This window comes from Erpetoichthys calabaricus, chromosome 13 (genome assembly GCF_900747795.2).
Source record: "Erpetoichthys calabaricus chromosome 13, fErpCal1.3, whole genome shotgun sequence".
Classification (NCBI taxonomy): Eukaryota; Metazoa; Chordata; class Cladistia; order Polypteriformes; family Polypteridae; genus Erpetoichthys; species Erpetoichthys calabaricus.
In genome coordinates, this window is record NC_041406.2 from 101,861,894 (window position 1) to 101,933,982 (window position 72,089).

General features: G+C 39.5%; 5 protein-coding genes across 5 annotated transcripts; 2 read left to right on the forward strand and 3 right to left on the reverse strand.

The window, feature by feature from the left end:
- Positions 1-35,975: 35,975 nt before the first annotated feature.
- Positions 35,976-36,435, reverse strand: LOC114663552 (histone H2B 5-like). Its single transcript, XM_028817364.2, has one exon. It carries the CDS (start codon positions 36,396-36,398, stop codon positions 36,021-36,023), a length of 378 nt encoding a protein of 125 aa, XP_028673197.1. The 5' UTR covers positions 36,399-36,435; the 3' UTR covers positions 35,976-36,020.
- An 890-nt stretch (positions 36,436-37,325) lies between these two features.
- On the forward strand, positions 37,326-37,796 carry LOC114663548 (histone H2A-like). The gene has a single exon (XM_028817360.1). It carries the CDS (start codon positions 37,362-37,364, stop codon positions 37,746-37,748), a length of 387 nt encoding a protein of 128 aa, XP_028673193.1. The 5' UTR covers positions 37,326-37,361; the 3' UTR covers positions 37,749-37,796.
- Positions 37,797-43,723: 5,927 nt separating this feature from the next.
- On the reverse strand, positions 43,724-44,223 carry LOC114663547 (histone H3). The gene has a single exon (XM_028817358.2). It carries the CDS (start codon positions 44,170-44,172, stop codon positions 43,762-43,764), a length of 411 nt encoding a protein of 136 aa, XP_028673191.1. The 5' UTR covers positions 44,173-44,223; the 3' UTR covers positions 43,724-43,761.
- A 4,330-nt stretch (positions 44,224-48,553) lies between these two features.
- Positions 48,554-49,040, reverse strand: LOC114663554 (histone H2B 5-like). Its single transcript, XM_028817366.2, has one exon. The coding sequence runs from the start codon at positions 48,984-48,986 to the stop codon at positions 48,609-48,611; it is 378 nt and encodes a 125-aa protein (XP_028673199.2). The 5' UTR covers positions 48,987-49,040; the 3' UTR covers positions 48,554-48,608.
- A 901-nt stretch (positions 49,041-49,941) lies between these two features.
- Positions 49,942-50,575, forward strand: LOC114663549 (histone H2A-like). The gene has a single exon (XM_028817361.2). It carries the CDS (start codon positions 50,082-50,084, stop codon positions 50,466-50,468), a length of 387 nt encoding a protein of 128 aa, XP_028673194.1. The 5' UTR covers positions 49,942-50,081; the 3' UTR covers positions 50,469-50,575.
- Positions 50,576-72,089: the final 21,514 nt, after the last annotated feature.

Genomic DNA, 72,089 nt, shown 5'->3' on the forward strand with positions numbered 1-72,089 from the left:
TACTAAAGCGGTTTCGTTTTGGAGCTGTGACTCATCTGGTTCTGGTGTTTCAGAAGAGCGTTGTAGGCGCCTTCGTTTATTGTTTTTATCCATGCAGTCTTGTTTTTGTTTTCTATGGCTGTGTCGTTAACTAGAAGTCGTTTGCTGACGGTGGCGGATTCGCATGCTGAAGTGACAATGGCGGCGGACCCAGTCTTGGAGGGGCACATTACTAAACGAAGGTGGTATATGTGGTGATGTGGGCAGTCACATTCGGGCAGCAGTGGTAGTGTGTACGGCTTGCCTGTTGCCTCTGGCATCTGTGCATATATACTGTACAACCTGGCGTGCACGCTTTACCTCAGGTTTAGTTTACAGGTCGTATCCATACGGGCTTGTTTTTGTATTTCTAATTGTTGAGCTCCTTCTTTTTGGAGCCGTGACTCCTTTGCTTCTGCTGTTTCAGAAGCGCGTTGTGGGCGCCTTCGTTTATTGTTTTTATCCATATGGACTTGTTTTTGTATTTCCGTTAGTTGAGCTCTTTCTTTTTGGAGCTGTGACTTCTTTGCTTCTGGTGTTTCTGAAGCGCGTTGTAGGAGCCTTCGTTTATTGTTTTTATCCATGGGGTCTCGTTTTTGTTTTTCTGTGGCTGTGTCATTAGGTAGAAGTCGTTTACTGTTAGGAATCATAATTCAACTTACTTTTAATACTGAATTGCTGTTATGTGATTCAAATATGCCACACTGACTGCTGGCACAGTGGATTAGAGCAAGTTTAGTTTACAGGTTGTGTTGTTTGGGCGCCACCTATTGACTCTGGGAAGCCGCTGGGTTTGACTCTGGGGTGCTGAGGTGCAGTGTGCATGCGCTTCGGTGCATCCGGCGTCCGTGCATATATTATACAACTGTCGTTTAGTAATATAGATCCGTGAATGACTGAGGCTGCGAACTCTGAACCGCGACTTCGCGGGGGTGTACTGTACAGGATTTTACTAACAATACCAGGCACCTTGATCTCAGTGGAACAAATTTTTCTAAAATTAAATATTTCAAAAATATTTCCATACTTATATGACCCAAGAAAGACTATGGGATTTGAAAAAAAGAAGGGGGGTTGGAGGTGGGCAAACATACAATGCAATCCACTTCATAAATTTACTTTAAAATCCAACCACTTTTTGCCTACCCAGCATTGTTCTGAGTGTGGAGTACTATCACAAACACCTGAGTATTATGCTTTATTCACATCTAAACTTAAAAACCTTTAACCTTACCTAGATTTAAACAGAGTAATCATGATTGTTCTGGTAGACATGAAAACAAGCAAACACCCTTAGTAAATATTTGCTATTCTTCCTTAACCTAGGACTTTGCCAAATCTTAAAAGGTCTGACATTGTTTTGATTCTGTGATACACAGTAGAAAGAAAGAAAGAAAGAAAGAAAGAAAGAAAGAAAGAAAGAAAGAAAGAAAGAAAGAAAGAAAGAAAGAAAGAAAGAAAGAAAGAAAGAAAGAAAGAAAGAAAGAAAGAAAGAAAGAAAGAAAGAACACACACATACACACAAAAGGACAGACCTTACCACAAATTTGGTTTGGGCCTACTGAATAGGACTCATCCCCCGGCTGCCTAGTCCCAAATGAAAAAGGCAGACTGCACAGGCACAAGATGGGTCTAAGGCCTTAAAAAGTAAAATGATTTTAAAATGTTCACAAACATCAAGAGGACAGTTTGGAAATCCTAAAAACCTCCAGCCAAATGAAAACAAAGGTCCTTATATGTTGTTGCAGGCGGATGGGTCGCATGCCCGGCCGGGACGCCTCTTCTACACATGTTCCAGGGGAGCAACCATGGACTACTCAGTACCTCCCCTGGGACGCTTGGTGGCAGCCTCCCTGGCTGATGATGGTGCCTCAGTTTCCTGCAGGGCTCCATGGGAGATGGAGTTCTCCACAGCCCTGTTGGGATCTGGGATGGCCACCAGGGGGTGCTGCATGGGTACCGGAGACGGACTGCTGGACAAATCTTCAGCCCCACCCGGAAGTACAATTGGAACCAGGTGGTCAAGCACCTGGAACACTTCCAGGTGGGCTATAAAAGGGGCCAGCCACCACCACTCGAGCCAGAGTCGGGAGGTGAAAGAAGAAGCTAGACGGGAGGAGTGGTGGTGCCAGAAGAATGGTTATTTTGAGGTTAAGTGCTTTTAGGACTGTGTATTGCCTGTGGGGTTCACGGGGAGGACGTGCTCCACAGTTGAAAAAAAAAAAAAAGTCTTTGTGTTTCTACATGTGCCTCCGAGTGAGTCTGTGCCGGGCCGGGCAATATACAGTGTCCTATATTCACAATGTTTTAAATATTTATGGTAAAGAATTCAAAAAAGACCACAATAGACAATGTAGTAACAAAAGAACAAGAACAAATCCAACAATTAACAAACCTTATAATCATAGCAGGGATTAAAACCAAGATTTCCAAACAGGAATAAAAAAACCTGGAATCAAAACCAACAATGCAAAAGCTGTTTTGAGAGCAGTACCATCTCTCTTTATTCTCCTGGGGTAAGTGACATCACTGGCTTCCTGCTAGGCTGTGCTCCTCCACTCTGTGTAACCCCAAATCAGTCTCAGTAAAACAGTCTCCAGTCTCACATGCATGACAATATCTTTAATTACAAAACAGGTCCTGCATCTGTGAATGGTTCTTTTGAATACAAGGCTACACTGTGTGTCTTGAGTAGGGCAGCACATAGTAACTTGACCAATAATACTGATTAGTCTATGCACAGACGAATGTGATTTCCAGCTACAAGCTGACAAACTCTACAATGTAATATTTTTATTATTAGGTGCTATTGACTGAGCTAAGGGAAGACTTTCAATATCACTCTGTGCCTCACTACTGTCTATAACATTTGCAAGCTTACAGCATGAGAAAGTCTTCACTTTTTGCCATTATTGATGGGGGTGACAATGGGGAATTTCCATTTAAAATCTGGATGATTCATTTAGTGTTAACTCCCATTTTTTGGCCGTGCTAAGTATCTACTTAAATAAGTTATTAGACAAACCTCCCAGCAGACAATGCTAAAATATTTTTCATTTTGAATTTTGGATGTGTATATGGAGATGTGTGCCAAAAATGTGTCTAAAATATCTTGGAACCGCTTAAAGAACCTTATTATTTCCAGTATTATTTCATCTTATTAGATAGATAGATAGATAGATAGATAGATAGATAGATAGATAGATAGATAGATAGATAGATAGATAGATAGATAGATAGATAGATAGATAGATAGATAGATAGATAGATAGATAGAATTGTATTTTTATCAGTTCTTGAGACACAGTCTTCTGTAGGTAGCTCGGTGTTATAACACATACTGTATATCCTGATGTATGTATTTGCACTTTTTTATTAACGCTTCTGTAAATATGGAATTCCTCAAGCAAGGAGTGAACTTTTATAAGTCACAACATTCATTCTTCATCAGTCTCTGACAAACATGCTGTAACTCAGTTGGAAATGATACATGTGACACAGTTTTCCACCTACACACACAGCTTTGTCAGTTAAACAGTTTTTTGACCAAAAACAATGTGGTTTTAGCTTCGCACCTCCCAACATTCATCAGACCTCACTCCCTCCAACTTTTGTTTTCTTCCCAAAATTAACATTGAGCTGCTGCCTGTGAACCGAGAAGGGCACACGTCCGAGTACACTGCCTGTGATCCCAAGAGGGGACACGCCAGTAGAACGTGCCAATGAGCTGCAGTCAAAGACTTTTCAGAGACACAATAAGTGTGTATAAAAAATAAAAACTCACATCTTTGCTTATGTGTTTTTGCACATTAGTTCCTACTGGGAGATGCGCAACTGCCTGCTGCCTAGTCATCCCTGCCGAGAGGTGTTCAGATGCCTGTAGCCCAGTTGTCACTGCTGGAAGATGCCCTGCTAACTTCTTCCTAGTCGTCCCTGCTGGGAGGTGGTGTGATTTTCTCTTCAGCTTTGTGGAGACCACTGGGAGGTGGTCTGTCTTTCTCATTTGCTGTGCCAGGTTCAAGTCTTCTTGACTTGTCTGCCAGGCCTGGCTCAAGTCTCCTCCTCTTCTTTGTTTTCCCACAGGGAAAGTTTGTACCAGAAAGTTCCATTCTTTTTACTATACATTTGCAGAGTGGACAGCAAGGAGCCTAACAGCAGGCTAAGGAGGACAGCCTCACATCTTCAACAGGTACCATGGCTAGTATGTCTATAGTCCGGTGTTTATCAATAAATCATATTACAGTATTCTGTTTCTTTAAATGTGTGTGCTTCAGATAAGTCTAACAGTCAGAGACCCCTCATACAAAGAAATGTAATGAAAATAAAGTGGAAACCTTACCAAACTATTTAAATATTTACTACCATTACCAAAGGCAAAACTTATAACTAATTAACTGATTGACTGACATCATTCAGTCAATTCTTTTTCTCACATCCATACACAATTTCCTACATTTATTTGGTGTCCCTAGAAGGAGAAACAGAAATCCCACATTTTTCTACATTAATTTTGTGTCCCTGTGTGGGAATCTTATATTTTATTTCTTTAATTAATTACTGGCATTGTCAAAGGCAACACTGATAATTAATTAACTGATTGAGTAATATCAGTCAATTAATTCTTCTCACACCATACAGCATTGTTCTACATGTGCTACATTGGTGGCACTAACTCCTCAGTGATCTCTGGGCAAGAAAACAACCATTCACACTCTTTCTTAATTTTTGTTACTATGTGTTTGTTTACATTAATCTACCTATGTGTTTCTTTTTATTTTTGTACAAATGGACTCCAAAGTAAAGTGTCCATTGGCAATAAGGTCTCTCTTATATGGTTAGTAATATTAACTTATTCTTTTAGCTGCTAACCTTAGAGTGAAAGGACTGAACTTAGAAATTGATCAGTTCTTCTTGTGCTTGTGAAAGTTGCCGTGTGAGACTTTAGATTTTCCCAGTCTGAATGAACTCTGCTCCCCTAATCTTTGGAGTTCTGCTCAGGCTCCAATGCTGCTGAGAAAGTATCCATCAACAAGGATCACACTGGGCATGATAAAGTGAGCATAGAAAATGCTTGCAAGAATATATTATTTAATATTTAGTAATTTAGAACTAAACTTTCTGTTAGCATTATGTTTTTAACTATCCTGGTAGTGCTGCTACTTTGCAGTAAGGAGACTGTGGAAGATTGTGGGTTCGCTTCCTGGTTACTCCCTGTGTGGATAGCGCTTTGAGTACTGAGAAAAGTGCTATATAAATGTAATGAATTATTATTAAACATATATTTTGAATAATGATTTCTTCATAAGATTTGGTTCAAATTCTGGCCTGGTCACTGTATTTAAACAGTTTTCCTTATGACAGCAAGATTTTTCTTTCTGCATTTCAAACAATAGCAGGTTAGATTAATTTTTGATTCTAAACAAACCCAGCCTGTGTATCTGAACACATAGCCGATGTAGTGAACTAACATCCTATTTGATGCTGGTTCCTTCCTTACAGTTAGTACACCTTCAGCTTCCTGTCACCCTAAAACTGGATTAAGCAAGTACAGTAAAGAATGCATGACTTACACGGGAAAGAAATGTTGAAGGCAGAGCAGGCAAATAGAATTTAAGACTCAAAAGGCACATACCCATTTTGTCTTACTTCTAAACACAGCCTCTATCTGAACCCTGCGTAATATTCAAATGCTCAGGCCCTATATTTACTTTTGTCTTGTTAATTAAACAGAGATGTTAAAGAGGAAGTGTGGGATCTTAAGTATGTAAACAGCACAGAGGGTATTTTGAAGGCATGACGTGAACAGTATAGGTAGTCTGTAATATAATTCCCTGTTTGGTACCTTTGATACATATCTGTGTGATTTTTTCCTGTGTAAAACCTTCAATAGATGGTCAAAGGTTATTTCTATTCAGAAATGCTGTTGACTACTATTTATTTCCCATCAGGTCGGGCCTCCTGCACCGAGAGGTCTTGGGCACGAGAGAGAGCATTAGCGTTGGCATAGTGAGAACCCTTACGATGAATTAGCGAAAACTTGTAAGGTTGAAGGTCAAGAAACAAGCTAGTGACCCATGGATTCGAATCCTTGTGAAGGGCCATCCACTGTAAGGGCACATGATCCATCACCAGAGTGAACTCCCGGCCCAAGGGGTAGTACCTCAACTGCGTAATTGCCCATTTAATCGCAAGAACTTCCCTTTCCACAGCTGCATACTTGGTCTCCCGATCCAACAGTTTCCGGCTCAGGTACATGACGGGGTGTTCAACACCATCGACGCTTTGGCTCAGCACGGCACCCAGGCCTGTGTCCGAAGCGTCCGTCTGGAGAATAAAAGGGAGAGAAAAATTAGGAGCTTTTAATATTGTTGCTGACGTAAGTGCCTGTTTTAAGTCACTGAATGCAGCGTGCGCCTTGTCAGTCCATACCACATGATTAGGAGCCCTCTTCTTTGTTAGATCAGTCAAGGGCGCCGCTCTTTCTGAAAACCGAGGTACGAACCGGCGGTAGTACCCGGCCAACCCGAGAAAGGCTTGGACCTGCCTCTTGGTTCGTGGACAGGACCATTTTACAATGGCATCTATTTTTGAACACTGTGGTTTCACGGTACCTCGACCCACCAGGTAGCCCAAATATTTAGCCTCTTTCTATCCAAAGAAATATTTCTTGGGATTAATATAAAGCCCGGCTTCTCCTAGTGTCCGTAATACAGCAGTGACCTGCTGTACGTGTTCCTTCCATGTGCTGGAATAGATGACGACGTCATCCAGTTAGGCAGCACTATACGCATTATGAGGTTGGAGCACTTTGTCCACCAGATGCTGGAAAGTCGCAGGAGCCCCATGTAACCCAAATGGAAGAACATGATACTGCTAGTGTCCGCTAGGAGTGCTAAATGCTGTCTTGACCTTCGCGGAGTCTGTTAAAGGAATCTGCCAGTACCCCTTTATCATGTCAAGTGTGGTCAAAAATTCTGCTTGTCCAAGCCTCTCGAGGAGGCCATCCATGCGAGGCATGGGATAAGCATCAAAAAGTGAGACTTGTTAAGCCAATGGAAGTCATTGCAAAACCTCCAACTGCCGTCAGGCTTACTAACCAAGACAACTGGACTGGACCAGGGACTATAACTTTCCTCTATCACTCCTAGTTCCATCATCCGCTTGATTTCCAGCTCCACTTCTGCTCTCTTTGCCTCAGGAAGTCTATAGGGGCGCTCCCGGACTATAACCCCCGTTTAGTCACTATGTCATGTGCAATCAGACAGGTCCTTCTGGGTTTTTCACTCACTATTTCTGAGACGGGCAGGATAGCTGATTCCAGCTCCCATCTTTGTCCATAAGTTAATTCCTTGCCGAAATTAAGGGTGTCTATGTGAGCAAAGAATGAGCAGGGCTGAGCGGAGGAGGGATCTGGTTTCCTCTCCTTCCATGGCTTCAGCAAGTTCACATGATAAATTCGATCAGTTGGTCTACGATTGGGTTGTTTCACCAAATAGTCGACCAATCCTTTTCTCTCCTTAATTTCATAAGGACCTTGCCAATGGGAGAGAAATTTAGAATGGGAGGTGGGAACTAATACCATGACACGATCCCCTGGATGGAATTCTCGGAGTGTCGTGCCACGATCATAATAATGGGCCTGTGCTGCTTGTGCCTCTTCCATATGACATTTTAGAATAGGTCGGATTTTCCCAAATCTATTGCATAATTGTGCGCTATATTCCAAAATATTTGTAGAGGGAAGAGCCCCTCTTTCCCAACCTTCTTTCAAAATATCCACTATACCTTGGGGTTGTCGTCCGTATAACAATTCAAAAGGTGAGAACCCCGTAGAGGCTTGTGGGACTTCCCGATAAGCAAAGAGAACGAGGAGGAGAAGTTGAACCGTCGGTTTGAGGATGGTACACCGCGGTCTTTAAGTGCTTTATTTTCAATGTAACTTGGCCATTTCCCTGAACGTCTCCGAGGGAAAAGGTGTTCCTTGGTCCATTAGGACTTCTTTAGGAATACCGACATGCGCAAATACTCCTACTAGTTCCCGTGCGATTGCTTTAGATGTAGCTGAGCGCAAGGGAACAGCTTCTGGATATCGGGTTGCATAATCCACGAGGACTAATATATATTTATGTCCTTGGGCTGAGGGCTCCAAGGGTCCTACAATATCGACCCCAATTCGTTAAAAGGGGACATCAATTAAGGGAAAGGAAACAAGAGGAGCATGGTCCCTCCTAGGAATTTGCCGTAACTGACATTCTGGACAAGAAATGCAAAAACAGCGAACCACCTCGTTAATTCCCGGCCAATAAAATTTGAGATTAATCCGCTCTAAAGTTTTTTCGGAGCCTAAATGGCCTCCAAGGAGGTGGGTGTGAGCTAATTCACAAACCTGCCGCCGGTAGGTTCGTGGGATTAACAACAGTTTCCGAACCTCCGTCCTATGTTCCGCGACCCGATATAATAGATAATGTTCTATTACAAAGTGAGGTCCTTGTGGCATGGGCTGGTGTGTGTGTTGGCCGTTGACAAGGACTACTGCATTTTTTGAATATTTTAAGGAGTCATCATTCCAGTGCTCCCTTTTAAAAGAAGCCGATGTTTGGTTAAATTGAAAGTGAATGTCAGAGAGAGGATCCGGTCTGACCTCAAGGGGAGGGGATTCCTCCTGGCTCGTCAAGGTGCGGGTGGATGACGTATTTGCCTGCAACGGTCCAAGAATCTCCCCGATCTCCTCAAGGGCTTCCGTATCTCTCTCTGCTGGCTGTGTACACGGCGCGGAGACAGCTTGAGACGAGTTATCCCCATCTATAACGAGGCCTAAGTTTTTATCGGGAGTAGTCAATAGTTTACCGCATTTATTTTCCGACCAGTCCTGCCCCAGAATCGCTGGAAAGAGAGGATTAGGGTGGACTGCCATGGGAAATTTTTTTAGCAATCCTCCCTGACTCACGAAACATAGGGCAGTGTTGTACATCCGGGTATCTCCGTGAATACATTTAATACTGATCTTCTTTTTAATTCTTTGTCGTGGTAAAACATATCAGCAATCAACAATGGAAATGTTGCTGCCGGAATCAAACAGGGCATTGAGTTTATAACCATTAATGACTACTGATCCCATAATCGAACACGTCAGGGGGTTGATAAGAGTGTACCTTTCAACTTACATCCCGCCTCGTTCCCGGGTAGGCCGGAGGCCCGGGAACTCAGAAACAGGCTCCGATTTATGTGGAAGAGACTTATTCTGTAGGACGTGATCTCTAGGAAATCCACTAGAGGACTGTTCTGCTCTCCCAGATTTTGAGACTGTCTTGGGTGATTTCACAAGCTTTATAAGCTCTTCCATAGAATGAAAGTCTCCCCAGTCCAGCTGGGCAAAGTTTTTAGGGAGGCTTTTTAAGAATATAAAGCAGGCTACATGCTGTACTATTTGGCAGGTGGTTAATTCAAATGGCCTTAGCCATATGGCCACCTGCTTCCAGAGGTTCATAACCTGCTCCTGGATTGATCTGTCTCGATCGAGTTCACAGTTTTTTATTAGTTTTGCCTGCTGGACTGGGGACCTCAGCCCCAATGGGCGGCTCAGTTCTCTCCTCCAAGAGAGCATAATAAACCCTTTTTGTTTCATCCCCAGAAACCAGCCTATGCCTGTGTGTCCCTTTCACACTCTCCATTTGGTAAGTTATAAGCCCGGTGTTGTATTTGAGGAGCAGAACCTGTACTGAGTCCTTCCTGACCCCCAAACGCACTCAACCCCGTACCCCCCCCAACACTCGGCCCTGATACTTTCCTAGCTGGTTATTTTCATGTCCGAGTCTCTTCTGGGACTTCATCCTGCCAGCTACACCACTGTGACAATTAAGAGTCCAAGACATCATAAAGGTTTGGGGCAGCCACCCATATATTGTTTTTCCTAGCTGCAAAAGGGTTTTAAATCAGAAACACGATGTGCATATCACAGAGTCCAAAACAGAACTCATTATAGTAGCCCAAGATGGAGGCTTGAAAGGTCTGGAGAGGAACTGATGCCATCAAAATGGCTGGAACCATAAGTGACATCATCAAAGGGGCCCGGCTTTGGGAGTGACATCATCAAAGGGGCCAGCTTCGGAAGTGACGTCAGCAAAGGGGCCGGCTTCGGAAGTGACGTCATCAAAGGGGCCGGCTTCGGAAGTGACATCTTCTGAGATGCCGGAACCTTGCAGGATTTCCCAGGAAAGGTCTGTAGGGAACTGAGAAAGAGAGTCAGTGCACTCCGCCGCCCCCTGGTCGGATGTTTTATTACACTTACTCAGACCCTTTAGCTGCCTCCTACTCGCACGTGTATGACAATACTGTATATATATATATATATATATATATATATATATATATATATATATATATATATATATATATATATATATATATATATATATATATATAGTCACACACATGCGCATGGGATGTCACTTCCGGGACCGAGCCTATGGAAGGAGACCTTGTCGGCTCCGGCCCCTGTGATGTCACGTCCAGGCTCGAACCAATGGCCTGACCCCTATGATCTCACTTCCTGTCTTCCCCTTTAAAAGCCTGCACCTTTTCCCTATTTCCTCAGTTCTGTTTTGGACTTGGTTTTGTGCACAGCAGTGCTGTATATACTTGCTCAACTTTGTAGCCAGGAAATCAATTATACGGGTTGCTTCCCCAAACCTTTCCATGACTCTGAGTTGAGTTTCTGACTATATATATATATATATATATTAAAATGTACCAAGCAGTTATATGGGAATAATGTGTTTTTTTCCTTTTTAACAATATTTTCATCTTGATTTTCATTCTACTTTTCTAGGTGTTCTAATTGTTTAATTAATCCATTATTTACTAATCAGTGGGTCTGATGGTAAAGTACTTGCCGCCTTTGATTATTCCGTGTTGTTTACCAGCATGTCCGCTCTGCTCATTTTCAATTGTCATTAATAAGATACAACAAAGGGGAAAAACTGCACAGAGAAAGGGCAAAATATAATGAAATCAACAAAAGAGAGTCTTTAGCAAAAGCAGAAATATTTCTAAACGTCTTATAAATATAAAAATCATGCTGCTGTCCTTTTTTGAATGTAGAATAAAAGAAAAACAATACCAGCTAATTAAATGAGATCAGTGTTATCAGGTGTTGTCACTGATTAGGAATCTGGTTGGAACAAAAACCTGCAGTCACAGGGGGTTCCCCAGGACCGAGGTTGGGAAACACTGATCTAATCTAATCTATTATAATAAATTATTGAAACACAAAAGAAAATGGTTTCATTCTTTTTTGAAGGGCCAGATGATTATAGTTATTGTCTATTCATAAGTACATTTGTGAGTATTTTAAAATTGCTGAACTTCGAATCTGAACACCAGTTTAGGCATGTGCAGACCAGAAATCCTGTCATCTGAACTTGGCGCTAGGCTGCCTTGGATGAGGCATGCTTCTGAAGCCAAGACCTAGCTTTTTTTTTTTTTTTTTGAGGTCTGCTCCCCTTTTACTTATTTTGGTGTTAAATAAAAGCAAGATCACATTAGGATTTATCACTCTGACCACATTTCCAGGGTGTGAAAAACTTATAGAGACAACATCTGAATCAAGTGTAAATGTAATTGTATTTTATATGCACATACAACAACCATATAAGTGAAAGCAGATTTTATAGTGACACTTGATCTCTTTCTGGACACACTGCTGACATTGGAAATTCATTTTATGGCAACTGTATATGTAATTTGGCTAAATTACATCTGAATAAAATCCAAATTCCAAATGCTTGTTAATGCCAGATGTAAAGGAGGCCAAAGTAATGCACTGACAGACAGGGACTCTTAGAATATTAACAAGTTTGTGTTACTCAATGAACCCAGACTTATGTGTCAAATAACTCTTCCACAAACAGCCTTAAAATTGAAAATCTTTCACTTTCTGAAAATTGTGGAATCTTTTCCAAAGACTGAAGTGATATACAGGATTTTACTAACAATACCAGTCACCCTGATCTCAGTGGAATCATTTTTTTCTAAAATGAAATACTTCAAAAATAATTGTGGACTTAAATGACCCAAGAAAGGCTATGCAATGGTTGACAGTGTTATCTGAGGAGAAGAAGGGTAGGGTTGGTGGTGGTCAAACACAGAGTTCAACCCACTTGATAGGTGTACATTAAAATTCTACCCACTTTTTGCCTACCCAATATTGTTTTGAGTGTGGAGTACTATCACACACTCCTGGGTATTATACTTTATTCACATCTAAACTCAAAAACCTTTTACCTTATCTAGATATAAACAATGTAATCATGATTATTCAGGTAGACATGAAAGCAAACAAACGCCTTTAGTAAATGTTTGCTATTCTTGCTTAACCTAACACTTTGCCAAATCTTAAAAGGTCTGACATGGTTTTGATCTGTCATACAAAAGTGAAAAGAAAGAAAGAAAGAAAGAAAGAAAGAAAGAAAGAAAGAAAGAAAGAAAGAAAGAAAGAAAGAAAGAAAGAAAGAAAGAAAGAAAGAAAGAAAGAAAGAAAGAAAGAAAGAAAGAAAGAACACACATATACACAGTTTGTGCCTACTCAAACCCAAAAGGCAGGCTTTTCAGGCTGCAAAGGCACAAAATGTGTCTAAGGCCTTAAAAAGTAAAATATTTCCTAAATGTTCACAAATGTTTCGGCCAAATGAAAACAAAGTTCCTCAATTTTTTTAAATAGTTAATGAAAAGAGTTAAAAAAGAGCACAAAAGACAATGTAGTAACAAAAGAACAAGAACAAATCCAACAATCAACAAACCTTATAATCATAGCAGGGATTAAAACCAAGATTTCCAAACAGGAATAAAAAAACCTGGAATCAAAACTAACAATGCAAAAGCTGTTTTGAGAGCAGTACCATCTCTCTTTATTCTCCTGGGGTTAGTGACATCACTGGCTTCCTGCTAGGCTGTGCTCCTCCACTCTGTGCAACCCCAAATCAGTCTCAGTAAAACAGTCTCCAGTCTCACATGCATGACAATATCTTTAATTACAAAACATGTCCTGCATCTGTGAATGGTTCTTTTGAATACAAGGCTACACTGTGTGTCTTGAGTAGGGCAGCACATAGTAACTTGACCAATAATACTGATTAGTCTATGCACAGACGAATGTGATTTCCAGCTACAAGCTGACAAACTCTACAATGTAATATTTTTATTATTAGGTGCTATTGACTGAGCTAAGACAAGACTTTCAATATCACTTCGTGCCTACTACTCTCTATAACATTTGCAGGCTTACAGCATGAGGAAGTCTTCACTTTTTGCCATTATTGATGGGGGTGACAATGGGGAATTTCCATTTAAAATCTGGATGATTCATTTAGTGTTAACTCCCATTTTTTGACCGCCCTAAGCATCTACTTAGATAAGTTATCAGACAAACCTCCCAGGAGACAATGCTAAAATATTTTTCTTTTTGAATTTTGCATGTATATATGGAGATGTGTGCCAAAAATGTGTCCAAAATATCTTGGAACCTCTTAAAGAACCTTATTATCCATCCATCCATTATCCAACCTGCTGAATCCGAACACAGGGGTCTGCTGGAGCCAGTCCCAGCCAACACAGGGCACAAGGCAGGACACACACAAACACATCCACACACCAAGCACACACTAGGGCCAGTTTAGAATCGCCAATCCACCTAACCTGCATGTCTTTGGACTGTGGGAGGAAACCGGAGCGCCTGGAGGAAACCCACGCAGACACGGGGAGAACATGCAAACTCCACGCAGGGAGGACCCGGGAAGCGAACCCAGGTCCCGAGGTCTCCCAACTGCGAGGCAGCAGCTCTACCCACTGCGCCACCGTGCCGCCTAGTGCGAATTGTCAACACCGATTTTAAACCTTTTTTTGGAAAATAGGTGCGTTTTGGACATGATTGTTATCTTGATCACTTAACTGCGAGGCAACAGCACTACCCACTGCGCCACCGTGCCGCCCGAACCTTATTATTTCCAGTATTATTTCATCTTATTAGATAGATAGATAGATAGATAGATAGATAGATAGATAGATAGATAGATAGATAGATAGATAGATAGATAGATAGATAGATAGAATTTTATTTTTATCAGTTCTTGAGACACAGTCTTCTGTAGGTAGCTCGGTGTTATAGCACATACTGTATATCCTGATGTATGTATTTGCACTTTTTTATTAACACTTCTGTAAATATGGAATTCCTCAAGTAAGGAGTGTACTTTTATAAGTCACAACATTCATTCTTCATCAGTCTCTGACAAACATGCTGTAACTCAGTTGGAAATGATACATGTGACACAGTTTTCCACCTACACACACAGCTTTGTCAGTTAAACAGTTTTTTGACCAAAAACAATGTGGTTTTAGCTTCGCACCTCCCAACATTCACCAGACCTCACTCCCTCCAACTTTGTCTTCTTCCCAAAATTAACATTGAGCTGCTGCCTGTGAACCAAGAAGGGCACACGTCTGAGTACACTGCCTGTGATCCCAAGAGGGGACACGCCTGAGTTATTGCCGGTGTCCTCAGTAGAACGTGCCATTGAGCTGCAGTCAAAGACTTTTCAGAGACACAAGAAGTGTGTATAAAAAATAAAAACACCTCTTTGCTTATGTGTTTTTGCACATTAGTTCCTACTGGGAGATGCGCAACTGCCTGCTGCCTAGTCATCCCTGCTGGGAGGTGTTCAGATGCCTGTAGCCCAGTTGTCACTGCTGGGAGATGCCCTGCTAACTTCTTCCTAGTCGTCCCTGCTGGGAGGTGGTGTGATTTTTCTCTTCAGCTCTGTGCGGACCACCGGGAGGTGGTCTGTCTTTCTCATTTGCTGTGCCAGGTTCAAGTCTTCTTGACTTGTCTGCCAGGCCTGGCTCAAGTCTCCTCCTCTTCTTTGTTTTCCCACAGGGAAAGTTTGTACCAGAAAGTTTCATTCTTTTTACTATACATTTGCAGAGTGGACAGCAAGGAGCCTAACAGCAAGCTAAGGAGGACAGCCTCTCATCTTCAACAGGTACCATGGCTAGTATGTCTATAGTCCGGTGTTTATCAATAAATCATATTATTCTGTTTCTTTAAATGTGTATGCTTCAGATAAGTCTAACAGTCAGGGACCCCTCCTACAAAGAAGTGTAATGAAAATAAAGTGGGAACCTTACCAAACTATTTAAATATTTACTACCATTGCCAAAGGCAAAACTTATAACTAATTAACTGATTGACTGACATCATTCAGTCAATTCTTTTTCTCACATCCATACACAATTTCCTACATTTATTTGGTGTCCCTAGAAGGAGAAACAGAAATCCCACATTTTCTACATTAATTTCTACAAAAATTCTACCCACTTTTTGCCTACCCAGTATCGTTTTGAGTGTGGAGTACTATCACACACTCCTGGGTATTATGCTTTATTCACATCTAAACTCAAAAACCTTTTACCTTATCTAGATATAAACAATGTAATCATGATTATTCAGGTAGACATGAAAGCAAACAAACACCTTTAGTAAATGTTTGCTATTCTTGCTTAACCTAACACTTTGCCAAATCTTAAAAGGTCTGACATGGTTTTGATTCTGAAAGAAAGAAAGAAAGAAAGAAAGAAAGAAAGAAAGAAAGAAAGAAAGAAAGAAAGAAAGAAAGAAAGAAAGAAAGAAAGAAAGAAAGAAAGAAAGAAAGAAAGAAAGAAACACACATATAGACAGTTTGTGCCTACTCAAACCCAAAAGGCAGGCTTTTCAGGCTGCATAGGCACAAAATGTGTCTAAGGCCTTAAAAAGTAAAATATTTCCTAAATGTTCAGAAATGTTTCGGCCAAATAAAAACAAAGTTCCTTAATTTTTTTAAATAGTTAATGAAAAGAGTTTAAAAAAGAGCACAAAAGACAATGTAGTAATAAAAGAACAAGATCCTACAACAGGGCAGGATGGTGGCACAGTGGCACTAAGGAGACCTGGGTTCGCTTCCCGGGTCCTCCCTGCGTGGAGTTTGCATGTCCTCCCGTGTCTGTGTGGGTTTCCTCCCGTAGTCCAAAGACATGCTGGTTAGATGCATTGGCGATCCTAAAAATTGTCCCTAGTGTGTGCTTGGTGTGTGGGTGTGTGTGTGTGCCCTGCGGTGGGCTGGTTTGTTCCTGCCTTGCACCCTGTGCTGGCTGGGATTGGCTCCAGCAGACTCCTGTAACCCTGTGTTAGGATATAGCAGGTTGGACACTGACTGACTGATCCTACAACAAACAAATCCAAAAATCAACAAACCTTATAATTATAGGAGGGATCAAAACCAGGATATCCAACGAAGAATCAATAAACTAGAACTAACCAAAAATGTCAAATTTGCTGTGAGAGCAGTAGCATCTCTCGTGCTTGGGTAAGTGGCATCACTGGCTTCTTGCCAGGCTGTGCTCCTCCATTCTGTGCAACCCCGAATGAGTCTCAGTAAAACAGTCACTATTCTCACATGCATGACAATGTCTTCAATTACAAATCATGTACTGCATTTGTGAATGGTTCTTTTGATTACAAGGCTACATCGTGTGCCTTGAGTAGGGCAGCACATATAGTAACTTGTGTACAGTATGTGTACAGACTTATGTGATTCCCAGCTACAAGTTGACAAATTTTATATTAGTTGGTGTATCAATACCACTCCATGCCTCATTACTGTATACTATGTTATAGAAATCCAGGAAACAACACAGGAGGCTCTAGATATGGTAATAAAAGCTGTGTACAGGAAATGCATTCACTTCCACGAATAGCAGAAGCACTGGGACAAGTGTATTGCATCTCAATGATAGTATTTTGAATGTGAATTAAAGGGAATTGCTTTAACTTTTATAATAAACAATTAATTAACAATTATAAATTCTGGGAAATTTCGGAATCCCCCTCTTATTGATTTTATCGGTTTCTTGAATTTTCTGTAAGCACTTAAAAGTGTACCATAAATTTAACGATTTTTACATTTATTGCATTATGTTACAGAAAACATGGACAAATGTTCATATTCAATGATGAAAATGGTCCAAGAATCCTCCCTCTTTATAGACCGTTGAGGTGGTGTTCAAATATTAGTTAAAATGTGTAAAATGCTAAAGCAAAGAAAACATTTGAATTATAGTAGGTAAAAAATATAGTTTGGCCAAATTAATGTATAATTCTTTATCGCTGGATATAATTTTGAATTGGTGAAATTTCTTTTTGTAAAGTTTTATAAAATTCCTTGTAGAGAAAAGCCAAGCAAAATGACACCTTTTATTGGCTAACTAAAAAGATTACAATATGCAAGCTTTCAAGGCAACTCAGGCCCCTTCTTCAGGCAAGATGTAAACTAAAATTCCTTATAATTAATAGATAATCAGTAAAAAATAACTTTCTATCCTACTGGCTCAAGTAACCAATATAGGTCAACATCTATCACCAGATACAATTCAGTAGAAAAAATGACCAGAGAAGAAATAAGCTAATAAAATAATAGTAAAGTAGTTGTCCTGTCCTTAGAGAGGCTTCTGTCTTACGGATAAACCAACCTTTCAGGGAGCTCAAAATACTTACCACTACATCTTGGTTCAGCTAGTTTACTTGTCATGATGACTCCCAGACCTTATGGTCCCTGGACCTGAATCTGACAAGCCAGTTTGGGGATCCATGTTTGTCCTTGGGAAATATTGTTCATATTGACTGCATCTGTTGGAAGTCATGTGGTTTGTCATTGTCACTACTTGTGACATCATTTAAATAAACATGTAAAATAGTAATACGCTAATACAAACATTCGAGCTTTGGATTAAAAACTCTGACTCTGTGGTGGAGTGATATCTATACATATAAAAGGCAATGCCCTCACTGACTCATCACTAATTCTCCCACTTTCCATATAGGTGGGAAGCTGAAATTTTGCATGCTCATTCCTTGCAGTATACTTACAAAAGTTATGTATGTTTCATGTCCTATTGCAACACCCAAGGGGAGGAAACGGGTGTAGCCCCTAAACTGTGTATATAGATAGGGGAAACCCCTCCTCACTATTTATGCGACTTCCAATATATGTAGGAAGCCCAAATTTCCCATGCTCATTCTTTTCATTGTACTTACAAATGTTAAGTATGTTTCATTTCACGCTGTGCCCCGTAATCAAATTTCGAAAATAACGTCTTCTTTTTGGCGGTTCTCACCATTATGACATAAGGAATTTTCGGAACTGACCTGTCCTTTTGGCGGTTTCATTCCTTATTTCCAATAACAGATGACTTATTTCACGTCAGAGACACACAAGGGCTGCCCCCGGTCCCCTTTCCATTTTCCGCACGGCTGCTGTCTGCGCACATAGCACGTGGTTGGCTCCCTGTCTATGTACATTAATAACATCCCGCGCTCATGTGCCTCCTCACTCGCTTCCTTACTTTCCTCAGCTGTTTGTTGTGCTCACTGCTCCCTTCTTCTTTACTCCACCGCTTCAAGCCTATTATTGTTCGCCTTCTTTCACGTGTTCCTGCTAGTGACTCCTGCCATTTCATTTAGTTTCGCTATGACAATAAATATGTTACAGGGCCAGACTCTAAAAAAGGTCGGCATTGACTTGACACAAGATTGCTTCTAACTTGGCCAACTGTACATTGCATGCTCAAGAGTAAGCTCAGCAGACAGCTTGTTCATTTAACAGCCCGAGGGCAGAACTGCAAACATCGTTTATAAAGAGATCCTTACATCCTAAAAATGTGCATTTCTCATACACAACATTTACAATCATAAATTAAACTCTTTACAATCATCAAATTCACTCTCAATACTAAAATAAGCCTACAACAATTACATTGACAATCATGTTATGTTATTTTTAAATGTTTCCTTTTCTTTTTCATAACTTCTTTAACACACTACTCCTCTGCAGCAAAGCGCTGGTATTTTGCTAGTCTAGCATATAAGTTCTTGATAAATATTTTGTATTTCTTTATGTGTAAGCTAGACAAAGCAAATGGAATATCAATATTTCAGGAGGCATTTTCTTTAATATTTTACCCAACTAACCCACCTAGACTTTAGGATGACCACAGCATGTGAAAGTTATGGCAGGGTTGGGGCATCAAACTAGCTTGATCAGGATGACTATGTTTGGAGTTAGATCCTTTAAGCCATCTCCTGCATGAAGGCCATCAAATGCCTAAACAAAGCAACTGGGGTATGATTTGTACCTGAACACTTTCATTGGTAGCTGGCCAGGAAGGCACAGGTAAATTAATTCTTTTGGCTTGTGGTATGACTCCTTACGATTGGTTTTGAATCAGAGGCCATTCTATACTATAATGCCCCACTGATTTCTTTTTGTGTTAAGAATGGTGTGGACACTAGAGGGCACTGTTGTCCCTTAAACCCAACACAACAGACACAGGGCACACGTTAAAAGTACAAAGAGGTTATTTATGTTTAGGAAACTCATCCACAAAGCGTTTCCTACCATCACAGCCATAAGTAAATAGCAGTCACAACACAGAATTATTCTTCTTTCTCTTTTCTTTCTTCTCCACTCCTCCCAGCAAGTTTCATCCACCTTCAACTCGACTCTGGCTTGTCCCTGTGAGGTTGGTCAAGTCCTCTTATATTGGCCAACCCGGAAGTGCTTCTACTCTTCCGCTCACATGGTCTGCAAGCTCTTCCGGGTTAGGCAGAAACCTCATGCCTCATGGCTCTTCCACTTCCACAGCACCCCCAGGCAGCACTCATGGTACCCAACAGGGCTGAGATATAGAACTCCAAGTCCCATGGTGCCCTGTGGGAATCCGGGACACCTCTGCCATCCATCCAGGGAAGCTGCCATCTATCTTTTTGGAGAAGGCAGTAACCTAAAGCAGCCGCCTTCCACCATCCTTCCAACTCTTGGGCATCCCAGCCATCTCTTACAATGGTATAAATATGGTCATCTTGCCTTTACCTCTCTCTCTCTCTCTCTCTCTCACATACACACCATCTGGCCATGAAGAGAAGACAATGATGATGACAACTCTATTTCAGCAACCATATTGCTGAACCATATTGCTGAACCATATTACAGGCATGTGGCCTGTTTCAGTAATCATTCAAAGGCCATGTGGCAGCAAAGCAAGCTGAACAGAAGATAAGCCGAGAGCCACCAATTGACGCAAAGCGCACTGCTTCTTAGGTAATGGTATGGCTTGCCAACATTCATATTGTACGCTGCTTCATTAACATTTCTGGGCATAATCTCAATAATACATTATTAAATATTGTGAGAACTAGGGGTGTTGTAGTACCCCAAACCCAGGACACAACTGCATAGACACAGATCCCGGGTTCAAATCCAAGGTTTATTATTTTACCTTAACAAAGGCTTCTTTTTGGTATAATAACCTTAAAAGAAGCACAAGCGCAACCTTTTTCTTTTCTTCCTTTCTCCTCCACTCCTCTCAGGCATGCATTGTCTTTCTTCAACCTGTCTCCAACTCACCTGGTGAGGCAGGGCAGCTCCTTTAATCTAAGACTATAGAATACTTCTGGTGCAAGGACATATCCCATTGGAAATACTTCCAGGTCAAGTGGAACTCCCTACAAGAGGGAAGCATAAATCCCAGCAGCACCCCCTTGTGCCACCCATGAAATCCAATAGAGCTTCTCCATGGTACTACAGTTCCCACCATACCGTGTGGGTGTTCATTTTGGTTCCAAGGCCCAGAGATACTGCCATCTAGGATATGGAGTACTCATTGATTGCTCTGTTATGTTGTCCTCCCACCTGGGTTGGAGTCTTTTATCTGCCCCACTGAGATTCTGACACACTCTGCAAATTGTTGGCTCCTCCAGGCAACCTTATGCCAAAGACAGGAAGTTTTCTACCTTTGCATTCTAATGGCCTCCCGGGCTGGTAATGCTTCGGGACACATTCTGGCAGGGATGCCAGATCAGACGTGCCATCCATGACAATGTGTAATTTAACTACTGCCTGTTCCTTTACTCTGTCTAATTGCCTGAGGTTACAAATGTACAAGGGAAGCGGGGAAGGAGTACTAAAGTACCTTACCACAGAGTGGTTAAGTATATGGGATTTAAGACTTCATATTAAGGTCTATAAAATAAAGAGTAAAAAGGGGATAAAAGGGTCACCATAGGACCCTACATGACAAAACACTTTCAATTAGAAATTGAATTTCTCTGCTCGGCATTCCCATGTTTTTTCCTAATTTTGCCCCCCTTTATTTAGACTCTTCTTCTTCTCCTTTTTATTTTTATTTTTTTATAATTTTTGTAACTGAAGAGGAAGAGATTTTTCACTTTGGTCATATCACTGGCTGTGATATGCCTGACTTTTTAAGCCTTTGCTTTTCTAGAGTCATCCCTATATTTGCCTTTTTCTCTTAATCATGCACCATTTTTGGAGCAGACTCCTCTATGAGCTGTTAAACACAGCAGTTGTTTCACAGAAGCCTTATTGTTTACTATCATATCCTGCTACTTTGTTCTCAGGGTTGTACAGAAAGTAAGATCACAGATAAGAAATTTTGCAACTTTCATATAGAATATCTAATTTTTCATTTTTGCAATACCTCTGGATGCAATTGTTTTCATTTTGAATGACACTGGAATGTGTTTATTAATAATTCTTATCTATCCGATTTCTCCTATCAGTTAAGTTTGGCTTTTGAGTTGTAAGGTGTATTGTATTACATAGTCATAGATCAGTTTTATTCAGTGCCTGCACTATTTTTTCATTGTCCGGGAAAACAAACACTCTATTGTACTTCTAAAGAGTCAGCTACTTGTTTAAAATACAAACACAAAATCTGATTTTATTTTAAAATTTATAAAAGCTTTATCATTCCAGGACAGTCATTCTTTGTTGCTATAATATTCAGCTATGTTATTTCTCTTAATACTTGGGAATTGATGTCTTTAGGACATCAGAACATGGCAGCTATAAATTTGGTGACTTCAGTTTAAAATATATGGATTGAAATTGAGCAGCCAAGGCATATATCTGACTTGTCAATGTGTTCAATAAATAAATAAATTTCTGAACACACAGTGGTAAAATGTGCCATAACTTAGTGAAACATTCAGGGCACTCTGTTCTTCTGCTTTTACATGCTGCTACATAGTAATCATGATGTTGTGATATTCAACTTTATCATTTATTTTAGGCCTGATGTAGCAAACATATTTGGCTTGTCTTAATGATGGTGTGAGTCAAATCTTCTATTAAATACAGATAAGACTAAGAAGATGGTAGATGTTCCTAAGAACCAAAAATTTTAATCTATCCATCGAACCATTCATTCTTTTACACTCTTTTTTGTACTTCTCTAAGGAAACACTCCCTCATTACAAAGCAAAAAATTAGTGTAGAATGTAGATGGGTTAAAGAAACATTATCATATCAATTCTGTATTTTTATCTCTACACTGGCTCTATAGTATAGTATATTACATATAGAATACTGTATGGAAATTAAGTATTGTAGAAAAGAGGAAGGCCTAAGAAAAAGTTTATGGATGTAGTGAGAGAGGACATGCAGGTGAATGGGTGTAAACGAGAAGCTGTATAGCCAGTTTTAGAACTAATGCAATTTTTTGAAATCGAACCATTTGTCAAATAAAGCTATAGTGATGATGATCTGAATCAGTCATCAAACATTGACATGGATAGAGAAACTGATGCATAAGGTACTGTATGACTGAACTGCCATGATATGCCTGGTTAATCCAATCCTTTGAAGGTTTACATTGTTATAAATAGCTTTGTGTAAAAAAAGTTAAAGTTATTGTGATCAAGTAGAAGGACAAGACAGATGTTAGCTCCCTAAGCAAATTTCACAATGCAGTTACTATCAATGTTCATATTGGGGAAAGATAGAAGTTACTAGGCCTTACGTAGCCTACAATAACACAAGGGTTGCATCCCTTGTGAGGTTCAGGCACTGCCATTTTACCCTCTCATGCACAACAACCAGAAAAAAAATAATATAAGAAAAGAGTACAAAGAAACGTGCTTCTACTGTCCTGAATGCGACTTTGGGATATGTACTAAATCTGCATCAGTACAGGCGTACCTTTTCTACAGCATTATCTGTTTTAAAGTGTCTTTGTGACTATTTGTTCTGTAGGAAAGTGTTATATGAGTAAATATCAGTTAAGCCAAGTCCATTTTTCAGGCTGTATGGATGTGTCCTGCTATGAAGTTGCATTCCATCTGCAGTCATTTCATTGTTGTGTCTTTTGCTGCTGGCATTGCCAACAGGTTTGAGCAACATTGATTTGGAAAAAATCTGCTTTATAATTCACAAATCCCAATTGTCTATCGTGGTAGTGGAGGCAAAGTTTTTAGATCAATGACTAATGCATTTGGTCAAATGTGAGAGACTTACGTGAAGAGGATAAAGTGCTGCCACATACAAACTGTAATTACCTATGTTATGATTTGAATTGCTGTGAATTATTATCTCATGGGTATTGATGCATAACAGTTTTCTTATAAGACTTTACCATGAGTTCAGTAACAAATAATGAAAAAAAATTTAAATTAAGATTTATTTTTATTAAATAGTGTTGTGGGGTTTGAATTCAGTTTTGTTAAGTTTGATTTCATTTTATGTAATGTTACCTTCTTCGTTGCATAAGTTTGGACTTGATTGTATGGAATGTTATTTTCTTCAAATAAAGTTCATATAAAAAAATACATTAAATATTTTTTCCTGGCACTTACACCACCATGACAGTTGGAAACGTGCTACATATTCATTTCAATGAAAGAATGACATGTAGTACTTTATCTTCAAAATCTCTTAACTCAGTTTAGCCTTTTTGGATCCCTCCCAGGTTCCTCCTCCTAAGCTGCTTTATAAGTCAAGTCACTTACAAACGCACCTCATATTCTTGTTTTCTTCCACAAGAGAACCTGTGTTGTCTGAGATATTCACAGCAGGCTTAAAAGTAAGTATGTTATGCATGCATTAGTTGTGTTTTCTGGCTTGTTTCTCCTCCATTCAAATAAAATAAGTTTAGATAATCTGATACTTTATTTCACTGTATTGTAACATGTGTCAGACAGAATGCTGAAGTTACTTTAAACAAATGTGGTTGTGTACACACAGGGTGTACATAAAAGGATGGGGCCAATTCAAAACTCTATAGCTCGGTACATATTAAACAAAATAGTAAAATACAGTATTTAAATGAAGAGGATGAAATGAAACTCTTTCAGTAGATTAATATATTAATATCAGTGGCACTTAAAAATGCAAAAGTAACCCAATATTTTGCTTATTTCTGAGACACAACATGAGGTAACTGCACAAAACTTCAGACAGAACACTTCATTTTGGAGATAATGAAAGAAACTTTCTATCCTTAAATAAATCTGGGACTTGAATCATTGATGAGAGGAAATCATTGCAGGTATAGCAGACAATGCACAACTCATTGGGCATTGATCTGAAAGCTGCTGAACTCAGACTGGCACTCACATTGAGACCTACTCAAGTATGGAGAAAAATTGGTTGCTTTCAATTTCATTTTCCTGTAAAAAAACAAAAGCATTCGACTTTGTATGTGAGCTGTAAAATTTTGAAATGCTTCTAATCTTTCTTAGACACACACCCACACACACCCACACACACACACACAAAAGAAGCATCTAAGACAAAGATCAGCAATTAATTAATGGACAGATATTGTTGGGTTCCATTTATGATATTCAGTTTCAAACTACTTTGTTTTACTGTCTGTGAAAAAAAAAATCTTTTTGTGCCCTCATTATGTATTTGTACTTACCTGTGAATATATCACAGCACTCTTTACCTGCACTCAGTGAAGAGTGCTATACAAAAATAAGCAAAAATTGAATTAAATATCCAACTTATATCATTATTTTGGTTTTCTTTTAACAGAGTTTCATTACTGAGGTTATGTGTTTTCTTTTTTCTCAATACTTGTAAAAAAATGTCTAATTTTATAGTGTTCCTTTGCATTGTTCTGATCATACAGCAGATACTCTTTCCTTCCATTTTCAGATTATTCTCCTATTAGAGGATGAACCAGTCCTGGTAGCTTTTGGTTAAAGAATGAATCCAACCTGTATTCAAAGCCAGCTCATCACAGGCTACACTGTCATTTTCTGCTGATGTTACTCTTAAACGTTCAAAATATAAAGTTAAATTAGAACTCCTGAAGAAAAACCATGCACACCGGAGGAAAATGTTCATAGAAACTGTGATCTGGCTGGGCATAAGCTTCTTAGAATAAAAGCATCACATAAACAAATCAATACAAATGCTAATGTAATATTAGCATTACTAAATAAAGAAGAAATCTATTGAATAACTGATTTCAAAGAATTCATCACAAAACTTTATTTTTTAAAAGTGCAGTAATATTTAATTTTCATTTGTTTATCATTTTTCTGATTATCTATCTTCAGATGACCAAACTGGACACCTGGTTCTAAATATTGTGGGCTCCTATTATTCCCATTACTCTTACTTATGTGTGTTTTCTGTTTTCAGAATGATTCTGGCTTCACTGAGTTTGCTATCTGGGCTTTTGCTGCTGAGTCAGGCTCAAATGAACTGTCCTGCAGGTACCAATAAGGAGGATGATTCTTTCTCCTAAAGTCTCTTCATATCATTCAGTTTATCCTGTAGCTAATAGTCTTTATTTGTATTTGTATGCCTTTCATATTGAGTCATAAAATGTCAATTTACAAAGCAATTGATGAAATTCCAATTGATTAAAAGGTCTGTTTTTTAGCATCTTTTAGATTTTATTTGCTGTTTTCAAATTATTGTATATGAGTGATCAGATTTTCTTATTGGTTTTTGTACAAATCTAGAATTAGAATATTAACTGGACTGATATTTCTCGTAGTCAATTAATTTTAATGATCCAAACGTATGACATACTTGCTTTTACTACGTTTGTCATATTTTAGGGTTTATACTCATGAATATTTAGTTTTCTTTAAAAAAAAAGAAAACAAATGATACAAATTTAGTGTTTGGATATATGTGTTCAGAAAAGTAGTAAAAGTAGACAATGAATGCAAATTATTGTTTCCTTTATTGGGAATGTATAGGATACTGTATTAAAAAGCAATTAATCTATACATTGTTTCATCTCCTCTTACACATTCATGACACTACACATTAAATGATTACAACTCGCACCTGATCAGTCACATCTTTGCATTCACAAAGGAGACACAAATCTATTTCCACACTCACTCTTCATTATGAGATAAAAATTTTAATAGTCAAAGCTTATGTGTGTGTGTGTTTTTTGGCTTTTATTTTTAATAATAAGCACAATTCCTGCAACCATGTCCTGAAATTCACCTGCCTCCAATACAAAGCATTTCCAGACATGACTTATGCTGTTTTTCTTTCCTACATACTGTATGTGAATGTGGTGCTGTATCATCACCTCTCTGAGACATTTTTATATGTAGTTTTTACCACATACAAAAACAGGCAAGTTTGACTTGCATACAGTTTGGTGAAATTGACACTAAAATTCTTTTCAGTAGCAATTATGACATGGTGAAATGAGAAATACATTAAGGAGCTCTTTGAGGTTTTAAAGATATTTTTTCGGTGGGAAGCAAACCTCTCCCTAAAGCTACATTTGTATTACTGCTATTATCTGTGTTCTTTTCTGCAGTTGCATAAAGGAGTGATTAATAAACAATTATTGAGGCACACTGTAAAATATATGTCAACGTCTCCAGACGTGTGGGGTTTCTGAGGGTCCTTCTTGGAGATTCTTTGCAAGTAACAGTCCCCTCTTGGTGTTACTCTCCATGAAAGAGGGATGTAGGGGATCATTTCTTCCATAATGTTCACGACACACCTAACAAACGTCTATAATCCATCCAACACCAGTAAAATTAATTCCAAAAATGTGTCATGCTGTATATTTTGCATATGAAGACAGACTAAAACACATTACAGTACTGTGTTTTCTCCAGAGTAAATAATTTCAGTACAAGGAAAGTTGCTGCCACCAATACCCCCTACTCAAACCCCGACCATTACCTAACAATCTCTTTATTCTAGTTGAGGATATGCACACTTTCACTGATTAATTTTTTCCCCTAGAGATCTTTATTTAAATATTAAAGTATAGACATATACAGAATTAATGCATGAAAGCACTTCCAGGCAGGAAATAAATGACTTTGTTTTCTTGTGTAAATGACATGAACTTTGCTGGTTGTGAAAGTCAATTTAATTCACAAACTTTTTTGCAAACTGAAGAACTGAGTTTTGATACAAATTCAATATAGGCAAATTATTTCACTCATCACTAAGAGTGACAAATTAGTTTAAACATGCATGACAATAGGATGTGTGGAATAAAAATGGAAAGTAAACAGTATCACTGATAATGTGATGCCCTAAAAGCGATAGGAAAGATGTGGATATTCAGTTTGGATTACAATGACAAGGGTAACAGAGGCTCTTTTAGACATACTGACAAGTTTCAAGGTCTGAGGTTCAACTCCAGATGAATGTCTTTGTCCCAAGGAGACTTTGTGATAGAAGTTTCAACCAACAAGATCTTTGCAAACTGGTCTGCTGTGCTACTAGTTGACTTGCTGATCATCAGCACATGGCACCTCTTCAATGTATTGCTAAAGATTTTTCCTAAACAGTTTGATTTGTTGACAAAGAAATGATCCTACTTCTCCCTCTTTCTCTTTCACTCTTTCTTCTAGTTCAAAATGTTGCTGTGAGTGGCACAGCCACTCAGTCAAGTATGTATTCCTTTTACTATGCCAGCAATGCCATTGACGGAAACCGTAACTCACAGTTTGCTCTTGGCTCTTGTGCCTGCACGGATGCTACCAGCAACCCCTGGTGGCGAGTGGACCTGCTGCAAACATATAAAGTAAGCATGGTGGTCATCACTAACCGAGGCGACTGCTGTCCTGAAAGGATCAATGGGGCAGAGATCCGCATTGGCAACTCTTTAGAAAATGATGGCAACAGCAATCCCAGGTAACCAGAGAAGAAGTGTAAGAAAGATGGGGTGAACTAAAAGAGGCAGGGTCCTGTGTTAAAGGGAAAGTCAAAAACTTGCATTTTAATCCATCCATCTTATAGAAAAGTGGGTTTAGAGAATTCTCCAGCCAAAAATAATACATTTTTTTTAATGTTACTTATCCCATGTTGTTTGTAGTGATGGCCAAGAAAAAATGTTTATCTCATGTTTCCATCTAGAACGGAAATTAAAATGTTTCTGATAATTGCGATAGAACTATGGTGTACAACGCTGGAAAACAGCAAACAATACCAAAATATCCATGAAAAAATCTCATATAACTTGTGTCACATAATCCAAATATGAGATCATCCAACCATATACTCCTAACATCTCAAACACATGTATTTTTCTAATTTATTGACTACTTTAATATTTTATATTTCATTATTTAAATTACTATCAGAAAGTGCTCTAATATAGAATGTGCTCAGATGTCACCAATGATTTATTTATAATAGTTTATGATTTATTTTTATTTTATGATTTATTTACAATATTTTAGCAAAAAATAAATGTGTTTTTGACATTGCGAGCATACGACTAGATTGCTTCACATGTGGGTTTTGCATGTTTTGATACAGTAACACTTTATATAGTTTTCTTTTGTTTTTTGTGCGTGCAATAAAACACATTCCCACCTGGCACTTCTTCCACCGGGAATGAGAAGGACCTGAAAGGATGATGTGACACAACACTTTCTGAAGTTGCACTACTTGGAAAGAAAATGTTTCAGTTTTTAATTGTATTGTGAAAAGCAAAACAGTACTTTTCAATCAGCTGGAAACATGAAACAAGAAATGAAGTAGAAAGTATTTTTTTTCTATATAAACAGTTCATACAATTTACAACCACACATACATATTCAATAGACTAGGAATGTTTGTTTGTTTGTACTGTCCATGACTTAATGATTAGATTATATTTCAATGTATTCTCATATACTAGATCCAAATGTACAGTACATTTATTCATTTGACACTTATTTAAACAGTCTGTAAATGTAGCCAGAGTACCCACTCATGTTTAAAAGCCCTCACACTGCAAAACTACAAATATCACGCCTGAAATTGATGTCGGAAGGAGAATAAATTATAAAGATTTTGTTTTGGTGCAGACTGACCACTTCATATTTTATGAACTGTGGGGCAGCATCAGCTCCATAGTCAGGATGACACAAGGTTCATTGTTTGTTTAAATTAATAAAGAAACTGTTTGATTAACAACAGGAAACTTTATGAGTTATTTTCTGATGATGTGACGCTTACATTTTAAATGGTCACATAACAATGACTGGGCCTGGAGCAATAAACTCTTTATGCTTCTGTTTCAGATGTGCAACTATCACTTCCATTCCAGCTGGGATTTCAACTAGTTATAACTGCAATGGGATGGAGGGACGCTATGTCAACGTGGTCATCCCTGGAAAAACTCAGTATCTGACACTCTGTGAGGTGGAGGTGTTTGCTGTTCCAGTGCAAAACCCTTGCTATTCAGAAATTTAAAATGTTATTTTCACTGTGGATTGGCAATCTTGCAGTAATAAAATAAAATCATGATGTACAATGGGTTTTTATTTTGTAATCATATTCCTAATTTATGATAAGAATAGGAAATGTCCAGGAGTCAGTTTTTTAGTTAATGCTGTGATTCTCAGGTTCAGTCTGTGGCTGGAAATTTTAATCTCAACCAATTTATTTTTTGAATTTTACCCCCACCATAAAGAATCAAGCAATAATTTCCCAGGTTCTAGTTTTATTTTATTTATATGAATCCAGAAATTACAAACTGACTGACCTAAACTTTACTGAAGGAAGCAAAAATGGACATGTGTTAGATGAGTGAGAATATATTCTTTTTGCTCTTTAGTATAGAACATGGTGTTTTATCTGATGGCTATAGAGCTTAATTTTGATCCCACAAAACCTTCTTCCTGTTGACTTCTGGCTCCTCTTCTGTCAAACTCTAGCTAAGGTGTCATGTGTGTTTTTCTTCTCTTTACTACTCTCACATAAAGCTATAACTGGCGAAGCACCTGGGCAACGATTGTTTTCTGCAAAGTCTTTCCAGTCTGATTCAGTGTAGCTTTTAGCTAACTCTTGGTGGCCTCCTCCCAGTCATCATGCATTATCATTCATTTTTTGTGGACAGCCTGCTCAAGGCAAATTTACAGTTGTGCCATACTCTTTCCATTTCTTAATGACTGATTTAACTGGACTCCAAGGGATATTCAGTGACTTTGATATTTTCTTGCCACCATCTCCTAACTTCTACTTTTTAATCATCTTTTCATGGAGTTGCTTGAAGTGTTTGTTCTTTTGTCATCGTTGTGTAGGTTAGACCACCATAATTATTCACCACAATTTGGAGGTGATCTCCATTGAGCTAATTCTGTGACTTCTAAAACTTCTGCAACAGTGAAGATTTAGGTGTGTTATATCAAAGGGGGTGAATGCTTACAAGATTATTTGCTGTTTTTTTATCTGCAATGAATTTATATCATTTCACAGAGATCTGCTTTCACCTTTTCTGTTAATCAGTGTCAGAAAAGTGAAATTAAATCCACTGTGATTTAATGTTGTATAACAATAAAATATGAAAACTTCCAATACTTTTTAAAGGCACTATAAAAAGGAATAACATAACACACAATGACTTAATATGCTTTAATTTACAAAAGGAAAAGCCAAGTAACCTAATACTTTGATTTAGGAGGTACTGCACTTTTGTTACTAACCACATAATTTTAAACAAACAGGATAATTTTAAACAGTTACTTTTTTTAATGATATTTTAGGATCATTCGTAGGATAACTTTTTTGCCTTCTAGTTATTAAACCCAATTATTTAACCCAATTATTGATGCAGTATTACATTGCAATAGTTCATATTAATAACATAAATTTATATAAAATTACTTTTTTCTTTTTCATAATGTAAAATATTTCAGATAAAACAAAGTTTAGATGAAGAAAAAAATACCATTATTATCTGCTGATTGAATGCACACACTTGAGTAAAGGTAAGCATTCATTATGTTGGCTAAAATGCGAAGAAATATTTTTTTTTTGCTTATTAATGATGAAAACAAGCAAGGTATTGTAAAAAATAATAATAATAATAATTATGTCAAAACACATGCCTCTAGTTTTTGCCCAGAGTTGCTGGGATAGATTCCTGCTCCCATGATATTTGAAAAATGGGTCAAACTCCTAATCTACTGTCTCTAAGGGATTTGAGTTTTCCACCTGTGTCAGTGTTCAGGTACTTCGGTTTCCACTCCATATGTTAAAAATGTGCTGCCTTGGATGATCGACCCTAAGGTGTATAGGTGTGTGCTTTGCGATGGACTGGCTCTACTTTTTGACTTTTGGTGAATGCTGCTGAAATGGAATCTGGCACAGCTGTAACCCCGAAATGGATTACCTAAATAATTGGAGTGATTTATGAGTTTGCATTATCAATTACAAATATTCATCTGTCAAATTTGTTAACCAGCTTATCTCAGGGCTGTACAAATGTGTTGCCCAAAATTACAGTTAACATGGGTAGTGGTCTATGTAAGCAAGTCTCACTTTCAACTGTGAAGAGAAGACTTTAAACAGAAGGTTGGATAGGTTGAATGGCAGTAAGGAGGCCATTGCTAAAATTGCACAATAAGAAAAAGAAGCTTGCCTGGGGTAAGAACCACAGCTAATCTCAATGTGCCCTGAAACTTAAGCATAGAACAAATAAACAATTGGGGATATGATCACTGCACAGCTGTTAGCTGTTATGATGTGCTTGAAGTTGTTGCCCAGTGTGATGCCTATCACACAAGTTGTTGATTCTCAGAAACTTGCCTTCTGATTCTGTTGTAACTTTGGGTCTGCCAGACCTATTCACTTCCTCCAGTTTCCAAATTCCTTTTAATGATTTAAATGGACACCTTGGCTTTCTTTGGAATTTCTGTAAAGGAAAGACCTTCAGTTTTAAGGGGTATAATGGCATGTCTGTCTTTATTTGTTAATTACCTTTCTCCTACCATTTTGATAGCAAAATACAGTGCAATATTGTCCAAATAATGCTTCAGAGGCTGCACTAGCACAGTTTGTTCCAGCACTGCTTTTATGCTGACAGAAGGTTTGTAAGTAATCAACAAAAGTTGGGATACTGGCTTAATTAAGTTCTGTTGCTGCAGAAAAGCTACAAATTGTTAACTCATTAGTTGTCCCCTGAAGAGACCTTTTGTGTGACTCTGAAAATGACATTAATTATCAGTTTTGGGTAATCTAAACTTTTTTTAACCTCTGGCACATTACAGCTTACCTTTGTACAATTAGAGGTTATTAACTGGATTTGGACTGCTTAGATTTCAATAAAAACTGGGAAAATGAAAACCTGAAAACATTAAACCACAAGCACTGCAGGGCCCTGAAGTGAGGATATCATTGTTCTCAGAATTTCACTAATAATTTACAAATATTCTCCATCTGACTGAAATTGTCCGGTCATTACTATGTCTACCTTAAAGGTCCGTTGTGTCTATCGAACCATGTAAAATCAGATTGGCATATCAATCAATATGACAAAGCTCTGGCAACCATTATAACCATTCTAAGAGAACTACCAGAGGAACAGCAAAAGAATAATATAATAATAAATAAGAATACATTTTATTTTTATAGCGCCTTTCCCATGCTTAAGGTGTTTTACAGAGTTTAAGAAAGAATGACAGGGTATACAGTATTGTCCTAAACCAGATAAATAAATAGAGAAGAGTATGATAGTGAATACAGAGAAAAGCCTAACAGACAACATAATTGATGGTCTCGCACACACACACACACACAGGTTACATGAGCATCTTGACATAGAGGTAAACTGAGAGAAGGGTAATAAAGTCAAGTAGAGCTAAAAGCCTTCCTGAACAGATGGGTTTTGAGTTGTTTTTTAAAAGAATTCAGGGAGTCAGCTGATCTAATTAATTTCGGTAGGTCATTTCAGAGTCTGGGTGCTATACAGCTGAAGGCCCTGTCACCCATGGAGTGTAGATTAGTGTGGGGTACAACAAGATTACCAGAATCAGAGGACCTTAGTGGGCAAACAAGCACATAGTAATAGAGAAGGTCACTGACGTAGTTTGGCGCAAGATCGTTTAAGGCTTTGCAGGTTATTAATAGAATTTTATATTCAATTCTGGAAGACACGGGGAGCCAGTGAAGGTGGAGCAGGATGAGTGTTATGTGCGCGCTGCTGCTGGTTCGAGTAAGGACTCTTGCAGCCGAATTTTGAATAAGCTGGAACTGTGATATAAGATTAGAAGGGGCACCTGCCAGTAGGGAATTACAGTAATCAATGCGGGATGTGATAAAAGCATGGACAGGTTTCTCAGCATTAGAAAAGGAGAGGAAGGAGCGAACACGGGATATGTTACAGAGGTGAAAGTAAGAAAGTTTCTTAATGTGATTTATAAGAAAGTGAGGAATCAAAAATGATACCAAGATTCTTTGCAGTAGAGGCAGGTCTGATGAAATCACTGCCAAGATGGACTGGGAAGGAGCTCATTTTATTAAGTTGCACTTAAGTCCCAGTTTGCAGGAGTTTAGTTTTGTTACAGTTTAATATTAAGGAGTTCTGCTCCATCCAGGTATTAATTTCACTGAGGCAGGTTGTGAGCTGAGAGAGCTCTGATGAAGTTCCACTTTTAACATTGAAATAAAGCGGAGTATCGTCTGCATAAAAATGATAACCCAGTCCAAAGCTACGAATAATATGGCCAAGGGGAAGCATATAAATACAGAAGAGAAGAGGGCCGAGTACAGAGCCCTGAGGAACCCCTTGTATGACTGGCGCTGTGCTGGACCTGCTGTTGCCAAGACTAACAAACTCTTGCCTATCTGTCAGGTAGGACTTGAACCACTGGAGGGCAGTGCCAGAGATACCCAGCATGTTCTCCATTCTGGACAGTTGAATGTCATGTCTGACAGTGTGAAATGCTGCACTGAGGTCTAATAGAATTAATATGCTGGTTTGTCCAGAGTCTGCTGCCATAAGCAAATCATTGATTACCCATAGCAGAGCAGTTTCATAGCTGTGCTGCACCCTGAAACCAGACTGGAAGGGTTCCATCAAATTATTAGAAGTTAAGTAGTTGGTGAGGTGGGAAGCTACAACACGCTCAAGAACTTTTGACAGAAAAGGTAAGTGGGAAATAGGCAGAAAATTGTTACGATTGTCAGCATCAAGACCAGACTTTAACATTGGGGTTACAGAAGCAGTTTTAAAAGTGATCGGCACAGAACCATTGTCAAGGAATGTGTTTATTATTGTTGTAATAGTCGGGATTATGGCATGAAGGCAGGATTTAAGTAGTGTGTTGGGGATGGGGTCCAGTACACAAGTACTTGGCCTCATCTTACAAAGCAGGTTATTAACAAAAGCAGATGTGACTGGTGAGAGCTTAGAGAAGGAGCTGGATGAATAATAATGGTGAAGAAGACTGTAACCATTCTTTATGGTTACCCAAGAGGCAAAGCTACTTTTTCTTTTGCTTTGTGTGCACTTGCCAAAAACATTGAAAACTTATAAGCATATAGTGACATATTAAATAGATTAGTCATCACTGATTGAAACTAGTGGTGTTATGGCGCCACCTCCTGATACAATTCAGGTTACTGAAGTAAAAAAAAAAAGCTGCTAGTGTAGTACTTTATTTTCTTTTGAACTTGCTTAAAATAGGTACTAGAGAGACAGTGCATTAAAACATCAAACTGTCCTAGGCTTAGGATTTAAATGTTTATTTGTAATAACTTATCTTCAAATCCCAGCCTGTTCATTGCAGGGATACATCTCTCAGTCCTGAACTGGTGGAGTAATGCCATGCAGAACCACGTAGTATCAGATCCCAAAGTGGTTACAACACACCGCTGATCACACTCCATCAGGGTTTCTGTTAATGGACTTGATGGCCATGATGCCCACCGACTGACTATGCTATTACCAGAAGGACGACAGGTGAAGCTCTCTGAAATGACATGGAACTTCCCAATATTAGTGCTGCCTAGCAGTGCCCGTGAATAGTCTCCAGTGGGCCAGAGTTGGTTGTCCCTATTGTACCTAAATATAATGTGATGGGTGTTTAGGTCACACTCATAATCTAACCTAAGAACGGTTAGAATATCTGACTGTGCCACTCAGTTTTAAGAGTCTTGCTAACTTTTCAAGTCCCTGTCAGCATCTGTCCCTAGTGGTGTGAGCATTCTTTTACATTAGGTTCTTTGTGTTATTACAACCTAGGCACACCTCGCTTCTCGGCTTTGCTCAGTCCTCTCGCGAGTCGTCCCTCTCTTGCTGGGAACACGACTGGCATCAATCTGGTGAAATATTCTATTTTTCCCTGGAAGTAGGTGTCGCTGTTTGTGTGCCTCGCATTTGGTCAGCCAGGTGTCCATGTCTGCCAGCAAGTCCCGGCACTCAGTGCAAGTGATCTTGACAGAATTCTCGGTGAACAGTCTCTTCTCTACACCATCTTAGTTTCTCTATTTGCACCATTTAACACCACCAGTATATAACTTCAGTCTCTCCCTTGATCAACAGGACAATCTATTAAATAAATGGTACATACCAATTTCCTTTGCTTAGCATAAAAACACATTTTCATTGTTAAATAGTATTTTTGCCAGCTGTCAAGAAGTTCATATACAGTACCACTAAACACCCTGTGCTTTTTGAGACCATGGAGCACTACTGTCTGAACTGGAGCAGGGACTTTGCGTAAAAATGAAAAGCACGGCACTTCCAGGGACCCAATAGTGCCAGGAGAGCATACAGCAGTGGGTGTCGACACCCGGCATCAACGTTACAGCAGCCGATTAAGTTAACGGAGCTCTTTTCAGATTAGATAGATGGCTCTGAAAAGAGCCGTTGGTTTCAAAAAGGAATCTTGTTACTCATTTCGAACTGGTATACTTGGTAACTGCCTTGGTGCCCTCGGATACAGCGTGTTTAGCAAGCTCTCCCGGTAACAAGAGTCTTACAGCAGTCTGGATCTCCCGAGATGAAATGGTTGAGCGCTTGTTGTAGTGCGCTAAACGTGAGGCCTCACCGGCGATACGCTCAAAGATATCGTTTACAAACGAATTCATAATCCCCATTGCCTTAGAAGAGATACCAGTATCAGGGTGAACTTGCTTCATCACTTTGTACACGTAGATGGAATAACTTTCCTTCCTGGACTTTCTGCGTTTCTTCCCACCCTTCGCTTGGTTCTTAGAAACGGCTTTCTTTGAACCCTTCTTCGGGGCAGGCGCGGCTTTCGGCTCAGGCATTATTACTCACAGTACAGATGAGAAGTTGAATGAGGCAACTCCGCGGGTTTCTCTTTTTATAGCAAGACATGCAAATTACAAGCGCTACGGGGTTACACGTACCTACCACCGATAGGCACGCAGCTGTTTCCCTCCTTTCAGGAACAACCGTTACATTAATGAAAAGGACAACATTCGGGCGCGCTTTTTTCGAAAGTGCAATTCAAGATCTTATTTTCTTTTTGTTATTCTCGCTAACACGATGCAGTGTCCCCTGTCTGCTTTAGAATAATGACCGCATGTGGCGGATACAATACAGGTTACAAGGCAGTGACACTCCTTTGGAACCTGTTTGAAAATCCAAGAAAACGGAACTTGTTTACTGAAGTTACAAGCGCTCTACTTGCCGGGTCGCACTGTAATTTGTAAAAAGAGACAAAAGCTTTATCTCAGGAGCTGAATTTGTTTTGAGTCCTACAATAAGTGGTCAGAAAATCGCTTACGTGGGAGCTACAAAGGAGGATAGTGAGCAGCGTGTTCTGAAAGAATTTATCTTTTTTACCCCACATATTGCTTTGAACAGCAAAGCCTTTTAAAGGTCCAATGTTTTTGCCAACACCGAATTCAAACGTAGTCCGTGCGGTGCAATCATGCGTAAAATGAAGTACATTATAAGTAAGGGCAATGAAATTAAGCAAGGGAATCCAGGAAGAAGGACAGAATGTATTAAAATTAATAAATTGCTGATGTAAACGCGATCAAGAACAATAAGCACGCTGTACCCTTTCTCGAATCTGTAGATTTGAATTTGATACGTTGTGAGGTCGGTGCACCACATGCTTCGGATTCGCTGCCAGCTGAGTGACGTAAAAGCACAAGCAAATCAGCAGTCAGTTAATTAAGTCCGTCGCGCGCGAAGGACGCCTTTATAAAAGCGCAACGCCGGGCACTTGGGTCATTTGATTACGTCTTGTTTATCTGAAAATGTCTGGAAGAGGAAAGACTGGTGGTAAGACACGTGCTAAGGCCAAGACTCGCTCTTCTCGAGCTGGTTTGCAGTTCCCAGTGGGCCGTGTGCACAGGCTCTTGAGGAAAGGCAACTATGCCGAGCGTGTTGGTGCCGGTGCTCCCGTTTATTTAGCAGCTGTACTGGAGTATTTGACCGCTGAAATTCTCGAGTTGGCTGGGAATGCTGCCCGCGACAACAAGAAAACCAGAATCATTCCTCGCCACTTGCAGCTGGCAGTGCGTAACGACGAGGAGCTCAATAAGTTGCTGGGTGGCGTGACCATCGCCCAGGGTGGTGTGCTGCCTAACATTCAGGCCGTGCTTTTGCCCAAGAAGACCGAGAAACCAGCTAAGAGCAAGTAAGCTACGGCGATACGTTCATCAACACCAACGGCTCTTTTCAGAGCCACCCATCTTTTCGCACTGGAGCCTTTATCCATTGAGATGTTCCATTTGAATCAGATAATAGGTTTTTGATACTGTCTTAATCCTTGGCCATTTTATTACGCGGATTTTTGGCGGTTAATGTTTCCAGCGTGTTACTCCACTAAAGTTTGTTTTTTTTTTTTTTTTACCATTTTTGAAAGCCGGGCGAGGGCTCGATTTGAAGGTGTTGCTCATTTAGCTTTACAGTCCGACTATAGAGGAGTACTAGGGATAGACAATTGCGTATAGAAGTGATTTTCCGTAAAATTCTTGTCAGTTGATCGTTAATAAAGCAGTTTGAGCTACATTATTTGTATGAAAATGTGATATTTAAATAAATGTAATATTCCTTCATATTCGAGTATGACCGCAGCCTGACTCGAAATAATGCTTGTCGATTAGCTGACATGCTAAGGAGTCATTAACAAATACAAATGCGTCCTTTATACAGTGCTCGCTGCTTATGTGCACCTCTGAGGAATAACCACTTCACATAATTCATCACCCAAGTAAGAGTACTATTAAAAATTGATTGTGTTCAACGACATTTGATGTGGGTTAACCCTTACCTTTCCTCTGGTTCGGACATACAGTATGTGAACATACAGCAGACTCCATATTTGATGATTATTATCTAATGTGCAATGTTACCACACAACATTGATCAGTTTATTTAAAAAAAACATTAAATATAGCTTTGGTCAAGGAGATTTAAGTTTTTGAAATATGCATGTATGAAAGACCCCTCTCTCGCTTCTTGCAGCCATTGTAAGTTAAATTTCTTGATAGTCTATGATAACTGAGTTTAGCTGGTACATACAAGTCATATTTCAAGCATGGTGGGTGCTTAAATAGACTGATAACCTCTCCCAGTCACACAAGAATTACATAAAAAGAAAAGTTGGCTAAAGATAAAAGCAGTTATCAATGAGGCATTGTAAAGGCGGACTCTGTAGGTATTAAGAATGCACACACAGCATTTCTTAACACAATTCTGCTGAATGATTTGTTGGCTGAAAGCACTTAATAGTGTGTTATAGAGAGGATGTGCAGAATTGTTAAAAATGGCCATCGTTGCTGTCTTCATACTCTGTTACGGCCTCTAGCAGGTCGATAGCGTGTCTCATAACTGAGTCAGCCTGCCTTATTAATCAGTCTGTTGATTTGGTTGCCCTTTCTTGAACTGATGTTACTAGCCCTGTGCAGTGCAGAATATCATAGTGGCAACCACAGATTTATCCATCCATTTTCCTAGCCTGCTTAACTCACGGCAGCTGGAGTCTACCCGAGCAGCCTTTGGGATCAAGGCTGGAACAACCCCTGGGCTGGTGTCATTCCAATGCAGGGCAAACACAGACGTGCATTTGCTCACAAGGGCCAATTGAACCCATCGTATCACTGTGCCCATCACAGAGTTCTAGAAACACACATGTTAAAGGATGTCACTACCCACATTAAAGGAGTGCAGTCTACTAGACAAAGAGTGTATTTTCTCATATAGCTCCTCTCTGTTACTAGACCAGTCCAGACTGTCACTGATCTGGACTCCCAGGTATTTATAGCAGTGCTCCACTACAGGACCTTTGGAATGCACCATCTGCAGTATTATCTGATCACATCATCGATACTGGACCATGTAACAGCCAGGGACGTCTTTCTCTCTCTCTCTCTGGGGAGCATACTGGACTCAAGTTCTGAACAAAAGACCATAAATCCAGAATGAGTAACATTGATGGAGAGAACTTTGCACCAGTGGTCAGCCAAAAAGACTTATGTACACTCAAGAAGCCAATGACATAAACTCTATTCCTCTCTATAAAAACCCTGGTGCCACCCTAACTAACTTCTCTTCTCTCAGTATGCTATAGTTAGACCTGGCCCTAGGGCAGGGGTCCTCAATCACAGTCCTGGAGGGCCGCAGTGGCTGCAGGTTTTTGCTCCAACCCAACTGCTTAATTAGAAGCACTTACTGCTCAAGTAACACTTCTGTTTCACTTTAGTTGTCTCGCTCGTTAAGATTTTGAACTCGATTTGTCGCTTATTTTAGTCTTAAACAACCGTATTCTTGGTTTTTAACTGCTTCTAATTAGCAATAACATGCAAATGATAAAAGAAACCAGCATTTCTCCATTTAGCTTGTTACCATTTACACCTGTGTGAATTTACCATGCACTATTGGGTTAAATTAAATACTTGGAAGGAAACTGAAGACGAAAAAGTGAAGGAATAAGAATTACTCCTCCATTTTAGCCTTCAAATCATTTGGATGATATCCTTAGAAAGGGAAAGAAAATCCAGGATATAAGAATTACCTGACATAACAGAGTTAAAGCACTAACAAGCTATGAAATTAAGTTATTGGCAAGAATTGCTTTCTAATTAAGCAACCGGGTTAGAACAAAAACCTGCAGCCACTGCGGCCCTGCAGGACTGTGATTGAGGACCCCTGCCCTAGGGTGTGGCCACAAAAGAGACTGAAACAATCCCTTTACTCCAAATGGCAACCATGCTGTACTGAAAGCGTGGATTACTCATTTATGTTGAGTTTGGACAAAGTTACCATTAGTCCAACCCTGGGACTTTGTCTTTGTCCTTTTTTTTTTTTTTTTTTTTTTGTCTTTTGATCCTTTGTCCTGGATCTTCATTAAAGGAATACAGATTTAGAGGTTTACATCTTAGTCCAACAAACACACAGGGTACATTTCCACAAGTAAAACTAAAACAAATGCTATTTTCACATTGATTTGCTTTTCATCCTTTTTAAGATACTTCTGAATGTACAATGTACAATATTGAACATTCTTTAAATGAAAAACAATGATATGACTATTCCCAAGTTTCACATAAATCCAGAAACTTTAGTTTAATTTAAGCTCCACTCCTCAGCTGAAGTGCAGGACTGTGGAGTGGTACAATTCTAGGAAACTAGGTTCAAATTTTACTCTGATCGCTACCTGTCCGCATCTCACATCATTTGTTTGGTGTCTTAATGGTTTTTTTGGGACAGCTCTTCAAAATGGACCTAGCATGGGAGTGAGCATGTCTTGGAATTGAGTGGCTTCTGGTGAAGTTTTGAATCCTGCCTTACGCTTGAAGCCACTGGATAAAGCTTCTGTTATAATGTTTGCACTGGCTTTCAAGTTGGACTAAAGATGTTCAGAAAACTGATGTTCAGATAATAATTGGTATCTAGTAGAACAGGAATATGTAACTGTTTTCATTCCTTGATTTAGAAATTTTTGTTACCTCAACTTAAAGGTATACACAGACAGAACTAATAGGGATCTATCTATCTATCTATCTATCTATCACAAAAACAGAATATTTGAAACAAGGCTTGATATACAGTAAGTCATTGGGTATTTTGAGATATATGAATTATATTAACATAATAAAGATAAACATATATTCTAGTCTACTATAGTAAAGAGGCATTTTGTCATTTGCCAAAATCAAACCTCAAGTCAGCTAGTTATATTTAATAATAATAATAATTTAATATAATAAGGATATTTTGATATCCTTCTGCTGTAAAACATTCTGACCTGTCATTGTTTACATGACTAACACAACTATTATCATACACTGATAATTTCTGTATTATCAATATCTATTATTTATTATATTACATATCTATTGACTATATTTATGATTCTAGATTTCAAATACCATACATTGCATCAATGTTCATATTGCTAACTACACGTCAATATTACTGCTACTTCTTTGTCTTTTCTTTGCACAATGTCTTGTCTTGTTTGTGTTTTAATTTTAAATTTTAATTCTATTATTAATTTATTATTTGCACTTCATCTTGTTACACTGCTTCGCAATTTCGTCTATCTGTATACTTGTATATGGCCGAGATGACAATAAAGTTCACTTTGACTTTTTAGTTGTAACGTAGACAACTTATTAGTTTTACGCACTTCACTGGTTTCTTTCAATCACATTTAAATACGTTAGGTACACAGTTCTCCAGCGGGTGTGTTAATTTGAACATGCCGATAGCTCGGGTTTTCTGTGTATTATTGCAAAAAAGATATGAACACTTCTCAGCATCGATTTCATACCTCTCTATCATTAGTCCACCATGCTTCCAGTGACTGCGTATTTGTAGCGAAATTCGCGTTCGTATTGTAACGAGTGACAGCCAGTCGTTTATGCAGTGCCATTTCTTTTTCTGGCAGTTCAGCGGCACCTTCTCTCCCAGCAATGGCGGATGCCCTGTTAACAGCATATTTCATTCGATATGTCTCAGGTTGGCATAGTCAATTTTTCTGATCCTTTCCTTCAAAAAACGGGGATTTTGTGAAGGCAGAAAACACGCTTGCCAGTCCTCTTGAAATGTACAGTGGTCTGGCTGAGTCTGCACAGTTCTCATCACTCTAATATGAGCGGCCGAGTCGCCGCATGCCACTGAAACTTACAGAGAAATCGAGGTGTGTGTAACCGATCAATATGGTAGAAACTGCTCCAACATCCCCAGCTGCCACTCCGGCCAAAGCGCAAAAGAAAAAAACGAACTCGAAGCCGAAGACGACCGGCCCTAGCGTTTCAGATCTGATCGTGAAAGCTGTGTCAGCTTCCAAGGAGCGTCATGGGCTCTCTTTAGCTGCGCTCAAGAAGGCTCTTGCTGCTGGCGGCTACGATGTAGAGAAGAATAACGCTCGTGTGAAACTGGCTGTAAAAAGCCTTGTGAGCAAAGGCTCTCTCGTGCAGACAAAAGGTACCGGTGCCTCCGGATCTTTTAAAATTAACAAGAAACAGGCAGAGGCCAAGGAGAAAGCCACGAAGAAAAAGGCGGCCCCAAAGAAGAAGCCAGCGGCGAAAAAGCCCGCTACCGCCAAGAAAGTGAAGAAGCCGGCAGCAAAGAAGCCTGCCGCCGCCAAGAAGGCGGCTAAGAAGCCTGCCGCAGCCAAGAAAGCAACTAAGAGTCCCAAAAAAGTGAAGCCGGCTGCAAAACCCCAAAAGGCAACAAAGAGTCCAAAGAAGCCGAAAGTATCAAAGCCCAAAGCTGCAAAACCTAAGACTGTGAAGAAGGCTGTACCTAAAAAAAGTAATCGGTTTGGATGGAGTGATAAATGTACACGCGAACGGCTCTTTTCAGAGCCCCCCCATCTTATCGAAAAGGGCATTTCTATGTTTTGGCCTGCTATACTGGCCCAAGAGTGAGTGAGTGGTCGTGGCGGGTTGTGTCTGTTGAACCGATTGCCTTTTACCACTTGGGCGTCTTTTGAATTGGCGTATTGGTAGCTGTAGTTTATGTGAAGATACATCAGTGTCGCGAGTTTCCAGTTGCTTACAGTCCAAATGATTCGCTCCTTGGATATTTGTATACTTCTTACAATGCAATGGACGCCAGAGCGAATATACACGCGCGGTTTTACTATTTTATTTTTTCAATACAGGTCGGTCCATTGTGGGGAATATTGTCTGGTTAAAAACTAGGAAAATCGCTACGAAAATATACTGTGGTTTCTCCGTAAGAGTATATACACCCATGTAAAATTTTATTTTTGGGTATGTAACTTTAAGGCGCGTTCCCTTCGAATTCAGTCGGCCAAGCAATGTTTGTTCTGACCCACTGCAATGGCTGAAGGTAGAGTGAGCACAGGGGCCTGTGTCGGATTAATAATTCAAACACCAAATGGTCGAATGCAAAGAGACAACAGCAGTCCCGAGAGACGAGTCAGTTGAGAGTAAGCCTTGCGTTCTTTAGATATTCGTTTACTAATGCTATAGCTACACTAATGTGGTTCTGTACAACAAATTATTCATCACTTGCAAGTTTAACGCCGATTTTAAAACACTTTCTACAGTATCATTACTAGGTGGATACGTTGTGGGAAGTGAGATACGGCCTCAGCTACAAAATGGAAATTCTCTTCGCCAAAGTTTGTGGTGGCTCTAAAAAGAGCCTTTTTTTCTCCCATGCTTATCTGCGTCCTTAAGCTCGTTCCCCTCGAATTCGGCGAGCCAGCTGGATATCCTTCGGCATTATTGTCACTCTCTTGGCGTGGATGGCACACAGGTTGGTGTCTTCGAACAGACCGACCAAGTAAGCCTCACTGGCTTCCTGCAGAGCCATAACAGCCGAGCTCTGGAATCGGAGATCGGTCTTGAAATCCTGGGCGATTTCTCTCACAAGTCTCTGGAAAGGCAACTTGCGGATAAGCAGTTCAGTGGACTTCTGGTAGCGACGAATCTCTCGCAGAGCTACCGTGCCGGGCCTGTAACGGTGAGGCTTCTTTACCCCACCGGTAGCAGGAGCGCTCTTACGAGCAGCTTTAGTAGCAAGCTGCTTTCGGGGAGCTTTGCCACCCGTAGATTTGCGAGCTGTCTGCTTAGTTCTTGCCATTTCACCGTCCTTATCACAGTTACCCAAATGTATGCAGTCACACAACTGAATGGGGAAGTAGCCTCACGAGACGCATTATATCAAGATAGTCGTGCTTTCTGATTGGGTGAGAAAAAAGGGGCCGGCACGGTCCTAGCCTAGGCCTAAAAGTCTCCTGTCGATTGCTTATTTTAAAAGCTCGGCGCGTAATTTTAATATTTTCTCTGCATCCGCGTCCTCTGCCTCTAATGGCTGCTGCCGTCAACTGTTTACAGAAAGCCAGCGTGTTCAACGAACTTTACATTCCTTCTGTGTTGGTTTTTCCCCCAAATCCCAATCAGTATGGGTGGCCGAGGTTTCCACAAAATTTTTGTAACGGAAAGTTTATTTGTTTGTTACGCTTGGAAAGCGCAGTTGAGAGATAAACAGAACGCAACCAGATACGGCTGTTAGACGATCAGTGATTTCCTAGTTTGTATTTAGAAAACAGCCACTGGAAGGAACGTGGAAACGACTGAGAAATGCACACGGCACATAACGTGTTTTCCCCTGTAATGCCGTGGCCAAGAAAACTTGACCTGATGGGCAAATCAATCGAGTGGATTGATTAAATCACAAGAAATGTTGTTTTCAAAGCTTTTACTCTCTTTCCTGAACACTTCATACCAACTAATGATTAAATTAAATCATTTAATTAAATGAGTGATAGAAACCATTTCCAATGTAAATCTCTGTAATGGGAAGGTCATCTATCCATTTTCGTGACCCTTTTAGCTAAGGCAGGGTTGCAGAGGAATCTGGAGCCAATCCCAGCAGTCCATCACCAGGCAACATACGTGGGACAACCAATTTAGCAACACCAATTAACTTAAACTGTTTGCACTATTTGTCTTTGGACTGTAATGGCAGGCAGGAAACCCACATGCACACTGAGATAACATGCAAGTTCCATGCAGAGAACACCAGGATGGCGATGTTCTACTGCCTTATCAAGAATGACCCAACTATTTAAGGCCCACCTTAATATGTCAGAAATCCGTTTTTGAGGAGTCATACACTCTGATATTGTTTTCATTATAGAACTAAGAAACGCCACTTTCACTAGATTAATCTATGTTTCACTTATGTCACAGGTGTGACTGTGGCAGCTGCCTCCCAGTTGACCAGGCCTAAAGGGGGAAAAAAAACCTTGCACAAGGATTCCATTTTGATGGTCTCCTACTGCTCTACCCTCTTTTGGACTACCAATAAAAGACTTACTGTCTTTATTTTTTTTTATTTGCCATATTAACAAAATTTCCCCAGTCATGTTCCTTTCTCGATTTTGCCCTTAGTGCTTTTGTTCAGGCCAAAAGTAAGACTGAAGTATTATCGCCAACTTACACTCAAAGATGGTAAATGGTAAAACTAGATACAGAAGCACAAAAACAACAAATAAATTAAAATGAATCAATACGATGGTGTGTACACTCTTTCACGAATAAATTGCTTCTTTTAAATTATCCACTGTCCATGTAGGGCTTAAGAGGGTTAAGGTTATGGTGAACATTTAAAAAAAAAACAAATCATTAATGGTGAAGTGAATAAAATGAGCTAACTGGATTATCAGACAAATTGCCTCTCAAGGACTAATTTTATCACGAGAAAACGAAAACCCTTACAGAGAAAAACAGTGTATCTTTTGTAGTCTGCCACACAGTGTTCTGTCTATTGCAGAAACGTGAGAGTGATTGGCTGGTACTTACAGTAAAAGTCTTAGAAAAATACAACACATGTAAAGGAGTTCACATATATACAGCTGGACAAAAAGAATGACTACAAGCCATTTTTATCAGAGAAACAATCATAGCACGTTCTGGTGTTATTATAGAGGGTTTTTGTTATCTTTGCTTGCTTTGCCTACAGGATTGTTGCTTCTTCTGGCATAAGAATATGCAGCACATCTACTGGTAAGTAAGTGTGGTGAAGTGGCCTAAGTGCTAGACCTTTAGTGCCATGAATGCCAATTCAACCCCCACCTTCGGCTCGCTGTTTAGCCATGAGTGAGTTGCTAATAATCTGCTTCTTCTTTAAGTATGAAGGGTATAAGATAACATTACTTTTCGCTTATAGATTCTCATGTTACTCTAAGAATATAAATATGAATAATAATATACTAGTGTGCAGGACTCTTCCTGAAAAATCTGAAGATGTGCCAGTCTTCCACTGGTGGTCTTCCAAAGCTGTATTTTACAGGTAATGTTATCAACACTTTTGTTTCACCTGAAAGCACATACAGTAGCTTCTCTGTGTAGATGGAGCGATCACGAAATGTACAAGATTTGCTACAAATATTACTCCATATCTTTCAAATCGGTTTCTGATGAGTTCATTGTTGTCCACTGTTTCCAAAACATTCAGCCTTTCTCAGGATATGAGTGCCAATGTCTGCCTGAACATGATCTTTTGGGTTAGGACAGGTTAGGAGCTCCCTTACATCCTGATAAAGTTAGGAGTAGTTTATTAAATTAGGAAATCTGGTAAAATACTTTCACTCTGAATCCTAAGAGTAGGAACACATTTATGCCACTAAGCATGCTAGGACTGTTTTCTTACTTTGAAATGCTTGATAAATACAGGCACTGGACTTTAAGGTGGCCATTACAAGACATTAAAACTGTTGTTTTGAAGCATTTCTCTGTTGCTTTGGCTTTATGCTCATTAAGGTAGGTGTAAATTATATATCCTTAATGAAAAAACGAAAAGAAAACGTTTTGTTACCAGAGGTAAAACTTCTTGGAAAGTGTCCATCAGATAAACAGTAGTAGATAGAAAGCTTTGTTAAAGGATCCATGTTTTTTACTCAAACAGCTAAGAAGCTGAGCACTTTTTTTCCACAAAAGCATGAACTGAACAAAGAGAAAATTCAGTTTTTACAAGCACCAAATCTAGTGAAAAAAAGTTTTGTGAAATAAAAAGCAGTCACTGACCTCATCTCTTTTCATATAAAATGAGCACCTGGCTTACTTGTTTTGACCACCATTAGCAGAGTAGTCAAAACTCAGAATGTTACAGAATCATTATAATAACCTCAAGGTTATGTTCCAGTGAGAATCAAAGGCTGCACTTTCTAACTCTGCATATGAATCCTGCTTTTTTTTTGATAGAATACATGGCAAAAATATTATGCCTTGAGGTCTATTACCCGATATGTCAGCTGCAAAGGCTAAAGTATCTTCCATACAACAATACATAAAAAAAATGTACACTGAGCGTACTATGAACAATATATGGTAAACTGATCCTGAACAATAGGGAAAAAAATAAGGATGAATTCATACATCAATCAGCCTTTTGAACCATTTTCCAGGGCTCTCACCCTGTCCAGAGATTGTTCCTAACTTGCATATGCAAAGGGAAAATAGGTAAAAAGAGTAAAAATATCAGCATTATTTTTTCTAAATACAAATTTGAAACTTCCGCCTATTTCTAAATACAAATTTGAACCATAACTAAATATAAAGTTACTATGCCAACACCATTCTCGATAAAACAGAAGGGCAAAATAACAAAATGCAAATGTGGGATTTTTTTTTTTTTTTTTAATGTTAGTGTTCTAAGGGGATCAGTTTAAGTACATTCGTAAGGTGAGTGCCTGTTTTACATGTATTAAACAAATAACCAAATCTTTATGAAAATGTAAAAGTTCAAATTTTTATTACATCTGTATATTCATTCTTTGCAACCCAGATCTTCCCTGCATGGAGTTTGCATGTTCATGTGGCTGCATAAGTTTCCTCCCACAGTCCAAAGACATTGAGGCTGGGGGAACTGGCAAAGCTAAATTGGCCATAGTGTGCGTTTACACTGTCCACAGTTTGCTCCTGCCTTGCACCCTAAAGCAGCTGGAATGGGCTCCAGCACCCACCCATAACCCTGGTCTGAAGTAGGTTAGAAAATGACACGTACACTCCAGCAGACCCCTGTGACCCTGTTAGGATATAGCAGGTTGGATAATGGATGGATGTTCTACTTGTATATTTTGTAATAAATGTGTTGTGACCATTATACTTGTCATTAATTTAAATGCAGACTGGCCGATTAGTGTTTTAGAATGGCTAATACTATCAAAACTGGGAAAAAAAAAAACAAAACTCAGAATTTGTATGTGTCGATTTCAAAAAACAGTAGAATCGCACATCCATAAAGGACTCAGTTTCACAGGGAGAAGAGTCTGCCTGATGTAAACAGACCTGTGCATTTTGAAACTGTGGAATAGTTATTAAAATGGAGCGGGGATTACGCGTAGGACGGAGAATAAGCACTTTCAAGGACCCAATAATGCGTGGGACGCGGGCAGAAAACGCAGAAGGACAAGAGAATATATCCACATCACTGCAAGCAATTGTTTTAATGGAACTCCTTTTGGATTATGTGGGTGGCTCTGAAAAGAGCCGTTGGTTTCAAACAGATGTTGCTTACTTCGAGCTGGTGTACTTGGTAACTGCCTTGGTGCCCTCAGACACAGCATGCTTAGCAAGTTCTCCCGGTAGAAGAAGTCTCACAGCAGTCTGGATCTCCCGAGATGAAATGGTTGAGCGCTTGTTGTAGTGCGCTAAACGTGAGGCCTCACCAGCGATGCGCTCAAAGATATCGTTTACAAACGAATTCATGATCCCCATCGCCTTAGAAGAGATGCCAGTATCAGGGTGAACTTGCTTCATTACCTTGTACACATAGATGGAATAACTTTCCTTCCTGGACTTTCTGCGTTTCTTCCCACCCTTCGCTTGGCTCTTAGAAACAGTCTTCTTCGAGCCCTTCTTCGGGGCAGGGGCTGCTTTCGGCTCAGGCATTACTACTCTCAGTACAGATGAGAAATTGAATGACGCAACGCCTCGGGTTTCTCTCTTTATAGCGAGACATGCAAATTACAGCCGCTACAGGGTTACACGTACCCACCAATGACAAGCGCGCAGCTGTTTCCCTCCTTTCAGGCACAACCGTTGCATTAATGAAATGGCCAAAATTCGGGCGCGCAATTTTGCATTGCGCTGTTTTCAAAAGTGCATTTCAAGGTCTTGTTTTCTTTATCTCTCTAACAAGATGCAGTGTCCCTTACCTACTTTAAAACAATGACCGCGCATGGTGGAGACAATACAGGCTATCACTATCGGCTCACAAAAAGAGACAACACAAAGTAACTTGCACATAATCGCAAGAGATAATAACATTCACAGAAATTAAGGGAAGTAGTGGGCAGCAGTGTGATAAGGCAGTGCCAGTCATTTGGAACAACACTTTCCTGTTTGAAAATGCAATAAAACGGAACTCGTTCACCGAAGTTACAAGCGCTCTACTTTGTCAGTTCGTATTATACTTTGAAAAATAGACGAGAGCTTTCTCCGCAAGGAGCTGCATTCGTTTTGAGTTCCACAATGAGAGGTCAGAAAATCGCCCACGTAGTGGCTACAAGGGAGAATAAGGCGCATTGTATGCTCAATTATCTTTTTTACCCCACATCTTGCTTTGAACAACGAAACCTTTTAGAAGGCTTATGTGTTTGCCAACACAATTCAAACATCAACCTAGTTCGTGAAATGAAATCATGTGTAAAATGATGAATAATTAAGCTTAATAAAAGTGAGGGGCCTAGAATTCAGGAAAATAGGCATAATGTATTAAAACAAATACATTGCTTATGTATACAGGATCAAAACCAAAAATAAGTACACTGTACCCTTTCTAGGAGGTGCACATTTCAATTTGAGCCGTGAAGACGTCGGGCGCAACGTGCTTCGGATTCGCTGCCAGCTGAGTGACGTAAAAACACAAGCAAATCAGCAGTCAGTTAGTTTAGTTCGTCGCGCCCGAAGGACGCCTTTATAAAAGCGCAACGTGGAATACTTGAATCATTTTATTGGAGAGAACTGTTTTTGAGTATCTGAAACATGTCTGGTAGAGGAAAGACTAGTGGTAAGGCCCGTGCCAAGGCTAAGACTCGCTCTTCTCGAGCTGGTTTGCAGTTCCCAGTCGGCCGTGTTCACAGGCTCTTGAGGAAAGGCAACTATGCCGAGCGTGTGGGCGCCGGTGCTCCTGTCTACTTGGCTGCTGTGCTCGAGTATCTGACTGCTGAAATTCTCGAGTTAGCTGGGAATGCTGCCCGCGACAACAAGAAAACTAGAATTATTCCTCGCCACCTGCAGCTGGCAGTCCGTAACGACGAAGAGCTCAATAAGTTGCTGGGTGGCGTGACCATCGCCCAGGGTGGTGTGCTGCCTAACATTCAGGCTGTGCTTCTGCCCAAGAAGACCGAGAAACCAGCTAAGAGCAAGTAAGCAACGGCGATACGCTCATCAACACCAACGGCTCTTTTCAGAGCCACCCATCTTTTCGCACTGGAGACTTTATCCATTGAGAAACCCCGAATAGAACCGTAGCTTTTTATATATATATATATATATAAAAAGGGCCTTGTATCCTGATCTTTGGTATTTTATTACGCGGGTTTTTCGCGGTTACTTCAATGTTTCCAGTATGCGGTTTGTAAACTTATAAGTAAATGGACTTTCTTTTTGGAATCCGTGCGAAGGATCAATTTATAGGTCGTGCTGATTTTGCTTTAAAGCACGAGTGCAGAGGAATAATTAGAGACAAATTATTGAAGTTACGAACATTCGTGAAGCATTTTTTTTTGTGCTCGCATTTAATTTCTTCTTTTCAGTGTGTCAGTAATCTTGGGAGTATGACGGCAGCCTGCCTTGAAATAATGCTTGTCGATTTGCTGCTGACTTTCTTTGGGGGAAACTGGTATTAAATTTTTTTGGTCAAAAAGGAGGTTTCAGATGTTTTTTAAATATAATGTACATGCCTGAAGGGGCCTGAGTTGCTTTGAAAGCGCTTATATATTGTAGTCTTTTTAGTTATCCAATAAATGGTGTCATTTTGCTTGACTTCTCACTACTATACACACCTCGTATAGAAAAGACAGTTCACTCTTTCTATTGCTTCTTGCACATTGGGGCAGCCATTGAGGGTGAATGGCTGGCTAAACGTGTCCACTTCCCTGGCTCCTGTTAACCTTTTCATGTTTTTGGTATTGCAGTGATTTTTTTTCTTACTTTTTTCTTTTGTATAAAAGATGAAGAGCTAAAGTGAAAAGTCCTCTGCTGCCCTCAATCATGGGTTGCAATTACCCTGGTCATAAGCATTGTTTTCTCTTCAGGTTTTGGGCAAGTGGAGCAGGAGTATGGAGACGAGGCCTTCCAAGCCTAAAAACAGATTTGTTGTAACTTTCTTGAATGTCTGTGAAAACTGAGTTTTTCTGATAAAATATGCTGTATATCAGGCTATGGAACCATTGGGTGACTTGGGTTGTGTGAGCTCAACCACTGGAGGTGGGGTATGGTCAGTCACAGAGGTAAACTCACAACCCAAGTAGAAATAGCTGTGTGATTGCCCACTTGATGGTGAGGTACAATGCAGTGTACCTCGTCTCCCAGTCCAACAGTTTTCAGCTAAGGTACATAACAGGGTGATTTTTTTTTTGGGTTGTATTACATCAGTTGTAAAATAAGTCCTATTAACAGGCTATTAATGATGTTAACAACATCGGATGAAAAAAAAGCCCATGACCCCTTTTTCTTAGTCTTGTCTACTATGTATCTAACTCAGAAGAAGTGGAGTTTAAAGGAATATTCCAATCAAATATAATTTCTAAGACCAAATTTATACTTCACGCGACGCATGCTGCAGCGGACGCTCCTGCTATGCAAGCAATGTAGTGTTTATACTTGCTCGTACTTTGCGTAAATCTGGAGGAATCCACCAGGTGGCAGTGCGAGATATCATCACAGTGAGAACAGGTTCGGCTTCGCTGTGTTGTGAATTGCCTGGAACACTCATTAAATTCCGATGACACCTTACCGCAACATCTCTGAAAAGGATATTTAATGATTAAATCCATCAGTCCAGGGATTTGTCCATTTCAGCTTGCATTGGGCACGAGGCAGAAATAATCCCTGGACAAGGCATCAGCTCATCACAAGGTGAATACAAGCACTCACATACACTGGCGTAATTTTAGTGTAATCAAATCTGCATATCTTTGGAAGGAAACCGGAGCACAATGAGGAAACCGAGCAGGAAAACATGTAAACTCCAGGCAAGGAATATCAGCGACGTGACTCCCTGCAAGACAGCAACGCTAACGCTCCGCCACCGTGTCACCCCCATATGTGTAATTATTAACAGTATTCATTATATAAACGAAATTACCGATTTATCTGTAACATACATACTTTAATGCATTTCATCATGAAAGTGATATCAAGTATAAATCTAAGGATTCTAAATGTGCAGAGAGTTAGAATATCATACATTTAATGTGCTCGATGTGGCGATCTTTAGCTGGCGATCCGCTGCTGTCAGTACCGGAGGAAGCCCTAGAAAAAAAGACGGCACAGAAGACGGTATGTGAGACTTTTAAAATGTAGCGTGTCATTAAGATCGGGAATATGCGACAATTGAATATAAAAGCTCCATGAATACATCTGTATGTCAGCATTTTGCTTCACCACATCGAACCATTCATCAAACATCGAAGTGCGCACACCGATCTCGTAGGATCCGCAGAGCGGCTTTCTGTCACATGTAGATAGTAAACAGAGACTCTGACATCACATTCCAACTTTTAGCACACTGCACCCCCCCACTTTTTGCTGGTACGGCAACTCGCGCACGTGTCACATTAATTTCTGAGGACCTGCTCAGAGGACGCATCAAATAAACGCTGAGAACACGTGGCAGCCATGAGGTGGGTGTGTACGTGTTTTGAGTGTGTTGTATAAACGAACCCTTATACTTGCCCTGTGTTTTTTGTATTGATGGCTAATAAAAACTGTAATCTCATGTTTTCATGGAGAATGAAAACCAAAAATTTTATGAGACAACAGACTTCAATGGGGTCAATAGTGAAAAATAGCAATCAATATTAAAAAATCCATCACAAAAAGAAAAATAACTGTGGTTACTCATGTCACAAAGTCCATTTGTCTGTTATCTTGTCATATGCTCACAATTTCAAAAAATATGCTTTTAAAATATATAAATACCGAAAATCAAGTTGGTGCACTAACAGGAAACACATTCAAACAGGACTGAGCTTTTGAAGTGAAGAACGGGCTCTTGACCAGTGAATGAGGGGAAGAAGCCGATCTTTCAGTGTTTCAACATGGCATTGACAGGAGTTACCATGTGAAAGAGTGTAAATTAGTGCTGGGCAATATGACCAAAATTCTATATCACGGTATTTTTCAAAATTATACCAGTTTTACGGTATTGGATGGTATTTTTTTCCTATGCATGAGTGGATGTTAACCACATTTTCCACTACAATTACTGGCTAAGAATAACCTACTCCACTGTCATGAGAATTATACATTGTACAAAACAACATTTCAATGTGCACACAAGTATTAATACAGGTTTGCATGGCTCCATAAAGTGATAGTTTTCAAAGGGGTGGCACTAATGAAGAGAAGGTATCACATTGCATGACAGATGCAGTCAAAATATAGAACCTTTTTATTGAACAAATTTTGCTAACAATTTAAACTAAAATTTTGACAACATATTTTCAACCATCCAAAGAGGCATTTAGACTTAGTAAAATATCCAGAGGTGCTTGTCAAAAGTTGTATTGCACTGAACAATGTCTTAGAAAAGGAATAAATAGTAAATATTTTTTTGTAAATTAACTACACTTTGTTAATGTTAACAATCTCTGTCCACTGACACGTTCAAGTGACTTTTTAAACAACTTTACCATCATTAAACTGCATAATATTTAAACTAATAAATAATAACAATAAAATAAATAATAGTGCAACTTCCAGTAATAATACTATTACTTCCAAGACTTCAAGCCTAGGTGCATTACACAGTATTCACCAAATAAAAATAAAATAAAACAAGTGCAACTTGGTGATGACATCTTTACCAACTGAACCATCATTTAGGCAAACTGCATTAATATGGACCTTGCTTCAAGCTAAGCTATATACATCCATCCATTATCCAACCCACTGAATCCGAACACAGGGTCACGGGGGTCTGCTAGAGCCAATCCCAGCCAACACAGGGCAGAAGGCAGGAACCAATCCCGGGCAGGGTGCCAATCCACCACAGTAAGCTATATACATAAATAATAAAACTGCAACTTGCATTTATAATGCTATTTGTGGTATAGCCCTACGGAAGTGTATAAGGGCCACGGTGAAGAAAAAAAAATACGGACACAGTGAAGTAAAAAAAAGTATACTGTATGTACTGTACAGTATACTGTAAGTCGACATTTCTACTTTATTCTCGCTGTTTATGTCGAGATTAAAGTCGACATTTCCACTTTATTCTCATAGTTTATTTTGTAATTAAAGTAGAATGTTGTAAACTAAACTTCATCCTAAAATCAATGTTAAATTTACTAGATTTTCTCAAACCCCGTCATAAGTTAATGTATTACATTAAATGCTTTGTGTTAAGTGTTCCCCGACATAGTTGTTAATCGCTATACACTTCTTAAACTGACTTTCTCTGCACTAAGTGGAGGCTCCGGCAGCGATCAGAACACAGAATACATTCACTTCATGATATTCCTGCTCTCTGAAAATGTAGAATGCTAAGATAAATTTTAATGATGAAATGCATTAAAGCAGGTATTAAACATGCACGGTTGTGAGGCAGTAGTGCTGCTCCCTTGCAGTAAGGGGTCCCCAGGTGTACGTTCAATGTAGAGAACTTTATGGCAGGTGTGATGAGGCTCCAAAAAACTGGATGTATGAATGGGTATCGCACAGGTTTAACTTAAATATTGTGTAAATATCGGGTTTGTGATCAGGTGGTTGGAGACACAAACACAGAATTCAATGCATGTTCTTCTGAGCGGGCTTTCTTTATTGCATGCGTGCGGTCTCTGTCTGATGTACCAAACCCCCAGTTCCTATCTTTCCTTTTTCTTTCTCCACCTAACCAGTCACCACATGATAAACGTCTTTGTGAAATTAAAACTAGTTATAAACTTAGACCACGGAGTGTTCAGAAGTTTAAAAAAAATGTCGTTATACATGTTTAGTTATGCCATCCATTCAGGGTTGCGCCCATCCCAGCAAGCATTGTGTGCGAGGCAGGAGCAAATCCTGAACAGGGCACCAGCACATCACAGGGTGAATATGAGCAATACATACACTAGCAGGGTCAATATAGCAGAACAAAACCCCACATCCTACATGACTTTGAAAAAAAAACTGAAGCATGCCGAGTAAACCCACCAGAAAAACATGCAAATTCAAGGCAGAGAACACCCTGGACCCCCTTGCGGCGACGCAGCAGTGTAACCTCCACGCCACTGTGCCCCCACATGATTAATACCTGCTTTAATGCATTTCATCATGAAAATGATATCAAGTATTTATCTTAGCATTCTAAATGTTCAGGGAGCAGGAATATCATGAAATTAATGTATTCTGTGTGGTGATTGCTGCCTGCATCACCTCTTAATGCAAGAGGAAGTCAGTTTAAGAAGTACGTAGCAATTAACATGGCTCGGAGAACACCTAACACAAAGCATTTAATGTGCTACATAACTAATGACAGGGTTTGAGAAAATCTAGTAAATTAAATATTCATTTTAAGATGAAGTTTAATTTACGATGTTCTACTTTAATGACAAATTACGAGAATAAAGTCAACATGTTGACTTTAATCTCGACATAAACGGCGAGAATAAAGTAGTAATGTTGAGAATAAAGTCAACATGTCAATTTTATTCTCGTCATAAGCGTCGAAATTAAAGTGGAAATGTCGAGAATAAAGTCAACATGTCGTCACACTGTTACACAGTACCCAGGTACATTACACAGTATTGAAAAAAAAAAAAAAAAAAAGTACAACTTGGCTTGCAGTATTATCCAGTAGTATAGAAATAGTATTCACATATTTGAACATAATGGTCCACATCCAACCTTTTAAAACCAAAGTATCTCCAGACAACAGACGGCTCCTTTTTTTCAGGAAACGTTCTTCTGTGTCATCAAGTTCAAGTTTATCGTCTGCTACAGCTTCAATTTCAGAATGTTCTCTGTCCATTTTCACCGTTCAATACCTCCACTAACGCATGTACTCCATTGCATGCCTGTTTAGCGGTGCAGCAGTGAAATAGTTCCCCCCCTTAAACAGTTTCCTGCTGCGCCGCATTCTGAACGTTGTTTAGGTTATTTAAACCGGTGTTGTGGTATAAGAAAAATCCATATCATAACAAAAATAAAAAACGTTTTTTGGTTTGAACCAGTATACCACCCAGCACTAGTGTCAATCTGATTTCAAATATAAATAGTATTTTTCTTAAATAATGTTAAACCTTTCACACTGATCAGAAGTTGATCGAGTCATTGAATTCTTAACTGTTTTCAAAATCACAAAATGGTAGCAACCACAGCAAAGCCAAAAAAATAAAATAACAGTCTTGCAGACCCACATATGTAACATACAAGTCTGAGGACAACCATGAGTAAATTTGTGTGGGAAAACTTAGACAATTCACCAAGTGTGAAATTTATGAACTAATCCGATGCCTTATGAAGGCAGAACTCTGAATAACGGTAGTGATTTAAACAGCAAAGAGAAGTGATACTCTCCTACAGATGGCCTTGCAAGCCTGTGGTTACGATCAATAAACCTTCTATGGTTGAAAAGCCTCATGAAAAGATTCTTGCTAAACATATAAATGTGTGTTGTGTGTACAGAGAACACATTACATGTGAAATAATACACATATCGTATTGCATGAGAGAAGTCATTCCTTAAAACTAGATAATACTGTACTTTGGCATTTGAAGACAACACAGGACCAGTGGCAAAGGTGAACACCTGCCAGCTATGTGTTGTAGATGCCACACAGGCTTGACAGGCATCCCGGCCAGGAGAGGGAGCAGACCTGGAAGGAAGGACCAGAAAGGGTGGACAGACAGCCCATTAAGAAGAGAAGATTTTGAGGAAGGTTTTTTATTCCTCCAGCACGCTAGATGGCAGCAGCCCTGGAGGTCGGTGCAGAGTAAGAAGCCAGCAGGGTTGCTCTGCCAGACTACATATTCCAGGTTCACTGGGTGCCACGAAAGGGTGCAGTAGGGAGACAAGCTTCCTATTATGGAGTTCTGAAAGTGCTTTCATCAGGCAGTCACCCTGGCACCGGAAGTACTCCCAGGTCTCTAATAAAAGGGACCACACTCCCTTATTCAAGCGAGTCGGAGCTGGGGGGTAGTGAAGCAACACTTGAGTGGAGGAGGGTAGCGCAGTAGTGAGAAAAGAGAGATATTGTGAGAAAAGAACACCATTAAAGCGGCATATTTTGTTTCAAAAACAGTAAATAAACTTGAATCATGGACAAGGATACAGTGCATCAACCTTCTGACTGCATGTCTAAGCAAAAAACTAAAGTAAGTTAACATTACTGTCTAATTGGAAATGTCAAAAGTGTCATAACTGCATACTGATGTAGTGTTTTAACACATATATATATAAGAATAAATATATATATATATATATATATATATATATATATATATATAGAATATATATATGGCGGCACGGTGGCGCAGTGGTAGCGCTGCTGCCTCGCGGTTAGGAGACCCGGGTTCATTTCCCAGGTCCTCCCTGCGTGGAGTTCGCATGTTCTCCCTGTGTCTGCGTGGGTTTCCTCCTACAGTCCAAAGACATGCAGGTTAGGTGCATTGGTAATTCTAAATTGTCCTTAGTGTGTGCTTGGTGTGTGGGTGTGTGTGTGTGTGCCCTGTGGTGGGCTGGTGCCCTGACCGAGGTTTGTTTCCTGCCTTGTGTCCTGTGTTGGCTGGGATTGGCTCCAGCAGACTCCCGTGACCCTGTAGTTAGGATATAGCAGGTTGGATGATGGATGGATATATATACTATCTGTACCCTGCTTCACCCACATAGTAATGATAGAGGACAAACTTTATCTGTATCTGATCGTGTTCAGCTCTAATGGGTAAAGTGTTCCCCACGTGGGGAGAAAAGCACATGGCCGTGATATCTCTGGCAATAAACAGCTACCCTCTAAAATACATGGAGCTCTGATCTCTCTCTCAAAAACGTCAAACGCTACTCCTTAACAATCTGTAGATGATAATGTCTGTTGAACAAACAAGCTAGCTAAGTGGAGGCAAGGTGCACTCCAACATGTGGTGAGACGTAGACTAACCCGAACAGAGGCTGGCGAGTGAATGAGGAAGGCCCCCCAGCTCTCGGCCCACAGCCACTCTGTTGGATTTGCATAAATACATTGGTGCCGCAAGTGAACTATGGTAATTTGCATGATGAGAGAAGTCGCAAAATCAACCAGAAAGTTCAAGTAAATTATAGAAAACAACCAGATCTAAATCCGTTAAGTAATTCTCTCATGAAAATCAGACAGACATAAAGCAGACAGACATACAGACAGAATGCACTTGGACCACAAAATTTTTAAAACTGTTTCCTAGCAAGCACCTATGGACCAAGGGTAACCTACATTCCAAATTTCAAGTCCCAAATCCTCATGGTTTGGGAGATTTTATGATGAGTGAGTCAGTGGTATTTGGCTTTCACATATATAGATACAGTATATACAGTATATATATATGAGTGGAAGCAAAGGTCGTGCTACGGTTTGCATATTTGTAGCTAGAAATCCATAAAGGAAGAAAATAATTTAGTATTTATATATTTCTCTAAACCCGACTTGCTGTTGTTATGCCATGTAGTAATGCAATACTCAGAATGGCAGCAAGATATATAAATTAATCTGTAAACTTCACTTATCTTGTATTACTGAGCCTTTGAATGGTTTGCGGAAGTTTAGCTATCAATTTTCACGCAGTGTCAAGTCTTTTCTTCAGTTTCTTTTGTTCTCTCTTTCTTTCCATAATTATTTTACATATTTGTCTAGCACATGAAGAAAGATGGGACACTGCAACCCCGCACATTTAAAGTGCATAGAATGACAGAAACTGGGGACCCTCTTTTCAGGCTGAAATCCTGTAGACAGAGCCTTTTACAACATTTTTAGCAAGTTGTCCCCAGATGTATATTCTCTACCAGACTACCAGAATGATAATTTAAAAAGAAATAAATAACTGGAAAAGTATATATTTATGTACATGATATGATCAGAAATAATAAATAATATTGGATGTGTGCAACCTGGAGCATTACCCATCAGAACTGGGCACAATGTAATTAATTACTTTAGAAAGTATACTGTATCAATTCACCACACGCAGAAAGTAAATATCTCTTCATTAAACATAATGGAATTTTGTTATATTTTGGAAAAGTAAAAAAATACAAATAATTAAGCATAGTTTTTTTATGTTAATGAAAATTTAAACACTGTTTGCACACTTATATTATATACATTTGGAGGCCTGGCAAGTTAAGCAACTTCCCCATGATGACAAACAGAATTGCAAAACAAGTCAGTAGTTGTAACTGAACCTACAGTTCTGACATTTTATATAGTGCCTTTCTACACCAAGTCACATCCCAAAATGCATTTCAAGTGAGGTACAGTTAGGTCCATAAATATTTGGACAGAGACATCCTTTTTCTAATTTTGGTTCTGTACGTTACCACAATGAATTTTAAATGAAACAACTCAGATGCAGTTGAAGTGCAGACTTTCAGCTTTAATTTAGTGGGGTGAACAAAACGATTGCATAAAAATGTGAGGCAACTAAAGCATTTTTTTAACACAATCCCTTCATTTCAGGGGCTCAAAAGTAATTGGACAGTTGACTCAAAGGCTATTTCATGGGCAGGTGTGGACAAGTCCGTCGTTATGTCATTATCAATTAAGCAGATAAAAGGCCTGGAGTTGATTTGAGGTGTGGTGCTTGCATGTAAAAGATTTTGCTGTGAACAGACAACATGCGGTCAAAGTAGCTCTCCATGCAAGTGAAAGAAGCCATCCTTAAGCTGCAAAAACAGAAAAACCCATCCGAGAAATTGCTACAATATTACGAGTGGCAAAATCTACAGTTTGGTACATCCTGAGAAAGAAAGCAAGCACTGGTGAACTGAGCAATGCAAAAAGACCTGGACGTCCACGGAAGACAACAGTGGTGGATGATCGCAGAATCATTTCCATGGTGAAGAGAAACCCCTTCACAACAGCCAACCAAGTGAACAACACTCTCCAGGGGGTAGGCGTATCGATATCCAAGTCTACCATAAAGAGAAGACTGCATGAAAGAAAATACAGAGGGTGCACTGCAAGGTGCAAGCCACTCATAAGCCTCAATAATAGAAAGGTGAGATTGGACTTTGCTAAAGAACATCTAAAAAAGCCAGCACAGTTCTGGAAAAACATTCTTTAGACAGATGAAACCAAGATCAACCTCTACCAGAATGATGGCAAGAAAAAAGTATGGAGAAGGCGTGGAACAGCTCATTATCCAAAGCATACCACATCATCTGTAAAACACGGTGGAGGCAGTGTGATGGCTTGGGCGTGCATGGCTGCCAGTGGCACTGGGACACTAGTGTTTATTGATGATGTGACACAGGACAGAAGCAGCCGAATGAATTCTGAGGTGTTCAGAGACATACTGTCTGCTCAAATCCAGCTAAACGCAGTCAAATTGATTGGGCGGCGTTTCATGATACAGATGGACAATGACCCAAACCATACAGCCAAAGCAACCCAGGAGTTTATTAAAGCAAAGAAGTGGAAAATTCTTGAATGGCCAAATCAGTCACCTGATCTTAACCCAACTGAGCAGGCATTTCACTTGTTGAAGACTAAACTTCAGACAGAAAGGCCCACAAACAAACAGCAACTGAAAGCCGCTGCAGTAAAGGCCTAGCAGTGCATTAAAAAGGAGGAAACCCAGCATCTGGTGATGTCCATGAGTTCAAGACTTCAGGCTGTCATTGCCAGCAAAGGGTTTTCAACCAAGTATTAGAAATGAACATTTTATTTCCAGTTATTTAATTTGTCCAATTACTTTTGAGCCCCTGAAATGAAGTGATTGTGTTAAAAAATGCTTTAGTTGCCTCACATTTTTATGCAATTGTTTTGTTCACCCCACTGAATTAAAGCTGAAAGTCTGCACTTCATCTGCATCTGAGTTGTTTAATTTAAAATTCATTGTGGTAATGTACAGAAACAAAATTAGTAAAAAGTTGTCTCTGTCCAAATATTTATGGACCTAACTGTATAATGGAATAATGGCAAGTTGTGAGTCACTGAGAGTTGCTAACTTTGCATATCCTTAATCTGTACATTTTTGGAAAGCGGTTGTATTTTAAGCTTTAAATAGTATTTAAGAGTTTAAACAAAATATTTATATATGAAGTTATAAGAAACAAGTTGACATAGTGATAACAGTGAGCCAAGGGTGGGGTGTTTGGATGTTCTAGAATCCAATAAATTGTGTTTGTTTTTAAATGTTTATTGTATGACTCATTACGCACACACTCCACAATTACACACACAAGGAAAATTTAGAGTTGCCAATTAACCTGGGGTGTATGTCTGTATATGTGGGGTAAATGAGAGGCAGAAACAAACATAAGGGTTTGGGGAAACTGTCCCTGTGCATTTGAAGAGTTTGGCAAAATTGCAAGCAATGGTCATTACAGACAAGAATCCAAAACAGAACTGAATAGGCTATGAAACATGGTGGGTATACGAGGTGAGACACAAAAATAACCGGATTGGTAAAAAAAAATATTTATTGATGAATTACAGCATTCTAAACATTGTCACCTTCTATATACCCCCCCTCCCGATCTCTACACCGCTCCATGCGTATCTTCCATTGATTGAAGCAATGCTGGAAGTCTTCTTGCTTGAGGCTCTTCAACAGGCTTGCTGTTTCTGTCTTCACTTCATCCATTGAAGAAAAATGTGTTCCCTTCAGGTCACTTTTGATTTTTGGGAACAAGTAAAAATCACAGGGAGCTAAATCGGGTGAATAAGGAGGATGATCGAGGACAGGAGTGTTTTTGTCAGTCAAAAACTGCTTTATGGAAAAAGCAGTTCGATCATTTCAAACAATCTGATTCACTGTTTTGATGTTTTCATCTGTACGAGACGAGAGTGGGAGACTTGTGCGTTGAACGTCTTCCACATTTTCTTGTCCTTCCTTGAAATATTTGTGCCACTAAAATACTTGTGTGCGAGACAAACTGATATCACCATACACTGTTTTTATCATTTCATGAGTTTCTGTGGCAGTTTTCTTCAATTCTGCGAGAAATTTGATGTTGATTCTCTGTTCAATTTTTTCACCTGACATTATAGAGGCAACTTGTGTAGCGATTGTTGTGCAAATACTGACTGGGCTATTCACAGGATATACCTAGCCAGTCGGGGATATAGTTTGTGATGGATGGCCGGCTAAATATTCCGGCCCACACCTCCAGGCCACCAGGTGGAGCCCTCCCAACAGCATGGAGGTTCCCCGAATTCCAGCAGGGCCTTATGGACCTTGTAGTTTGTATACACAGCCCTGCTGGATACCTTGGGGACCACGGGGAGTCGCTGTAGGGAGGCTGTCGGACTCTTACGTGCCCTATAACCCAGAAGTGCATCATGATCACATGACAAGAAGAAACGACGTGCTTCCGAGTTGAAGAAACGGACTTTTACCCTGACCCGGAAGTAATAAGGACTTGTGGATTGTGGGACAGGAACACCTCCGGGTCAGGGGGTATAAAAGGACTCTGGGAAAGCCCAGACATTGAGCTGAGCTGGGAGGAAGGGTGGCGAAGTGTCTGGGAGAGGAGGAGTGTTTATTGTGCTTTATTATTGATTATTTGTATTTGTATGTGTAGTGTGGAGTGGAGGGTACTTAGTGCACATTATTATCATAAAAATAAAAAGTCTTGGACTTTTACCTGGTGTTTGGTGTACTACCTGAGGGTTCGAGAGTTCAATATCAGCCTCAACTGTTACAAGTTCTATGATTCACGTTCAGCCGATCTCCAGATGGTTTTTCAGGAAAGCCCCAAGCACAGTCCGATTATTTTTGTGTCTCTCCTCATATATAGTTGAGAAACAGGAAGAGGAGGGATCTTGTGACCGGAACCAGAAATGATTTCATCGGGTTGCGACATCCGTTGATGCGTAAATTGCGTCATTAGGAGGTGGGTTCTTCTGCTGACCTGTAGAGGGATAAGAGAAAGAAGCATCAGAGGACAGTGCCAACACCTGGTTTGGCGGAGAAACACTTACATTCGAGCCTGTAAACCGTCTCCCATGTGCACAGGTGTGACAGTGGGAACATAGAGAATAACCCATGAAGATAAAGGAGATAGGTTCACATTTCATGCTCCACACATCTTTGTCTGTGTGAAGCCGGCACCTAAGATCCTAAACACTGCTGTTGAATTCAAACCACAGGACACTGTATTATACAATATACAGTACTATGATAAATACTCTGGCAGCATTAATGCATTTCTGGTTCTTTATTGTTGAACTGCTTTTGGGGGATACCTCTCCTCAAAACTTTGTCTTACCTGTAAAGATTCTTTCATAATGTTTCATTCTATTTTACCCTGTCTTTTAAAAGAACTTGTGGTGTGCAGCTAACACTTTTTCTATATCATGCTACTGTAACAATTCTATTAGGGTGTCCTCTTCACCAGCTGACCACACTGATAGAATTATTCATGGGTGGTAGTGTAAATAGACTAGCAAGCAGTTAACTCAGTTTAATAATAAAATATTAGAAATATTAATACTAAATAAAGTTATATGTCAAAGCTAAAGCAAATGAAGATGTTGCAACCCACACCATATAACCTGGTTTTTGAAAATGTTTAGTCTCCCAGCAATTTTGTTCTTGCTTTGTTGTTCAGTGTCTTTAACTTCTTCTGCGCTGCACATGTACCTCAGTTATGAATACAGATAAGTTTATCATCTGACCTGATAAAGCTAATCTAAAGTGTGGTGTGGTCATCCAGTCCTCAGGGGACTTAAAAATGTTTGCCAGTCACTTAAGGTACCATTTGCCTTTTTTCTGGGGCTAATAAAACTAACTGCTGCAGTGAAGATGCTTATGTAATGTTTAGTACTGTCAGCAGGATATTTCCTTCTTTTAAGCATCCAAATTCACTCATTTTTCAAAGACATTGTATAAATAAAATTAACACAAATATCAGATGATACAAATATACATATGACAGTTCATTGTACAAAAATATAGTAATATTAAAGTCCATTACTTCAGTTATATGTTTCAGCAAATAAGATGCGTTTTGTTCAGTCTTTAACCAAGTTCATTTATATTAGCTGGGCCGGCATGGTGGCGCAGTGGTAAGTAAGGAGACCTGGGTTCGCTTCCCAGGTCCTCCCTGCGTGGAGCTTGCATGTTCTCCCCGTGTCTGCGTGGGTTTCCTCCGGGCGCTCCGGTTTCCTCCCACAGTCCAAAGACATGCAGGTTAGGTCGATTGGTGATTCTAAATTGGCCCTAGTGTGTGCTTGGTGTGTGGGTGTGTTTGTGTGTGTCCTGTGGTGGGTTGGCACCCTGCCCGGGAATGGTTCCTGCCTTGTGCCCTGTGTTGGCTGGGATTGGCTCCAGCAGACCCCCGTGACCCTGTGTTTGGATTCAGCAGGTTGGAAAATGGATGGATGGATTTCTATTAGCTAAATTTCTGAGCATAATTCCCCCATACTCTGGTCTCCACGTAACATGCACTAGAATCTGTGGTGAAAGGCAAAACACAAAAAATCAAATTTGTAATCTTAACACATATAAGCAAATAAATAAATAAAAAACATAGCTGCATTTCTCTAATACAGCCTAATATCATAAAATAATGAGTATTTTTACATGTGTAGATACAGTGGGGTTTTAAACTAGGGTCTATTGAGGCATAATTGAGTACCCAAAGCAGAGAGTGGCTTTTTTTTGTAACAGGCTTCCCTATGAGCCATTTCACAAAGCTCATCACTTTCTTAACAGAGACCTCATTGTTTATCATCTCAGCCTTCTTTGTCTTCAGGGTGTTCCAAAAAGCAGGATCATAGATAAGAAACTTTACAGCATCCTCATAAAGCATATGTCAATTTCACTTTTCAGTTCCTCTGAATAAGATTGTTCTCCTTTTCACTGACATTGGTATGTGTCTTTTAGGTGTGCCTATCAAGAAGATGTGGCTTTTCAGTAGTAAAACAGATTTTATTATATAGCCATATAACATTTGTACTTAGAGTCATTATTACTGTACAACTGTGTTAGGTCAGGTCAAGTAAGTTCGGAGAGCATGTACTGGTACAGCACATTGCCACACCCACCACACAATGAAATAGCTTGGAATCCCAGGTGGCAACCCCAAGGCAGACACACAGTCTTTTTTTTTTTTTTTTGTATCAGTATGCTGTTGCTGGAGTATGTGAATTTCCCCTTGGGATTAATAAAGTATCTATCTATCTATCTATCTAGTCCCATCCTCCAGAAATGATCATCTATCTGCCACAGCCAGGTGTTACGTGGGTGTCCCCCTGGTCTGGTCCAGCCGCTTGCTGTATTACCCTCGGGCTCCCTCAAAATTCAGGTAATGCAATGCTTATTCAACACAAAGTCAAACATGTGGTACCCAAAGACACACTACTGAAGGAGTCCCATCTTCGCTTCAGGTCACTGCATAGCATCCAAAACAGGAAGAACCAGGACTCTAGAGACTTGGACCTTTGTCCTGTTGCACAGATATCAGGAGTGCCACACAAACCCACCCCACCCCATGCTCTCCCAATCTATCTACTGATTTCATGGGAAGAGTCATTAGAAATATGAATGTCACCGCCTAGGTAAGTAAACTTCTTGACATGGTTGACACTCTCTCCTCAGACAAACAGACTGCTGATGGCTGTGCCCAAGAGGTCATTTAAGGCCTGGATCTTGTTTTTCATCCAGGATACTCACAAGCACGCAGACTTCTCACTCAGTCTCTTGAGAGGCCCCATCATTGTCTCTGTGAAGATCACAGCATCGTCAGCAAATTCAAGATCAGTGAATCTTTCTTCACCAAAATAGATGCCCCACAGCCACTGGACCCCACAACCCTGCCCAACACCCAGTCCATGCAAGCATTTAAGAGAGTATGAGCAAGCACACACTCCTGATGAACCCCAGTATCAACTGGGTAAAACACAGAGGTTCTGCCTCCACTCTGCCAGCACTCACAGTACCAGTGTACAGACCAGTCATAATATCCATCAACCTTGGGGGGATCCCGTGAAGTCTCAGGGTGTCCCACAGGGCCACTCAATCAACTGAGTTGAGCACTTTACAAAAATCGCTGATATTCACGTTTGCGCTCAATAAGAACCCTCAGTGCTAGGATGTGGTCAATAATAGACTTCTTAGACGTAAAACCAGACTGCTGCAGTCACTGGTAGGAGAGCAAGTGATCACGGATCCAATTGAGGATGACCTCCTCCGGAGAGCAGAAGGGAGTCCTGTCTGATGTTTCAGACAGTGACTGGAGTGCCAATCCTGCCACCAACCCCCAAGTTTTCTCTGCAAGTTTGAGGACTACTTGCAGGGCCTGTTGCACTTTAACATCATACCCAGGACACATACCAGTGTTTAAGAATATAAATATTATACTCCTAGAGCAGGTCATCATGTCAGCTGCTTATCTGAAAAATAGAAAAAACAAAAAGAAAAAAAAGAAAAAGAAAACAAAATAATTATAAAAAATATAATTATCCTTTAAAATATATAGAAGTTCAATCACAAAAGGAGAGTCCATCCTTGTTGATAGAATATTCTTTTATTAAGCCATTTATCATTCTAAGTGGGGACTGATGTCTGTAGGACCAGCATCTGCCCTATGACTTACTGTGAAACTTTGTGACACCTCTTGATGACCCCAGTTTAAGGTTTGAAGTTCTTGTCCCACATTGTTAGAACCCTGAATTGTCTTCCATGATATTACTCCAGAGATGTGTTTCCTCTCTGTGATCCCACCTCCACCTGCCTTCTTGAACTTTCCCAAGCTTAGGTGTAACACAAATGTTCCAAAGGGGTCATGGAATAGAGAGCTTGGTGTACCTGTGTGACATTTTATTGTCAATCACCCATCCTGTCCTGCCTGTCTTCAGGATAATATGTTGGCTGCTACAATACAGATTGCATCCATAAGTACCTGAGTGTTGGTATTGTGATACTGCTTGTGATTCACATATGTGTGCACATCCACAATTGGGGCAAAGATCTTTATGTGCATGCTGATTTTCATGAATGCAGCATTGCTTTAATGTTACCTCATGTGGAATGGTGAGGAAATGTGTAAATCAGAGTATTAACCTCATGCATTTTAAGGCCATTCAAAGTTTGGTACAAAATTTGAGAAATGGTTGGTTGTGATAAACACAAATCAATACTATTACAAAGCTGCATTTTCCCTGTGGCCAAAAAAGTAAGATGGCCTCTCCACATAAATGGATCAATCACATGACATACAATATTTGTAATGAGTATTATTCCATCTTTATCAGATGACAAAGGTTCATTATATTCCAGCATTTCTAAAACATTAAACCTTTACTGGGATGGTATTTTGATTTCTGCCTGAATGCCATCCTCTGGCTGTTCCTAGCGAGTTAGGAAAGTTCATGAGCTCTCCTAAATCCTGGTGAAGTTAGGAGTTGTTTTCTAAATTAGGAAATCTGATAAAATTCTTTTACTCCTACTCCTAAGATTAGGACCAAATGTGTGTCACTCAGATTTGTGAGCCAGTTAGGACCATTTTTGTAACCTGAGAAATTTGATAAATATAGGTGTTATATCTCTATATATAAAAAATCCTACATCTGTCTGTCTGAGAGAACTACTTAATGGATTTAGATCGGGTTTTTTTCAATAATTTGCTTGAACATTCTGGTTGATTTTGCGACCTCTCTCATTGCGCTTAGTATCATAGTTCGCTTGCGGTACCAATTTATTTGCACAAATCCAAGAGACACACAGCAAGCTGAGGGTAGGGTGGCGGGGCCCTCCTCACTCACACGCCAGCCTCAGGGCATATCTTACATCTGCTTAGCTAGCGAACGATGGAACTACTTAACGGATTTAGATCTGGTTTTTTTTTTCTAGAATTTGCTTGAACATTCTGGTTGATTTTGCGACTTCTGTCATTGCACTAAATGTCATAGTTCGCTTGCATTAGCAATATATTCGTGCTAATCCGAGACAGAGGCTCCAAGGGGAGGGGGAAGCGTGATGTCAGCAGTGGGAAGCTGGTCTACCTCTGCGTTTTGGAGTGTAACTTGTCTCCGCTTAGCTAGCAATACCTTTTTATTTATTAATTTTTAAAGTTTGTCCTGTTTCACTACTATGCGGGTGGTGCCGTGGGGAACAGCTAGTTTTATATAAAGCTGATAAGTCATTTTGTCAGGCTTGATGGACGTGTGAGTGCACTCACCCTGCTAAGAATTGCCCTTCCATCTTAGGTTGTTTCTTTGGTGTAACCATTGCTGCCTACATAGACTCTGGCTCTAAAGAAGCCTGTTTAAAAACTGCTTCGTAATTTATCAAAGCCAAGTTATTCAGGTCAATTACTGAAATGTTTTCGTTAAACATGAAGAGGACAAATTGTCCCTTCATACAAGATGTGAGTGTATATGACATGATTTGAATTTTTGCTGCCTCATAGGCACTGATCCATAACCGTTTTCTTTTCAGACTGTACCCAGAATTTAGTGGCATACAATTAAAGAAAACAAAACTAAGAATAAATTTGAAAAAGATAATATTTTTCCAGCCATTTTTTTCTAGCCATTACATTTTCCAGACAGCATAAAAGCTGAAAAATTCCAAATAACCGCACCTCAGAAAAATGTCAGTCAGTCAGTCATTTTGCAACCCACTATATCCTAACATAGGGTCACGGGGGTCTGCTGGAGCCAATCCCAACCAGCACAGGATGCAAGGCAGGAACAAACCCTGGGCAGGGTGCCAGCCCACCACAGTCAGAATAATGTAATATTTAGAAATCTCTTATCTCAATTTAGCCTTTTTGGATTTCATCCAAGTGCCTCCTCTTTCTTAGCTGCTTTATAAGTCAAATGACTTTAAACTGCACTTCATAATCCTCTTTTCTTCAAACAGGAGGGCCTCTGCCAGCTGAGATATTTACACATATAGCAGGTGTTCAAGTAAGTATATTATGCATGCATGAGTTTTGTTTTCTGCCTGGTTTCTCATCCAGTCAAGTTTAAATGCCTGTCGCTTTATTTCACTGAAATGTAAAATATGTCAGACAGAATGCTGAAATATTTTTATGCAACCGTGTTCAGCTACACACAGGGTGTCCATTAAAGAATGGAACCATTTCAAAATTTTAAGGCTTAGTATGTACTAGACAAATCTGTTACAAATTACAAATTATGCAGATCACAACTTAGATACTGAATCCTTCTATTTTCAGGATGCATGTTTTAATTAGAGGATTGTGGCTAGACGGAGACTATTCTGATAGCACTGGGTACAAAACCTGAATTCAATGCCAGTCCAAGCAGTTACTCTTCAGTACAGAATGAAACTTAACCTCCAGAAGAAAAACCATGCAGATAGGTGGAAAATGTGCAGGCTCTACTGAGACTGTGACCTGGCAGGGAATAAACTTCTTAGAATAAAAACAACAGCTAACCAAATCAATAAACATGACAACTTTAATATCAAAGGTGCAATTTAAAGTAGAGATAAACTGAATAATTGATGTCAACTTTAGATCCCGAAGAGTTCGTCTCAGAGCGTGTTACTTGTGATCTCTTCAGGAGAAGTTAATGACTATTTCATTAATTTATGATTTTTCCAGTTATCTTGCCTCAGATGATCACACAGGATGTCTGGTTCTAAATATGGTGAACTCCTGCTGTACACACTGCTAAGATTTGTGTTTTCTCTTTTCAGAATGATTCTGGTTTCTCTGATCATAATGACTGGGCTCCTCAGTCCAGCTCAAACGTACATCTCTGCAGGTAAAACAAGTTGAGATTTCTTTCTCCTGCTGTCCCTTTATTTCATTCATCTTTATAACAAACATTTTATCCTGTAGCTAGAATAATTCAATGGGTGGTGGTACTAAACTCCAATGTAAACCAGTCATTTGTATTTGTATAGTGCCTTTCATAGTAAGAGTCATAAAAAGTCAGTTTATAAAACAATTATTAAGACTGCAATAGAGTAATGTCTGCTTTCAGGAGTCTCAGATTTGTCGGTATTACAAAGCAATTAATAATACAATAATTTTATATAGTGGGTAGTCTCAGAAAAGTTAATTATTTGTCATGGTTTATCATATTCACCACATGGTTTAACAATTATGTTGAATGTTAGGATATTAATAACTCTGGTAACACTTTAGTTACTACAAAAATACATTAACTACTCATTTACTCTTATGTAATGAGGAATTAACAAAGGCTTCTTTTAGTCTTAATTATGGTGTTACCATACGTCATTTGCTCTCCTTTTATATTTGATAGATAGATAGATAGATAGATAGATAGATAGATAGATAGATAGATAGATAGATAGATAGATAGATAGATAGATAGATAGATAGATAGATAGATAGATAGATAGATAGAAAACTGTTTCCTGCATTCTTGCATACTTTAAAGTTAAATACATTCCTATCTCATTGAATATGATTTTCAAGGTTGGGACTCTGATTTCAGAAGTCAAGATTGTTAATTTTTTTTCTGAAAATGTGAAGAGAGATATAATTGTTTTAATTAGAATAAAATGAATAATTAGGTTTGCTTACCAATGTAGCCATGTGTATATTATTCTTCAGAATAGCATTTGATCAAAGTATTGTCATAAACTATTCTCATCTCAACAGATCAATAAATAGTTTATTGGTTAGCCTTCAAAGCAGAGTATGGAATCTGAATTCTCCAACAGCAGCCTGGTGGCAGAGTGGTTAGGTTTTCTGTAGCACAACTCTGGGGACCCAAGTTCCATTCCCAGCCCAGTCTGTGTGGGGTTTGCATGTTCCTAACTGCAACTTCATGTTTTTGCCTTCAGGTTCGTTACTATCTTCCCATATCCCAAATACATTCTACGTTAATTGATGACTCTAAACTGACCCAGCATGTTCCACAATAATCTTGTGCCCAGTACACAGTTTGTTTAATCTAGCACCCAACATATCTGGAATAGGAGTAGCCCCATAAATAATAAAGATGATTCAGAAAATGGATACATGCATGGGTGTTTCATAGTGAGAGCCTTTACATAAGCAATTAAAGTGAATATAATTAATTTTTCCAACAGCACACTCTCCACTAATAGATAATAAATGCTGAATAAAAAGATAAAAGAATTAATTTGTGATTTAACATTTTTTTTATCATGCTATCAGATTATCTGTGACATGCACCTACCATGAAAGTTGCCAACTAACCTCTTAAAGCTTCTTCCTTAATGGGCTGCCAAACCAGCTCTGTAATTGTTCTTCTTAACTTCTTACTTGTCTCATTGTCCATTCTGTACCCCACATATTCAAACCTAGAGACCGCTATGACGTGCTGCTCGCTAACTGGGACTGCCTTTACCTCCAAACCTTTACTTCAATCCAGTTTTTCCACTAATGAAGGGCTTCACAAGAGCATCCTTCGTGCCCTTATGGGACTACAGCTATAGAAGAAATGGACAATTTTGCTTCTCAGCTATGCTAATTATAACAAAATGAAATTTAGTTTTCCCTGAAAATTTATATTTATTTGCATCATAACCAATAGCAGCAAACATAAGGAATACAAAGAATTATACAACATGGGTGGGTTTATGCAGTCTTCGATTCCCAGATGGCTTCTTTACTTTAGGTGCAAATTATATATGCTTAGTTCAAAACTGAAAGGAAAAAGAGTTCTTGCAAGAGAC

Excerpts from the sequence above, each read along its gene's own strand:
- LOC114663552 (XM_028817364.2), bottom strand. The coding sequence starts at position 36,398 with ATGCCTGAGCCGAAAGCCGCGCCTGCCCCGAAGAAGGGTTCAAAGAAA.
- LOC114663548 (XM_028817360.1), top strand. The coding sequence starts at position 37,362 with ATGTCTGGAAGAGGAAAGACTGGTGGTAAGACACGTGCTAAGGCCAAG.
- LOC114663547 (XM_028817358.2), bottom strand. The coding sequence starts at position 44,172 with ATGGCAAGAACTAAGCAGACAGCTCGCAAATCTACGGGTGGCAAAGCT.
- LOC114663554 (XM_028817366.2), bottom strand. The coding sequence starts at position 48,986 with ATGCCTGAGCCGAAAGCAGCCCCTGCCCCGAAGAAGGGCTCGAAGAAG.
- LOC114663549 (XM_028817361.2), top strand. The coding sequence starts at position 50,082 with ATGTCTGGTAGAGGAAAGACTAGTGGTAAGGCCCGTGCCAAGGCTAAG.